Raw genomic sequence first — 70,071 nt, 5'->3', positions numbered from 1 at the left:
TCCACGTGGCTTCCTGAATCTGGCCGTCCCTGGGTCAGTGTGGGGTTTGATAGGAACGTATGAATGAGGAAGGAGGATATGGAATGGAATGAAATAGAATTGAGTGAAAAGAAGAGCAAGAAAAATTTCAAAGTACATTTTGCAATGGGGCAGATGTTATTTCTTGAAGCCATTGTCCTAGGGGTGTGTGCCTATGTGTAGTGGGAGTGCTGTGTGTCATTCTTGCTGGAGGTCCGGTGGAAGGATTAACAACATGCTGTAGATGAGGCTCCCTCTGTCCCAGGGCTGAGGTTACCCTGAAAACCCTTGGAGAGCCAATACCCTCCCGGGCACGTGGCACTGTCCTCTGGGAATGCAGTTGCAGGATCAGATGCCTGCTGAGAGTGAAGCCGGGTCTCATCGTGGGAGAGTTGGAGGTGAAGCTGGAGACAGAGGATGCATTAACGGGATCTGACTCAGCCTGTGTCTGCTCCAGGACCCGCCATGCACACCTGCTGTTTGCTCTTAACTCCTTAATCTGGAATAAGGTTCCCCGGATTTTACCTCCAGTGAGCTGATGCCAAGCCCATGAGTGAGCTCCCTGATGGAGTAGCATGTTTGGGCCTCTCCCTACAGTGACTGCATCTTCACTTTCAGGTATTTAGGTGCAGCAAGAGGGGTGTGTTCACTGTAATCTCTCTGTGTACATTAGATAGAGTCCAAGACCATATTCTCAATGGAGCTACTGCTGGGGAGAACTAGGTGTGAGAAATTTGAAGACGACATTGACAACTGCCCTTTTCAAGAAATCCCAGAGCTGAACGATGTAAGACAGGACACCAGCTTCCCTCCTGGACACAGCTGTGGATGCCTCATGGGGTGTGGCGTGGGCATAGGTGCAGCTGACAAAGAGACTTAGAGGAGTGAGCCCGCAGCAGCCTCTACCAGGCTGCCCTGCTTGTGCCTTAGTGGGGAGCGCAGAGGGGCAGGCAGCCAGGGGTCCACTTGCAGGCTCCTGGCCAGTCTGAGTTTCCTGACTCTGCCCTGTCATGCCACTGCAGCTGCCTGCATCCAGGGCACATGGGCTTCACACTGCTCTTGTCCCCCTGGGGTCCCGGTCTCCCAAGCCTGAGTAGAGGCTGTTCCCTCTTTGGTCTTTCTCCCCAGTCTTCGTCTACCTTCTGAAGAAAGAGCCTGGTGGGGATCCAATATCACCTCTCTCTGAGTGTGCAGTTCTCAGGCTCCCCCTCCCCTAATCTAGAGCCTGAGGCAGGTGGAGGCTGAGGAGGGGCCCCACTGCCCTCCCTCCCTAGTCCTGTCCTGGCCCCTGCTGAGCTGCAATGCCTGCTCCAGAGGACAAGGATAGGGGACAAGGGGAAGCCCAGCTCTGGGACACCCTGCCTAGGACAGGTGGACCCCTCATCAAAGGATTAACTAATAGGTTAAACATTGGCCTACATCTGAGAGCAGCTCTGGGGAGACAGAGTGACTTTTGGTGCTCTCGGGGGTATGAATCACTCAGGCCAGCCTTTGGAGTCCCGGGAGGCCACTGTCTGGGAAGCGGGTCCTAACATGGGTTACCCTGAGTGAAGAGGGAACCCCAGATCTGGAAGCAGCTAAGAAATGTCCCAGGAGTAAGGCTGGATGGCCCCACATGAGGACAAGAGCCGTATCCATCAATTGACAGCTGGGGAAATGTGCAAGGTGGATATTGATCCTTTGCTCAGAGTGGGAGCCACAAGCTTCCAGAGCCCCCTGTCCCCAGTGCCTTGCCCATGCTTTCCCTCCCAGGCACTCACCTGCTTCTTCACTTTTAGGACCCAGCCCTGGGTAACTCAGTGTGAGCTCCTGAAAAAGACCTGCACAGAGGTTCCCCTGATTGCTTCTCACCTACAGACCCGGGCTCAGGTTGCCCTCACCTCTGTGGACACTGGCAGTTCTGCAAAGGTGGCTCTGCGGTAGCCAACCAACTCCATACTTGTTTGTTGTTTTCAATTTATAATTCCCTTGGATTCATGACTGGGCATGCAGATGCTGTCAAAGGAAATTCCACACTTCTCCAGGTTCCTCAGGTAGAATATAGGTCATTAAACATCAACATTTCCAGAAGCTTTGTGTGCTAGTGCTCTGGAAGGAGGGGCCTGGGCAGTTGATGGAGTTATTCTCAGCAGGGCAGCCTCCTGGGCTCTCAGGGGTAAGTTTTTCTCTCTTGTTGAGCAGCTTCCAGAGGCACAGCGAAGGTGCATCTGAGCTGCCATCTCAGGGCCCCTTGAAGGCTGCAGAAGGGCAGTGAAGGTGGCCTCCTGGGGCATCGGATGTGCACATGGAGCAGGACAGGGACTCGGGATCCCACACAGCACATGTGACATTGGCACTAATGCTCAGGGTGCATGTATACCTAGTGTGTTAGCTGAGAATAGCCAGCAGCTATGGACACCCTGTGTCCCAGACCAGGGACCACATCTCCCAGACCAGGCTTCGGCATGCATTCTCTGTAAAATTTAAGGAGTAACTATTTTGGTCTTTGTAGGCTTATAGTCACTTTCTCAACTACCCAGCACTGCCGTTGTTTGTTGAAAGCAGCCATAGGAAATGCATAAACAAATAAGAGCAGTCCTGTTCCAACAAGACTTTGTTTACACATGAAGACAAGCAGACCGGGCTGCTTTTGGTCCTCGGGTCATAGTTGCCAACCCCTGACCTAACAGGCCTTCTAAGTGCAGCTGCCGCTGGTATCCCAAGTACCAGTACATGGGTAGCTCCCAACACATGCACCTGCGATGTGCCCAGTTTGGCTAGTGGCTTTCTCCACGTAACTGGAGCTCCTCCAGCAGAGCAGGTACACCCCACAGGTGTGGGAAAGGTCAAGTCTGAGAGTCACACTCCTTCTTCAGGAGGGAAGCAGGTGAATGTCCCAGTCTCCCAGCCTCCTGACACCCGATTCAGAGGTGTGTGCCACATGGTTCTCAGAGCTCCCCAGCAGGATGAACGCCCCCGGCCCCAGAGTAACCCATTGAGAACAGACACCTTGTGTTTCCCTTCTCCATCTCCCTTTCTCACTTGTGCCTCCTGGGATCACCTCCAGATAAACCACCTGCACCCACCAGTCTGCGTTTCAGGGTCCACCTGTGAGAACCCAACACAAGACCTGTGGTGCGTTTGGACCATCATCTTGGCACATGGACTCCATAGATGTGCTGGGAGAGTGGCCCCTAGACTGTGGGTGTTCAGGCAAAGCAGAGGGGTGACCCAGGCCCGGAGACCTCCCTGCGGCCTGCCAGCACTGAGGTGGGCACAGCTGCTGCACTTTGTCCCATCTGGTGGGTGGGTCTCTAGAACTCACACAGCCCTGCCCTGCCTTGTTCCAGACTTGAGCAGATTTTCCTTTGAGACCCTCCCACCACCTCTCCTGTCTGCTCCCACCCTTGGTCCTTCTCTTGACCCTGACTCCATCAGCAGAAGGAAGCTCAGAGGAGGTGCTTTATCCACAGTGATTCCAACAAGTGTCCTCCCAACAATCCACCCCACTCATTCCATTCAAGAACCATTTCTGAGGCAGCTCCCAGGACAGGGTCTCATGGGGAGTGAGCCCACTGAGGTGATGGGGATCCTGGCTCAGGACCCTCTGGGAGCACAGCCGTCCCTCATGGAGCAAGGGGAGAGGAGCCCACTCCAAGGCACTGGCCCCTGGGAGGATGCACTCATTCCTGCCTGACTCAGACTACACGTGTGGGTCTTTAATAGTTTTCTATACCTTCTAGAAGGGAATATTTACAAAATATAGGATGTTTCCTTGTTACAAATGTATCTCCAGGGTTCAAAGCAGTGCATGACTTGAACTGCGTGCTTGGATTTTGCATGCAGACAGGGCTAGTATTGAGGGCTCTGTTGCTTTGGAAAGATCTCTCCAATCTCATGCTTACCATCCATTCCTGCTCCTGAAGTTGACCTCCCAATTACTTCTCTTTGTGGAATCTTTATAGTGAAGAATCAGGGAATTGCGGCCATGAATGCTGTGTATGGTCACAAGGTGGGTCTGTAAGTAAATCCTGTGCCAGAGGCCAAGGCCAGGGACATGCTGGGAACACCTAGTCGGTAGCATCCCTGGCCCTCAGCCTCAGTAAGGAAAAGGGGCACAGATTGTAGCATAGTGTCACAGATTTCCTCCTTCTCCAGAAATGTGAGTTCTCATCCAGGTCTGCATCCTCCAGCTCCTAGTCTCTCATCCTCTGTCTCTGCATCATTTACATGGAGATGACAACTTTTCCTTGGCCGCCCTCAAATGTCTACAGCTGAAATCAAATGAAACAGTAGAAGAAAATACTAACTGTTAATCTGTTCGAAAATGTGTTAGATATGCATTTCCTTATTCTGCACTGCAGCCACTTCCTTGTCTGCTAGGGAGACATCTGGACACTTTCCTCTCCTTTCCCAGTGTGTCAGGGATGAAACATAGCCCTGGGGACGTTATAGGACCGAACAGAAAGTAACAACAATGTGGAAAACTTGGGTAGGGCCTTGCACACTTCCTGTGCCTCTCTTCTAGAGACAGAGCAAAGGCAGATGAGGTGGAGCCTGAGGAGGAGAAGTGGCTATCAGTATATTTTCACAGGGACCACATCCCAGCTGTCGGTGGTTCTGGCCCTGTGTCTTGTGTCTGGATGACTTCCACCAATTCCCAGAAGAGACTAAGAATCTCTGGATAATAACATTAGACACATGAATGGGTAGAATCGAATAGAATTAAAGTTTTACAGTAAATAAAGGTGAAGATCAGTTTGAGGAATAACGTAAGAGCATCTACCTGCACCAAGAACGGAGCAGGTGTGTGGCAGTGGTGGAAAGGGAGCAAGCGGGCTTTGGAATTCTCAGAAAATTACCTGCTTCCTTAACTGCTTGCCAGCCAAGGTGGAGTGAAGTTCATCAAGAACACAGGAATTCAAAAACCCAATTCTCAAAATCAATCGCAAAAGTATTAAAACAAAAACTCTAGACAAAATAACAGTTCTTTGCTGTTTAAACTTAACAGCAAAGAACAATTCACAAATTGGGTAGCAATCAAAAGTAGAAAATGTTTAGAGCCCTCTGCTCTAGTAGCATTAGCAGCACACTTTTGTAAGCTGAACATGGAAGCAAAATATAGAAATTAGCTGATTAGCTAGAGCTAGGCATTCGCTTTGCCTGGGCATGGTGTAGTGGGAGGCCCTAGGCGTTTGCATCATTTGGGGATCACGTACTGGGAGATGTCTAGTTATATAAGCAATTGGCTGGTTTGACTGTTTGTGACTGACTGAGGTAGCTTTGTTTTTTAAAATGTCAGTTACAAGTAATGCCTCCAAAGTAAGCATCTGTTTGCTTACATAAGAGCTACAGTACAGAGACAACCTCAAGCTAATGGCCTTAGTTGCTTTAATAATCATGAGAGGTTGGCCAAAGCTTTGGGCATTAACTCTGCTCTCTGTCATCATTATAACGGACTTAGTTGGTCTCAGTATGGTATTCATAAGACGACAGGCTGAGTAATTCTTTTTGTTGTTCTTCATGTTTTTGTCACTCTCACTGGGGTGATGTTGTTTGACAAACAGTAGGTGGCTCCACGCAAACATTTAAGACTCAAAAGGACACAGTGAGCCAAGAGGACTAATCTGACCATCAGGAGGGAAATACTGAGACTAAATATGCTCTATAATCAAGGCCACCATGACCCAAATCAATTAAAGTAAAATAAATCAAAGAATGAGCCAAAAGAAAAATGTACTTGTTTTAAACAAATGCTTTATTAGTTGATTTCTTGCAACTGAGTTTCTCCTATACCAGACGTATTTACCTAAGTGCAGCAGACAGTGACAGCCATCTCACACCCCACTCCCTGTTCAGCAAAGAGGTATTCCAAAGCAATACTGTGAACTACAACAAGTTTAGCAAGATGATTTGGAGAAGGCGGTGGCATTATAGCCTTTGCAGTAGAATCAGCTGTATGTTTGCAACGTATGTCTCATCACCTCATTTATATTTATGTCAAGACAGGAAAGGAGTATTCTACCACAAGATGCCAATTTAGGGGGATATATGCCTGCTGGCAAATTCTTTGTTATTCTACAATGCAAATTAAAGGGTGTTGACCAAGGCTTAGTTTCCAGACAGTTATGGAGTAAGAGTGGTGCTGGTGAAATCCGCAATGCACATGGACCTTTTATTTCTCATTTATCAAAGCCTGGATTTGCTCATTCTTATGGCTGATTATTAAATCTTCTACAGATAAAAATATACCCTGGAGGGGCACAACAGACAGTTCCCTGTGGGGGGCTTTGTGTGTTAGCAGCTACCAGAAGATAAGCATTAGTATTACTCAGCCAAGGCTATTTTATTCAATTATCGCATGGCTGAAGGCTACCCACAGTGAGGGGATTTGGGTTATGAACGTATCTATAAATTGCTGCATAATCTTTCCCTTTGGTTTTTAAATTTCGTTTCTGGCAAGACTTCACTGCAAAATCCTCACTAGAGATTCTGTCTACTGTTAGATTTAAACAAGAAATCTGAACATATGAATCTTAAAGTATAATCCACATATGCAATTCCAACATGCATTCACACTAGGGATATCAGTAAAACTTATTATAGGGTGAACTAGAGGATCTCTAAAATTATATAGGAATTTAAGTTTAGCATGACCTCTCCAACATTCAGTTATGACTCTTGCTGAAGCTATTGATTGGGAGATCCTGATCATAGCATTATTCTGCCACTCATAAGCAAAAAGAATGCACAGGGAAAAGAGAGAAAGGAACAATTATTTTATGATGGCATTAAGAGAAGTCTTGATTCATGATCTTGGGAAAGCTATCTATGCCTAGAATGTCATCTGCTTCTGGGCAGTTTCACCTTGGAATCGTCAATGGATGTGCAGTTACAGGAGTCTGAAGGGGACCTTTTGAGATGAGAAATGTGGACCCAAGGCTCAAGGCCCTTAAGTTTTGCTGAAGTGTGGATACTGACAGGAACTTGGTGTGGTCATTTCCAGTGGGGTTTAGGCACAGTCTTTTTCTGGTGTCATTTTTAAAAGACCCAATCTCTGGGTTCTAGATTACGAACAGTCTGGTTGTCATCAGCTGGTGGGTCATCTAAGACTTCTTTTACTTGATGAAAATACACTTTGAAATACTGCAGTAAAATTTATAATGCTGACTTGTGTTGGAATTTATAAAATCAGGAGATACATAAGGCTCTATTATTAGGTGCATAGGTCTTCTGGTAATGAGTTCATGAAATATTAATCTGCATTTTCTTGTAGGAGTGGATCTGATTGCCACCAAAACTGATAGGAATACATTTGGCCAAGAAAGTCTTGTTGATTGATTAGCTTTTCCAATTTCAGTCTTAAAATGCCATTGGCCCTTTCTCCTATACAATTAAGTATGATAGAAATAATGCTAATGCCATCGTGCATGTAAAACCTTATTTGACTGTGTTATAATTTGTCCAGTGAAATGAGGAGTTCTGTTGCTGGAGATTTATTCAGGAATTCCCCATCAAGGAAACACGTTTTCTGAAAACCTTCTACCTACTATTATAGTATTAGCCTTCCTGCATGGGAAAGCTTCTATACAACCAGAGATCACACAGATTTTTGTAAGAACATGTTGATATCCCACTGAGAATGGCAATTGAATGAAGTTCAACTGTAAGTGCTCAAATGGTTCAGCTAGTGGTGGAAATATTTCACCTGAGGATTTGTATTATTTGACACTACTTCTTACAGAATTTAACATATCAAGTAAGCCTAATTAGTTTATCATTATTTGTAAGGAGAGAAAACAAACTCTTTCAAGATGTGACATGGGTCAGCTGGAAACTCCCAAAGTTAGTTTAAGGTCACAAGACTTAATGTAGAATTTGATTTGGGATATAAATTTTTTTTTTAATTAAAATTTAAAAAAAGGCACAAGAAAAATAAAAAAACCAATTTGATTTGGGAAAGTGGTCAAAAGTATTAAGGCTTGAATACCTGATTAAATAGGACATGAAGTCACTGTGACAAAATGTTGTTACTCAAGATGGTGATGAATAGATTTTAAAGGCAAACACAGAAAGATACATTGTTACAGTGAAAACCTTGACTCCTTTAACAGAGAGGTTTTGGTTTTCTAAAGTAACTAAAGACTTGACAAAAGACAACATGAAGCATAATAAATTGTTTTGATAAGACAGTCTTTGTTTCCTAGCTAGAATTCTTAAAAGGTTAAAAAACATCTTTCACAATTTCCCATTAGGGCAGTCCAATAATTCAAGATATCCTTGTCATTTTAACATAGGAGGCCAAATTCTAGTGTTACATCAGTATACTTTTGATATGAATAATCAATTAAACAAATTGTAAACAATTTCTTTCAAATCTTATCAAACTTTATCACACATGAAATCTTTCCCAAGATTTCTTTCCACAAACCTTCTACAACTTCTTTTCTATCTGCTTTCCCTTTTCCATTGTGGAACAACCTGCCATTCTACTTTAGGTTAAAAAAATACTTTTTTCTTAAAGAAAAACACATCCTTTATATCTCATAGCTTCACCTACCAAAAACTTGTCTTACTATTCTTACATACGGAGTTGGTTCTCTTATTATTTATAGCATTAATTACCATATGTTAGTTATAACTCTTAACTACTATTAGCTTGAATTTCTAGTGAAAACTAGGGGGTAAGCAACAGTAAATGGCCTGTTTGTTAGTGATGACGGTGGTATTGTTTTCAGGTATTTTGGATTCTTATCTATTGCACCTTGCAAATGAACAATGTTGCCAAGATTAAAACTTCCCCATGTGCATGCTGTCATCCTAAATTGTCCTTAGCAAGGTTATCTTGTTTGTCCAAAAATATAAAGGTTCGTGGTCCCTAATTATCATACATAAAATTAGCCAGTATTCCAGCAAGTGGAGTCCCAGGCTCCTTTCTTTTGGAGAAATCAATTTTCAGAAAGTACCTACCTGAGGGCTCTCACTGGTCTCAGTTCTGCTATTTATTGGATCCAATCTGATTCTGAATGGAGACTGGCTAAGGAAATGCACAAATAAAGTTGGAGAGGTCAAAATGCAAGTTTCTGGATCTCCTATTTGAAAGGAAACTCATCCCCACTTTCCAACTGCAGCAAGACAGCGCCGTGGCTCAGTTGGTGCCTTTGCCGGGTGGTAGGTTTTCCTAGATGCTGCTGGAGGTTGCCTTAGGATTCCACATCTGACACTAAACTGTTAAAGAAAAACTTTAAACAAAGTGAATTCAATAGAGTTTATCTGGGCAAAGAAGAATTCATGAACTTGGCAACACTCAAAACTGAAGGACTGAGAAAGCTTTTCTCTAGTAGCATAAACAGCAAGGTTTCACAGGCTGAACAAGGTAGCAAAGTAAAGAAATTACCTGACTGGCTTAGCTAGATGTCTACTGTATTTGGGCATGATATAATGATAGGTGCAATGACTTCAACATTTATCTGCAGGCACTTGTAAACTACTTCAGAGAGACCAGAATGCCCTGAGTTCATGTTAAAACTCAAGTTTGAGCCACCCCACTTCCCAAGACACTGACCAAGTAGGTGTGGGTGGGGCCAGGAAAATCACATTTCTAACCAGCACCCAAGGAATGGTGATGTTCCTAGTCCTAGGTGTTTGTCTTATTTGGGTATCTTGTGATCAGTTGTCCCTAGTTATATAACTAACTGGCTGGCTGTTTGTGATTGATTGATGCTAGATTTTAATTTGTAAGTCAGTCATGAGAAATGCCTCCAAGTTAAGTTTTCGTTTGCTTATGAAAGAGCTCCAGGTACAAAAGCAACCTCATGATAATGACCTATTACTTGCTTTAATAGAGGACACTGTAACAATGTTTATTAAAAATTCTTAAGAAATTTTAATAAAAATATTGGGCAATAGTTTAATCTCTGAGCACATTGCCTATAAGAAAGCAATAACCATATATACACAATAATAAATATAAAAGAAGTATTCATCATGTCACTTTTCATAATACAAAAAATTAGAAAAATTTAAACAATTAATTACGAGAACTGAGTAAATATAAGCTCCAGCTCTGAGGAGTTGCTATGCAGAGGGCCAGGCTGTCAGGGCCAGTGCAGCCTCTCACTTCTCCAGAGGTACCATCCTGTTGCCTGGGGTCTACAAACTCTCCTTTTTCTTTACAGTCAGGCATAGTGTTCTGACCCCTTCCCCAATCCAGCGTGCAATGAAGAAATCATTCTCAACCTCACCCCAATGCCGTTTGAGGTGAGATACTTCTCACTTGTGGTTTGGTCTGCATGTACCCGCAATGATGGCTTCTGAACCTGCACCATTCCAAGTGTGGTCTGAGGACTAGGTAACAGGTCTGTCCCAGGAGAGCTGGTGAGACGTGCAAATTCCCTGGCCCTGCTCAGACCTAGTGGTTCAGATTGCTGGGGGATAGGGAGAATAAGAACTTGGGTTTAGGGTATTTAGAACTTGCCTTCAGGGTATTCTAGTCCCTCTGAAGTTCACAGGTAACTACAGATACATGCTGAAGGCATCTTCATGGAGAAGAAACTTAAGTCTTGTCCAGAAAGAGTAACTTTATTTAATTTTTAGCTGGAGGATGTGACGGTTTCTTTCCAGAGGCCAAACTGTGGACGATAGGGGTATATCCTGCTGGGATGCAAATGCAGAAACTCAACTCTGAATTGGGTGGCCTGAGGCTGGGAAGACTGGGACATAGACCTGCTCACTTCCATGACAGAATGTGCCCCTCAGATTTGACCTTTCCCACACCTGCAGGGCGCACCTGCTCTGCTGATGGAGCTCATTTGCACAGATCAACCCCTGAGCGAAGCTGGGGGAGATGCAGGTGCGTGGCTTGGGAGCTGGTAGCATGGTGTGTCTCAGGGGCACCAGGGTCCAGAGGAGCTCTTAGCATCTGAGACTGGTAACTATGGCCTGAGACCCAAGCAGCTCACTGCCTGTTTGTGTAAATAAACACTTATTGGAACACAACCACTCTTATATGTTTGCACATTGGCTATTGCTCCTTTCAAGATATGACAGCAATTCTGAGTAGCTGAGAGACCATCTGCCCACAAAGGCCAGAATAGTTACTCGCTGGCTTCTTCAGAACATTTTTTTGCCAAACCCTGGTTTAGGTGATTTGGGCAAGGTCTTAGTAGCATCTAGTCTGCCCATGCATCTCACACCGCATCCCCTGGGGGTGTGCATTCCTGCAAATCCTGCATTTTCAGGGGATTTCTGCATCCCTGGGGATTTGTGAGAGTGCAGATGCATTTTCCAAAGGTCAGAGGCCCTGAAGTTGGACATTTCTAAGATTCTTCCAGAAGATGCTGCTGCCCCAGATGCCAGGACAACTTTATAAGGGTAAAGCTAGAAGTCCTTCCTCTACCCACCAACCTTCCACGGACCAGGAAAGCTGTGTGAGCCTCCCCTCGAGAGCAGAGGCCACACGTGCTGAGTGGGACCCAGAGGCCCTGTCTTGCTCAATCGTGCACATTGGGTGTCCTGCAAGATCACAGACTTTCTACCTCTGGCCACATGGGTCACCATCAGCCATGAGTATAGAGACAGCAGCTCAGACTCATCTTGGTTGTGCCACCTGGAGCTGGCTCACGAGGTCCTAAGGGAGGGAGGACCCCACTGACACAGATGCAAATAGGCTGCCTTTCTGAGAGGAAATCCATCAACTGCTCAGCCCCTCCCTTCAGAACATGGCACAGGAAGCTTCTGGAAATGCTGATGTTTAATGACCTATTCTACATGAGGAACCTGGACAATGAGGAGTTTCTAAAATGCCAAGTCATAAAACCTCAGACGCTTGCAAAGTAAGAGAACAAATATGCACGGAGCTGCTCAGCCACTGATGTGCAACTCCTGGGAACAGCTGGTGTCCACGGGGGAGGGGACAGCATGAGGCCAGGCATGTAAGTGCCTTCCACTCAGGAGAGCCCCTCTGAGCAGGTCTTGTTCAGGAGTTCAAAATATGTCTTCCAGGGCATGGTTTCAACAGTGAAGAAGCAGCTGAAGGTCTGAGGGAACAAACAGGAAGAGACAGTAGGGCGGGATTTGGGGAGGTTCCGGAATCCTGTGGCATCTGCCCTTGACACAGGTTCCATCTCCACCTTGCCCATTCCCGGGCCAGCAATCGAGCCACGTGGCTCTGGCCTTCAGGTCCAGCCTGAGCCCGAGGCCAATCCTGAACTACATCATGATTTGAGGCTCCCTCCTTAGCCAGGATCACTTGTGCCATGCCTCCTCCTCCAGCCCGTGCCCCTCAGGGAAACCCCAGGCTATCCTGGTGTGATCCCTGCACCCAAGAGCAGCAGGAGAACACTTTGTCCCAGTGAAAGCAGTTCCAAGACTTAGGCAATTAGTTACCTGTTTGTTAATCTTACAATAAGGGGGTTGACTAAGAACGGGAAGTTTTCCCAGAGCCAGGATTCGCTTGGAGCTCATCCCCTAGAGCAGGGTCTGCAGCTCAGCAGGGACTAGGAGTGAGGGCAGTGGGGCTTCTTCTCAGCCTTCACCACTTTTGGGTCTAGAACAGGGTAGGGAAACCCTGAGAAAAGTATCCACAGACATTGTCACCATTGTCTCCATGCTCTTTGTCAAGAAGGCAGGGAAGAATTGGGAGGAAGACCAGAGAGAAGGTTCTGAAGGCCATGTGGCCCAGGTGCAGGCAGCTGCAATGGTGTCAGAGGGCAGAGTCAGGAAACTCAGATTGGCTGGGGGCCTGAAAGTGAAGCCCTGGGCTCCCTGCCTCACTGGGCTTCCCACTAAGGCACAAGCAGGGCAGCCTGGTAGAGCCTGCTGTGGGCTCACTTGCCTTTGTCGCTCGGAATGGCTTTGTCAGCTGCTCCTGTGCCCACACCACACCCCATGCAGCATCCACAGTTGTGGACCCGAGGAAAGCTGAGGCCCTGTCTTACATTGTTCAGCTCCGGGCTTTCTTGAAAAGGGCAGTTTTCAATGTCATCTTCAAATTTCCAACATACAGTTTGGCGCAGTTGTAGATTCATGGAGAACACCATCTTACCTCGCCACTGTTGGACAAAAAGAGATTAAAGTGGATGCACCGCCTTCCCGCCCCTAAGTAGCTGCTACTGAAGATGCCATTTGTGCAGGAGAGACCCCAACACTCTACTGCATTTGAGAGCTTGCCCATGGGCCTGGCATCAGCTCACTGGAGGTAAAACCCAGGGGATCCTCTCTAGACTGAGGAGTTAAGAGCAAAAAGCAGGTGGTCATGGTGGGTCTGGGGAGGATGCAGGCTAAGCCAGACCCCACTAACACATTCTCCACCTCCACCCACCCCCATTTCCCACGGTGAGACTCCAGCTTCACTCTCAGCAGAGCATGTGATCTTGCAGCTGCATTCCCAGAGGACAGAGCCACATGTCCAGGAGGGTGTTGGATCTCCGAGAGTTTTCAGGGTAACCTGAGCCCTGGGACAGAGGGAGCCTCATCTACAGCGTGTTGTCAAAACCTTCCAACCGACCTCCAGCAAGAAAAATGACACACAGTGCTCCCACTACACACAGGCACAAACCCTGGGAAAACGGCTTCAAGAGACACCGTCTGCCCTATTGCAAAGTGCATGCTGAAGTTCTCTTTGCCCTCCTTCCCACTCCATTCTATTTCATTCCACTGCATAGCCTCCCTCCCACCCATCTATTCGTCCCAGCCCCCAAACTGACACTGGGATTGCCATATCCAGGAAGCCACGTGGAAGGCTTTTAGGACTCACAGTCATTTAGGACTTAGAGACCACAGTAAGGAGCTTAGATTTTATTCTAACGGTATTAAGAATGGAGGCTTACACCGAGGTCTTGGAGAATCAAGCAAAGCACTGGGAAAAGCAGAAGCATGAGGCCTGACCAGTCTCAATCTCTGAGACTTCCAAGGTTCCAGCATGACTCTTAGCAGACACCATTACTTGACCGGATGCCCCTTTGAGGGCTGCATCAGGCTTTTAATTCTCCTGAGAGGAGGCAGGAAATGAGCAAGGAGGAGAATTCCTCTGTACCAGCATTGCAATCCTGAGGATGGCAGAGAAGAATTCACCCCAGGAGGCAGAGAACCAGCCAGGGCCTTGCACAGAGTCTTTCCAGAGCTTAAGCTGTGTGCGGCACTGGAGTCCCTCTGCCCTTCCTTCAGGCTCTTGCTTCCGAGAAAGGAAGAGAAATGCTCCTTCTCTCCCTAAACCAGAAGTGCTCCATTAGGAGGGCATTTTAACTGTTCATGCCTGAAGCCCAGATGAACTGTGCATTCCTGACCACGTTAATGATTTCATCAAAAAGGCAAGCATTTTAGGATGAAGGTCCATTGAGGAAGAGTGTAAATCAGCCTTCAGTTCATTAAGTGCAGACAGAGCAAGGAGCCCAGAGAAGGTGGAGATCAGAGAACTGACCTCTCACAGCGGCCTCTCAGGGCTGATGGTGTTCTTTATTGCCCTGAATTCTCACTGTTCTCTCTCTGTCTCTCTCTCTCTCTCTCTCTCTGTCTCTCTGTGTGTGTGTGTGTGTGTGTGTGTGTGCATGTGTGTGTGTGTCTCCTTGCTTTTCCGTTTTCATTTTATGACCTTGCAATATTTCTCAGTCTCTTTGGTTATCTTGTCTTCTTGTCAGCTTCATCTCCTTAGAAGTCCTTACTCTGAAGTCACTCTTCAGTTATACAATGTCATAAAAATCATGAAGATTGAAAAATACATCTTGCATGTGAATAGACATTTACCTAATTTTAAATTTTTTTTAAGTTCAATGTTTTCCAAAACTGAAACTACCGTAATTAGTTATGGACTACCCAACTATGGTCTGCCAATGGTGAATCAAGTCTCCTAGGCCAGACACCTTGGTCCCTCACTTAGGGGCAGATGGAGAAGGACAGGCCAGAAGAGGATGTGGTCACCAACCTTTCTGTCCATGCTATCCTCTCTCCATGAACTCAAAACGCGCAACAGTCTGTAGGCATGCTCCTCCTTGCTCTGCACGTTGAAAGTGTTCAAGGCAAACTCCACTGTGGCGAGGAACATAGGATCCTGGACTATTTTATTATTACCACCCATTTCCTCTTCAGAACACCAGGCATAGGTCACCAGGAGCTGGAAGCCCATGAGAAGCAGTGACAGTGCCCAGGGCAGAGCCTTCCTCCTCTGTGGACTCGACATGATGCAGGCTCCAGCAGCCCGTGGTTTTGCCCTTCAGATACCTGGCGTCCACTGGAGCCTTCCAGGGCTCAGATCTGGCCCTTAAATTCACTTGCTGGGGCAGAAACTCCTCCCTCCAGGCCTCATCTCTGTGGTTACACCCTGTCTCTCCCACACATGGCCTCTCTTCTTCCAAAGCTGTTTAAATCATCTCCTGTTCAGGGGACAGGAACAGCACCCAGGCAGCTGGGTTGGGAAAGACCAGCAATGGGAGAGAGAGTGCCCTGAACATTAAGACCCAGCCCCAGCTGCCCCAGCACCTCGGCGGGCTAAAGGGGCCCTCCACTAGGCGCCCCAGTGGAGGTCAGAGCCCGGCACAGGAACACAAGTGCAAGAGGTATGAGTGGAAGGTGAGCGCTGGACTCAGTAGTGGAGGTGGGATGGGAGTGGGAGGATGGGTAATAGGCAGGAAAGGATGGAAAGGGGTGACAGTGGACGCTAGGATCGTGGGTGAGCAGGCATAGGCCCCAGAGAAAGTGCTGGGCCTCTTGAGAGAGAGGCGGGGAGCCCGGGAGGCCTGGTGCGAGGTCCTGCAGGTGTCTGCTCCCCCGAGGGTCTCAGGACGGGGGCACCAGCCTCTGGGTCCTGGGCAGGGGTTGAGGAAACCAAGAGCAGGAGCCCCCAACCCTGTTCTCTGCACCTCCCTGAATGCAGCTTCCCAAGCCAGGGACGCGCTGGCAAGTGCTGGTACTAGGGGCCTGGCTCCTTATGGCTGTCCCTATTCCTCAAAGGTGTTTCCAGGACGGGTGGCCGCTTGCAATTGGAGCAGTGGAGAACCAGAAAGAGGAAGAGGCCCCCAGGGATGGCTGAGGTGCGCCCGTTAGGTCGTCACGGGTGCCCTCTTGTGGCCACAGCCGGCACAGCTCAGCGGCACAGTTTGTGGGTGGAGATTCTGAGTTCTCCACCAAGACCCTCCTAGCCTCCAACTCCAGCAGCAAATGGGGCTCTGAAAAGACTGAATAATGCACCCTTCCCACACCAGACTTCAGCTTTGTCCCTGTGAAACATGCCGTCGATGTTTATCCGCAGTTCCTTGTACACTTCAGAAGCAACCAGCATCCCCTGAAGTCATGTTAAAAAGCGAGTTCCTAGTTTCCCCACCCGAAGATTCTGACCCAGTAGCTGTGAGCAGGGCCAGGGAAGCTACATTTCTCACCAACTTCCAGAGGATGGAGCGTTCCCGGTCTCGAAACCACACTTTGAGTGCTGCAGGCTCAGAATACTTCCTGGGAGGTGCATACAGACCAAACCACAAATAAGAAGTAACTCGGCTTGAGGGACATGGAGGTCAGGGGATGAGCATGGTTTTTGTGGGGAACACGGGATGGGGAACAGGCTCAGACAGCATGCCTGGTGATAAAGAATAAGAATTTGTTTCTAGACCCTGTGTGCAAAGAAGCAGCAACTCAATGTGACCATTCCAGGAAAGCAGCCAGATGTGCCAAAAACATCACCCGAGGTGTCTGCATCCTTTCTCTGATGGCGTTGAGTTCGCTGGAACTGCAGCTGAAGCGTAAGTAAGGCGGTTTCTTAGCTGGAGAGTGATGGTGCACGTGGGGGTAGGAACGGGGTGTCAGTGAGGGTGGAAATGCCTTCCTGGTTTTTGGGATGAGCAGGCCATAAGGTGCTGTGAGAACTAGAATCCTGATGCCTGGAATAGGTTGCAAGTGTCCTGAGAGAGGCCTGAAACGCCCACGGAGGTCACTCTCACCTTGTAAGGTCAGGGGCTGGTGAACTTGGGGCATCCTGCCAATCGCCAGTGAGTCCCCCACCATTCTGAGGGCAGATACCCACATGCACTCCAAAGGGAGTGTCCACACTCGCTCTTCCATGAGCAGTGGTTTAGGGTCCTGGGCACCAGCTCTGTCCTCACTGTGCAGCCATGGAGGGGGCGGGGATCCCCACACCCAGATGTGAGACCACGGGTGTGCAGACACCATGGAGCCTTACAAGTGTGTATTTTCTAGTTGAATCCCCAGTGGCCTGGGATGGCCTCCCTTCCCAGGTGGAGAGAGACGGGAATATCAAGACATAGCCAGGTGAAGAGAAGTACATGTGGGCTCCAGGCTGCGGAGCCCCGAAGACGTCAACGTGTTGCTGAGGCCAGAGTGAAACCGGAGGGCCCGGAGGGACTGGCTGGCCAGCCCACAGCCGCAGCTCACAGCTCTCTGAGGGGCTCTCCCCAGGTCTCAGGTCTGAGAGGCTTTCTCTCCTGAGACCCCTTTTAAGAGTTCTGTCTCACTCAGCTTCTTCCTGGGCACTCGTTGGCCTGTCTGTCTCTGGGGCCACTGGGACTTGTGCGGTGTCCTGTTTGTGTTGCTGGCACTGGCACCGAACACCCATGTGGTCTCATAGGAAGGTCCCAGTAACTCCTCACTGAAATGCACCTGCTTATCCAGAAACGAGGTCCTGTATTTCTGGACTCGTTCCTTTGGATGATTAGAGAATGCTGGCAATGACCAGGACCAAGCCACTGGCCCTTTTCTGTGAAGCTGAAGGTGAGGTGGCGGACCAGGGGAAGCCCAGTGACTCTTCGGGACACAGGACACTCTCCCCAGCTCCCGCAGACCGTCCAGCTGAGTGCTCTCCCCAGGGTCTGACTCATGCCCCTCACTGCCCGGCCTACTCAGCCACATGCTCTAAAGGTCCTGTGCGACCTTGCTCACTGTCTCTTTCAAGCTGGGCCAGGCTCAGTGGGGCCTGCCAGTTCCCGGATCGCCTGCTGGGCTTCGGGATCACATCCTCAGGACACTCCCTGTTCTCCCTGCTTGGCATTTCCCATGGAGACTCCCCAGACAAGCCAGCATTCCGGGGGGTTTCCGTGTGCTGGAAAACAAGGCGGCATCCAGGAGATCAAAGGAAGACAGCAGGGGCAGGGAGGAGCCCCGGACTCAGAGCACAGTGGTCCAGTGAGTACTGTCACAGCAGTCATCAAAGGGGCAATTCTGGGCATGGGGGCAGGGGCGGGGGCGGCTGCCAGGGAATTCCAGGGCCCTCTCCGCTCCTCCCTCCCCTCCTCCAGTTTTTCCACCTGGGGGGTTCTTCTTAGCTGTCTTCAGCTGACTTTGAGTTTTGATAATCTAACGAATTAATCTCATAGAGACTATGGCAAACTTAAACTGAGAAAGAGAAATTACAATTGAATTAAAAATGACAAAAGGGGAAATAAAAATACAAACATTACCACTAAATATATGAGGCCTAAATCAGGGGTGGCTCATACCACGTGCAAATCGGAAGGCCCCTGGGCTGTTTCTCCTCCCTCCTGTGGGTCCAGCTGGTCCCTCACCCTGGCTGGGTCGGGGGTGCTGCCCTGGGCCTGGGAGCTTTGCTCTGAAGAGGAAGTGCTGCCTCAGTCACCCTCAGCAGTCCTCCTGTTCGCTGGCCTCTGCGGACACACCTGCCTTCCCTCCTCAGTGGGCGTTTGCTAAGCTTCTGCTGTGCTCCCAACGGAATCCTCTCCCATCCAACGCAGCCCAGTGTTTTCTTTCCTATGTACTTTAGTTTTCAAAAAACTTTAAGTTAATTTAAATTTAAAAGAGTACAAAAATGTCATAATACCACTTCTTTTTTGTTTTTAAAAATTTCTGTAGAGATGGAGTCTCACTATGTTTCCCAAGCTGGTCTCGAACTGGCCTCAAGTGATCCTCCTGCCTCAGCCTACAATTCCACTTTTACTAAGTGAAATGTAGGTTTCAACACCATAGAAACTCCAAATACCAGTGGCTTAAGTAAACTGGTGTTGCTTTCTCTTTCATGATGCTGACAATGGCTAGAATTCTTACAAGCCTCACTGCCTCCTTGACTCCAGGACCTTGTCCTGATGGACTGTAGTTAATTAAGTCCTTCCTGATTTAACTGGGAATGGTGAAATAGGGTGGAGTTTGTAGGGTCAGGTGCTTGTGATGATAACTAACAGACTGTGGTTAATTGAAGCATTCCCTACTGACTAGATTTTACACTGGGTTGATTCCATTCGTTTCCTCTTAAATTGGGGTTGCAACGGGCGCCTTTGTCCCAGTTTTCATGTGCACCTGTGTGAGAGCTTCTCTAGGGTAGGCCACAAAGAAAATTGCAGGCATATGAGATAGTCTCCTTTCAGCTTTATTAGGGACTGCTGTGCTGATGATTTCCTTTTCTTTTTTCTTTTTTGAGACAAGGGCGTGGGGGGTCTCACTATGTTGCTTAGGCTGGTCTTGAACTCCTGGGCTCAAGTGATCCTCTCGCCTCCGCCTCCCAAAGTGCTAGGATTACAGGCACGAGCCACCACGTGCGGCCTGATTCCTTTCACCATATAGATTTTTCTTAAAAATTGAAGACAGTTTAATGTATCAATGTTTTGTTTAGGGTATGTGCTTTTGTATTTTTCAGTTTAACAATCCTTTCCTATGCTCTTCTGTGTTCTCTTTCACCATGTTCTTTCTTTTACTTTTCACACTTAGGTGTGCTATCCAACCGGAGGCTGAGTGTGTGTGGTGTGAGGTCAGAATCCCAGGGTCGATCCTCTCCCCCACCGCCTAGGTGCACAGCTGGCTTTTCCAGCATTGACGATGGAGCAGCGCATTCTCCACACTCTGATTCCAACAGCATTTCTATCGTAGTCCCTTTCCCCCAAAAGGCTGGCTGCCTTTGAGTCTCTTTTCTATTGGACTGGCTGTATGAAGGAGGCACAGGCCTGAGCTAAGAAAGTCATTGTTTGATCTTGGCCAGGAAAGGAAGAAAAATTATTGAGCACATCCCAGGCCTAGGCACACTTCCTGGGCCCTGCCTGCTAGAATAGATGGGTCTGTTCCCTGGTTCTAGCCCCTGACTCGGTGCCACAGCCTCCCATCCTCGGGCTGCTGCTCTCTGCTAAGATCCTCTCTTTGGGCATATGGTCTGAGTTTGGATCCCAGCTTTTCAGAAAAGCTTCATGTATTGGCCGTGATTATTGATGCTACTGTTATCACAAGCTCCTCACCCTGCAAGCTCACCCTCTTCCTTCATTCTTTGGAAACATGAGATTGGTTCTTGCAGGCAGCTTTTCTTCCTAGGAAGCTGAAATTACCTTTTTGATGCAGACAAGCACTTGTCCTGAAGAGTAAGGGGAGGAACCAGATGTCTATCACTGAGAGGCGGGAGTGCAGAACTGCAGACAGGATAAATGGGGCGATCTTGACTGATTGCAAGGAAATAGTACCATTATTGGCTCTAATTGTAGAGGCTGGAGTCTTTAGATGACTTGTATGGTTTACAGACTCCACGGAAGGAGGCAAAGCAGTAGCTGAGGAGGTCTTTGGAATTGGGCACACGTGAGTTCAGGTCTCATTTGCACCTTTTGCTAGTTGCATTTCCTGGGGGCACAATTCTACTTCATGTGAGCTTCTGTTTCCACAACAGTGCAGTTGAACTCTTGTGGTATTTCCTTCACTGAGCTGTCATGAAGATGAATGGGGAGATGTATGGAAGGCACTGGCAGGAGGCCCAGCAGGACCAGGCCCTCCAGAGACAGTGTTTGTGCTGCTCATTCTCATCACCAGTTCTGGGGGGAGCATCCCTCACAAGCCAGGCTTGTTGATAACAACCTTCTCAGCAGGCAAATGGCAGAGGAGCTGCAGAGGGACCCAAATGTCCAGGCCCCCACCAGGGGTAGGCAGGCAAAAAAGAGGAGCAGACGATTCCATGGCTCGTCAGCAATTACCAGGCTGTCTGGGATAGTGTCGACAAGGCACAGAAAAGGAATTGCATTTTACTGTTTGGCTTTGAGTTTAGACTTTTGGTCCAAGTCAGGTTGGGGTCAGAACTCAAGAGAGTTTCTTCTGGAGAATTAAATATAATGATTGTCTCTTCGAAAGGCTCTGACAACCAGACTCACTTTCCCAAGCTTCATTTGAAAGTGTTGAGATGCTTGGGTTCACGTCCTTGTGTTCTGCCTTGCAGATGGGAAACCTGGTGCACGTCAGCATTCCGAAGCCCCCTTTCCTCACCTATGGTTTTGGATCAAGTTTAGCTGAGAGATCGTATACAGTGACATTGTGTGACCTCTTACAGTACGATTTGACTGTTTGCTGTTAGAAGACCCACTATCCCCCATCCTCATTCTAAAGTCAAAACAGCCTCTGGGCTCCTCTTTTTCTCTATTGGGAGCAAGTTTTATTTTAACATAAAGTCAGGGATATGCGCCAAAGGTAATCATCAGCTGAGATCCTCAAAACCTTTCATTCCAACCACTCTAATTTCTGTCACAATGGCCCCTTGTCACTGTGAGCCTTTCTGTAGAGGGTATGTGGGGCTGTCCTGCCTCTGACCACTTCATACACACTGATCACAGTGTTCTCAATACTTTTCATTTTGACACTTGGACAATGTTTACCTCTACTTCTTTGAAAACATTCTCTTTAGACTTGGCCAATTTGACAAACGTGTTCTTTCTGCCTTCTTTAGTGGTTGTCCAGGCATGGACAACAGCGGCTTTCTCCTGGAACTGATTCCATTCAGGGTCCTTTTGGATCTCTTGCAATAGTTTTCCTTTGATTCAGCCAAATTTTCCACTTCTTCAATAAGTGTTATTTAGAGATCAACCTCAAATCTCCAACATTGGCACTTATTTTGAAACCTTAAGCAGTTCAACCCATGCGAGAGATAATACTTCCTTTTGGGGGACAAAAACCGATTCAGTCTATTTTCCACTGTCTACTTTTCCAGACACATCAGTGATTCTTGACACATTAATATCTACCTTAAGCCTCACCACAATCTATGTGATTTTAGGCTAAGGAATTAGATTTGGGATATGTTTCTCCAACATCCACATACAGTGGTTCAAGACAAAAGATAACCTATATCAATATTTAAATCTAAATGCCTAATATTGGAGGTGGGGTTATATGTGGATGGGTCAATTGCCATCTTCCACATCACAGGCCGGACACATATTCTGTGAAAAGGCAAGTACAGTTATTGGTGGGTAAGCCTACGGTCTAGAGAAGGTGTGAGGTAAGACGCCAGGAGAACTAGAACATAGCAACCTGCTCCTGAGAACTGAAACAGAAGCTTGGAGCAGATGGAGACTTGGATTTTTGTCTTAAGCTCATCTGCAATTTCTATCATGTGCAGACAGTACTTTGATAATAATAAAATAATGTTTCTTTTTTATTTTAGCTTTGAATTCAGAGTCTTTAACACCCAAAAGGGTGATATGGGTTGGGGGCCAGCGGTAGGAGGATTGGGTGGGTTGAGAGGACTTGCTCCTTAGGGGTGCTCCACCACGGACACTCAGATGAGAAGTGGATGGGAGGAGAGGAAAGCTCCCAGAAAATCCAGTGGGTCATGTGGGAAGTAATTTGTGGCACTTGTTTTTAGGTTTACCAGATTAAATGGTCTAAGATAATCATGGGGGATATTTCATCCACTGCCACACATTTCAAGAGCTTAAGGCTAGAGTCTTTGAAGTCAAATTCTAGGCTGTAGAATATGCCTGCAGGGCTCCCCACCCAGTACCCCATCTCTGTGTTCCCCACTCTGTTTCAGGATATTTTTCTACAGGGCTTGCACATTCTCATGAGATTGTAAGATCGCTTAGAAAAACTGAATTCAGAGCAATGCCTACTCACCCTGGTTTGCGTACACACACACATACACCCCAAAAAAGCAAAACATAAACAACAAAGACTCCTTGGTGGAACTTCAGAGCACTAGACTCAGCCCTGGGTCAGGTGGGCTCTGCCCCAGAGCCTTTTGTGTTTTACTGTGTACTTAGAAGGGTATCAAAGTCCTGGAAGTGCGGCTGGTCTCCATGTTGGCTTGGGTCCTGGAAGAGATGACCAAAGGCTATTTGCCAACAGAGAGACCATAGAACCCTACAGGACTCAAGCTTAAATCCTCCAACTACAAATTTTAAATTATTAATACTTCCAATGGACTTGTTTGTGTTTCCTTGCGAGAACCAACAATACTCAAATCTGGCTGCCCGTCTAAGCCACTTGGGGAGCTTAATCTGTAGATGTTCATACGAATTCTGAAGCCTTACCTGATGAATTCAATGCCTGCAATGAGACCTGGGAACCAGATCTTGAACAGCCATGGCGCCTTCTGCAGGCTGGCCTTTGGTAACCACTGGGGGTTGATCCAAAGGTCTTTCTGAGCTCTCCTGACCCAGGATCCTCTGATTCAATGAATGCACCCCTAGCAGGGCAACAAACTGCATGCCCACCTGCCCATCAGTGCATCCTGCCTGCACCTCGCCTCTCCCAAGCTGTGGTTGCTTCTGAGAACTGAAAGCACTCCTCTCATTAGAAGAGCCCAGGACCGGCCCTGCCTCTCACTGGGACTCCTTTGGATCCCAGCTCAGCAGGATCCTGCAGGAAGAGAGTAGGGTCTGTTGCCTGGGGGTAAATCTGTGCTCCAAACCCTGATGGTTTCCACTAGAAGGCCCTGCCTGTTCCAATCTTGGTGACGGGTAATGACCTTGCCCTTCAGGAAATTGTTTCTGGCATAAAATGAGACTTCCGTGCCTGTGACTACTGAAAAGGATGTGACAGATGCAAGAAATACTCCGAAGGAAAAAGTAATTTAGCTTAATGTAAAGGGTTTTTCGGTGGTAAAATATACATAATAAAAAGCTTACCATTTTAACGATTTTTAAGTTTATACTTCAGTGGCATTAAGTACATTCACATTGTTGAGCTGCCATCACCAGCATCCATCTAAAGAGCATTTTCATCTTCCCAAACTGAAGCTCTGTCTCATTAAACAATGACTACCATTATCCTTACCCCCAGCCCCTGGAAACCACCATTCTACTTTCTGTCACTATGAATTTGACTATTCGAGTTACCTCATATACATGAAATCAGACAGTGTTGGTTTTTTTTTTGTGACTGGCATATTTCACTTAGCATAATGTCTTCAAGGTCCATTAATGTTGCAGCAAATGTCAGGAGATCCTTCCTTTATAAGGCTGAATAATATTCTGTTGTATGTGTATAGTACATTCTGTAAATCCACTCATCATCCATCAATAAACTCTTGGGTTGGTTCCACCTTGGCTGTGGACATGGATGTGCAAATATTATGTTTGAATCCCTGCTTTCACTTCTTTTGGGTATATATCCAGAAGTAGAATTTGAATCAAATGGTAATTCTATTTTTATTTTTGTTATACTTTAAGTTCTAGGGTACATGTGCACAACATTCAGATTTGTTACATATGTATACATGTGCCATGTTGGTTTGCTGCACCCATCAAGTCGATATTTACATTAGGTATTTCTCCTAATATTATCCCTCCCCCACTCCCCCACCCTCTGACAGACCCCCGTGTGTGATGTTCCCCTCCGTGTCCATGTGTTCTCATTGTTCAACTCCCACCTATGAGTGAGAACAGACGATGTTTGGTTTTCTGTCCTTGGGATAGTTTGCTGAGAATAATGGTTGCCAGCTTCATCCATGTCCCTACAAAGGACATGAACTCATCCATTTTTATGGCTGCATAGTATTCCATGGTGTATGTTTGCCACATTTCCTTAATCCAGTCTATCATTGGTGGACATTTGAGTTGGTTCCAAGTCTTTGCTATTGTGAATAGTGCCACAATAAACATATGTGTCCATGTGCCTTTAAAGTAGCATGATTTATAATCCTTTGGGTATGTACCCAGTAATGGGATCACTGGGTCAAATGGTATTTCTAGTTCTGGATCCTTGAGGAGTTACCACACTGTCTTCCACAATGGTTGAACTGATTTACACCCCCACCAATAGTGTAAAAGTATTCCTATTTATCCACATCCTCTCCAGCATCTCTTGTTTCTTTTTTCATGATTGCCATTCTAACTGGTGTGAGATGGTATCTCATTATGGTTTTGATTTGCCTTTCTCTGATGACCAGTGAAGATGAGCATTTTCTCATGTGTCTTTTGGATGCATAAATGTCTTCTTTTGAGAAGTGTCTGTTCATATCCTTTGCCCACTTTTTGATAGAGTTCTGTGTTTTTTTCTTGTAAATTTGTTTATGTTCTTTGTAGATTCTGGACATTAGCCCTTTGTCAGATGGGTAGATTGCAAGACTTTTCTCCCATTCTGTAGGTTGCCTGTTCACTCTGATGATAGTTGTTTTTTTTTTTTTTTTTGGTTGTTTGTTTGTTTGTTTGTTTGTTTGCTGTGCAGAAGCTCTTTAGTTTAATTAGATCTCATTTGTCTATTTTGGGTTTTGTTGCCATTGCTTTTGGTGTTTTAGTCATGAAGTCTTTGCCCATGACTATGTCCTGAATGATATTGCCTAGGTTTTCTTCTAGGATTTTGATTGTTTTAGGTCTTACATTTAAGTCTTTAATCCATCTTGAGTTAATTTTTGTATAAGGTGTAAGGAAGGGATCCAGTTTCAGCTTTCTACATATGGCTAGCCAGTTTTCCCAGCAACATTTATTAAATAGGGAATCCTTTCCCCATTGTTTAGTTTTGTCAGGTTTGTCAAAGATCAGATGGCTGTAGATGTGTGGTGTTATTTTCTGAGGCCTCTGTTCTGTTCCCTTGGTCTATATATCTGTTTTGATACCAGTACCATACTGTTTTGGATACTGTAGCCTTGTAGTATAGTTTGACAACAGGTAAATACAATGCCTCCAGCTTTGTTCTGTTGGCTTAGGATTGTCTTGGCAATGCGGGCCCTTTTTTGGTTCCATATGAACTTTAAAATAGTTTTTTCCAATTCTGTGAAGAAAGTCATTGGTAGCTTGATGGGGATGGCATTGAATCTATAAATTGCCTTGGGCACTATGGCCATTTTCACGATATTGATTCTTCCTACCCACGAGTGTGGAATGTTCTTTCATTTGTTTGTGTCCTCTTTTATTTCATTGAGCAGTGGTTTGTAGTTCTCCCTGAAGAGGTCCTTCAAATCCCTTGTAAGTTGGATTCCTAGGTATTTTATTCTTTTTGTAGCAATTGTGAATGGGCAGTCACTCATGATTTTGCTCTCTGTTTGTCTGTTATTGGTGTATAGGAATGCTTGTGATTTTTGCACATTGACTTTGTATCCTGAGACTTTGCTGAAGTTGCTTATCAGCTTAAGGAGATTTTGGGCTGAGATGATGGGGTTTTCTAAATATACCATCATGTCATCTGCAAACGGGGCAATTTGATTTCCTCATTTCCTAATTGAATACCCTTTATTTCTTTCTCTTGCCTGATTGCCCTGGCCAGAACTTCCAACACTATGTTGAATAGGAGTGGAGAGAGAAGGCATCCTTGTCTTGTGCCAGTTTTCAAAGGGAATGCTTCCAATTTTTGCCCATTCAGTGTGATACTGGCTGTGGGTTTGTCATAAATAGCTCTTATTATTTTGAGATATGTTCCATCAATACCGAATTTATTGAGAGTTTTTAGCATGAAGGGCTATTGAATTTTGTTGAAGGCCTTTTCTGCATCTATTGAGATAATTATGTGGTTTTTGTCTTTTGTTCTGTTTATGTGATGGATTATGTTTATTTGTGTACATTGAACCAGCCTTGCATCCCAGGGATGAAGCCAACTTAATCGTGGTGGAAAACTTTTTTGATGTGCTGCTGGATTTGGCTTGCCAGTATTTTATTGAGGATTTTTGCATCGATGTTCGTCAGGGATATTGGTCTAAAATTCTCTTTTTTTGCTGTGTCTCTGCCAGGCTTTGGTATCAGGATGATGCTGGACTCATAAAATGAGTGAGGGAGGAGTCGCTTTTTTTCTATTCATTGGAATAGTTTCAGAAGGAATGGTACCAGCTCCTCTTTGTACCTCTGGTAGAATTCAGCTGTGAATCTGTCTTGTCCTGGACTTTTTTTGGTTGGTAGGCTATTAATTATAGCCTCAATTTCAGAGCCTGTTATTGGTCTACTCAGGGATTCAACATCTTCCTGGTTTAGTCTTGGGAGGGTGTATGTGTCCAGGAATTTATTCATTTCTTCTAGATTTTCGAGTTGATTTGCGTAGAGGTGTTTGTAGTATTCTCTGGTAGTAGTTTGTATTTTTGTGGGATCGGTGGTGACAATCCTTTACCATTTTTTACTGCATCTATTTGATTTTCTCTCTTTTCTTCTTTATTAGTCTTGCCAGTAGTCTAACAGTTTTGGTGATCTTTTCAAAAAAACCAGCTCCTAGATTCATTGATTTTTTGAAGGGTTTTTTGTGTCTCTATCTTCTTCAGTTCTGCTCTGATCTTAGTTATTTCTTGCTTTCTGCTACCTTTTTGAATTTGTTCGCTTTTGTACTTTTGCGAATTTGTTCGCGGATGCCCCTCCCCCAGCGAGGCTGCTCCCTTGCAGTTCAATCTTGGACTGCTATGCCAGCAGTGAGCAAGGCTCCGTGGCATGGGACCCACTGAGCCAGGCACGGGATATTATCTCTGGGTGTGCCATTTGCTAAGACCATTGGAAAAGTGCAGTATTTGGGTCACAGTGTCCCAATTTTCCAAGTACAGTCTGTCACAGCTTCCCTTGGCTAGGAAAGGGAAATCCCCCAACCTCTTGTGTTTCCCAGGTGAGGCTATGCCCTGCCCTGCTTCAGCTTGCCCTCCCTGCACTGCACCCACTATCCAACCAGTCCCAATGAGATGAACCAGGTACCTTAGCTGGAAATGCAAAAATCACCTGTCTTCTGTGTTGATCACGCTGGGAGCTGCAGACAGGTGCTGTTCCTATTCAGCCATTTTGGAATGGCCACCCATATTTAGAACTTTCAAAGGCAACCTGGAAAGGGTGGTTTCACCAGATCCCATGATGAATGAGAAGGGGCAAGTTAAACACAGCTCCTGACTCCTAGCTTCAGTACCTTCCTCTGGGATACCTCATCTCTATCCAGATATTAGGGGAAGACTAATTTTACTCAAACAACAGTCTTTTAAAAATACATTTTCTGAAATCGGACTGCTCCAACCCACGTCTGCCTCCTGGATTCCATGCAGGGAATGGAGGTGGACACAAGAAGCCCCACAATGCACCAGGCCTAGCTCCCTAACTCTGTGAGGCCCCGCCCACTCTGACTCTGAGCTTGGCCATGTGACCTGCTTTGGACAGTGAGACTTAAGAAGGTGGGAGTCTGACTGGGGCCAGGTCACACCTGGGCGCTGGGCTCCTAGAATGATCTTAGAACTAGTCTTCATGTAAAAGTATCCTCGCACCTTCTTTTAAGATGAAAGACCACCTGGAAAGAAATGCCCACTGTTGCAACTGAGCACATTTCCAGCCTACCCCACCTGAATGCAGCCCCTTAGTGAACCCAACAAGACTAGCGGAAGAGCCGCAGATAGCTCCAGAGTCATGAGAATCCACACATCATGTTGCTTTCAGCCAGGAAGATTCGGGGTGGCTTCTGATGCAGCAACAGGTAACTGGTGTGTACAGGATGCTCTGAACAACCCTCCGAGCAGAGGCCCACAGTCCACCCTATGTGGGGTCCAGAAAGGGGGAAATTCCTCCTCCATAGACTGTGGTTTCTGCTGGTGTCTGCAACAGCCATGGGACATGTGGAGCCCAGCCCTATCTTTCTGAATACAGCCTACATTTCATGCTCTCCATCTGCCTTCTCACCAGTTTCCATCCTCTTTTCATAGCACTAGAACTATCAAACCCATCAAGCTGCCCCCAGAGGAACAGCCTTTCAAAAGATCTTAAATAGGTCTGGGACCATGTGCACTCGGGATTGCAAAGAAATTTGCAGAGGCAGAACAGTCCAAACTCTCACCCCAAAGGCCAAGCCAGAGCTCACCTGCCTGCAGGATGCACCAGGGAGGGCAGGGACAGGTAGGGAGAAGTTTAGATGCCAAGTACTCTTCCGAGTTTCAATTTAAGGACACTTAAAGCCATGGAGGGCTGTGAGCCAAGGATCACAATCTGATTTGTGGCAGTGAGTAGAACAGCACAGGAGTGGAGGCATAGAGTACAGTGAAGATTCCTCAAAGATTGGACAGTCACAAGACAGCCGTGAGCGTTCTCATAGCTGTGGCAGTGTGGAGGACACACTGGAAATACAGGTAACAGAATGTCACAGGACTTCAGTTTTTATTGGTTAGTGAACAATGAGAAATAAGCAGGAAACACGATGGATGGATACATAGATGGATAGATTAAATAAATCTGATAGGTAAATAGATAGATTCCATTTGTAAACCAAGAGTATCTGAGACAGGTCTCCATCAATTTAGAATGTTTATTTTTCCAAGGTTAAGGACACTCCCATGACACAGCCTCAGGAAGCCCTGATTACATGCATCCAAGGTGTTCGGGTTACAGCTTGTTTTATATATTTTAGATAGTCATGAGACATCAATCAGCATATATTAGATATACATTGGTTCGGTCTGGAAAGGCAGGAGAACTGGAAGTTGGGAGGGGGCATCCAGGTCATAGGTAGATAAAAGACAAATGGTTTCATTCTTTTGAGTTTCTGATTAACCTTTAACTGAATAAGTGATTTACAATATTTAGTGAAACAACAGGGCAAAGGAAGCAATCAGATAATGCATTTATCTCACAATCTCATGTGAGCAGAGGGATGACTTTGAGTTCTGTCCGTCCTTTCTCCACAAGGAATTTCCTTGTGGGCAAATTGTGAGGGAGGATGTAGTTTTTAAATCTTTGTAGCTACCTTATTTGGGAATAGAATGAGAGTCAGGTTTGCCCGATGCAGTTCCCAACTTGACTTTTCCTTTTGGCTAAATGATTTAGGGGTCCTGAGATTTATTTTCCTTTTACACCTAGATAGCCAGATTACTTAGGAGGTTAGATTAATTGGCAGATTGATAGCTAGAAATATAGATATGCCAGGCACTGGAGCAAGCTCTTCACAAGCATTTCATTAGATTTCCCTGGCACCCCTATGAGTCAGTGTGGTACATTATTGGGGCATATTAGATTATTCTTCTAAATACTCACTCCCTGTCCTCTACCCTCCGTGGCAGAGTGTACTTCTCGACCACTTCCCTTGGGGCTGGCCGTGTGACTTGCTTTAGCCAAGGGAGAGTTGCAGGTGTGAAGTAACCAGAAGCTTGAAATACTTTCGTGCAATTCAGCTTGCCTTCTTGTGCACTGCTCTTGGCATATGAGAATATGAAAAATGTCAGCCATTGGTCCCTGGAGAAGGATGACAGATGTGGACCAGAGCCAGCCCAGACAATCCCATCCCAGGTCAGTGACTCCCAGCTGGACTGCAGATGTGAGCAAAATAACTGGTCGATGCCATAGGCCAATGAGGTCATGCAGCACCTTACTACACAGCCCATTGTCATAATAACTCATGGATACTGGGAATCATGGTATTCCTGTTTTTAAAATGGCAAGACTGAAGCACTGGGAGATTTAATAATTTGCTGGTGGTCACAACTACATCTCTGGGCAGAACCATGGAGAATAGTGTGGCTATTAACTAAACTGCGGATACACGATGGGAGGCAGGGGTGTGGGCCAAAATGATTGTAACACTGGACATGCTGAATTGTTGGAGCCTGCAGGATGTCCAGTGATGACATTATGGGCAAGAGGATGTGCAGCTTCACTGCTTGAAGCCTGAGCTTGGTAGAGATGATTCGAGACTATTGCAATAGGTGTAAAGACTCTCACAATGAGATGGAGAATGAGCTGAACTCTCAATAAAAGGTGAAGTGGGATTTACAGACAAGGATCAGGGTGGTGGGGTTAATAGATGGGAATTACTAAGCAGAGACAACAAAGGTAGGAGTTTCTGGATAAACTGACCTAACAATATTGTTGCTAAAGGCAGGACAAAGCCTTACACATCAAAGTTAAGGAATGAAGAACTTGATCAGATGTTGAGAGTGATCAGATAACAAGGGTGGGAGGATTCTTTCTAAACTGACTTAGCAGGATTCTTTCCTAAAACTGGGCAATGCAGCCCTCGCAAGAACAGGAGGTAGGGGCTGGGGGACTAGGGTTGAGGACTAGGGGAGATGAAGGCTCAGAGGAGCCTAACTAAGTTTTGGTCAAGGTGAGTCTTGTCGCTGGATCCAGCTCCTCTGTGAAAAGAGGAGAGAGCAGGCAGGGTCACAGGAAGGGCAGGGCTGTCCTGATGGCCTCTGGCCCCAGCTCCAGCACTCAGTGATTGAGTTTAGCAGGATTCCAAGCAGGAACAGGAACCACTCTCCACCGTCACTGCACTTTGCTAAAGGAATTGATGTTTAAGGTTACACAAACAGTGACAGGGAAGTGCCAACAGTGACCCAAACAGGATAAGAAAATCTGACCACTCAGCGATGTCAAGGAGATTACTCACCTCCTCAGAGTCATCTGTTTTCCTCGGGTCCAGGCCCCTGCAGGCTGCAGCCCAGGGAGTCAGACGGATCCCTGCCTGCAGCAGCCAGCCGCCCGAGATCCCGGAGGCCGCCTCTACTCCCCTCCACTCCTATGTAGTTCTTCAGTCACTGAATCTGCACTGACAAATACTCTTTTTGAAAAATAAATGTTAACTTGCATTCCAAAACTACGAATACTGTTCATCTACTGGTCCCTGAGAGGAAGGATTCTCTTTCTCTCCATGAAGTGCAAAACAATAGGACCTCAGGCACTGGGCTCTGCCCTGTCGCCTTTTCTTGCGGGAGCTACCAGCTGGCTTCCCCATGAGTATCACAGCTTCCTAATGATGTGGAAGAGCCAAATGTGTTACCGACATTGGCTCACAGTTTAGAACATCCATGTGTCCGCCATGTTTGAGGAGAGGGAGAAAAGAAGGAGCGATGGAGTGTGAACGAGACGAGCTTGACCCCAGAGAATTCCAGGCACTCCGTAAAGGGGGCTCCTGGGCTTCCCATTTGAGAAGCCACCAAATCCTGTGGCTGCTCAGTCTCAGCTCCTACCATAGGCCAAAGTGTTAGTTGCTCAAAACCCAGATGTGCAGAATCTCAACTCTTGGCCAGCTTGTCCTCACCACTTGCACCTTTAGGTGATGCTTTCTGCGCTTAGTCATTTGTTTATTATAGTGTTGTTTAGTGTTCACTTATTACTGGTCATTTATTACAGAGAACCTCTGCCACTCACCTAATTTCTCATCCTGCTAATTCAGATGATCGGATCAGTAGTCACCCACGCAGCCTAGGGGAACACAGCTTTCTCTTTCGTCACGTGGCAGAAGGAAAACATGCCCCCTCCTGGGCAGCTGGACTCCTCCAGGTTACATGGGAGCTGGAGGCCCCAGGCTTGTTCCTCAGTCCATGGTTGCTATCTGGCCCCCTCCTAGTGTGTCCTTAAAACTGTGGACTATAGAAGTCAGGGAACAAAGTGTTCTGTCATTGTTTTGAGATGGGGGTTTCACTGTTTCACAGGCTGGAATGGAACTCCTGGACTCAAGGAATCTTCCTGACTCACCCTCCTAATTAGCTAGGATTACAGGTGCACCACCACACCTGGCTACTCCATCATTTTCAAACGTGTTGATACATCGCTGCTGAAGTCTGCTCATCTCTGCTGGTCTGAACTCTCAGACACTATGCTTTACAATGTAGCCTCTTTCTCCAGATGTACGACAGACACAACATTTGCCTACGGTCATCAAACATCTGGAGCAGCTGGCCAGCTACCCTAATCTGCCACTTCCTAGCACTCCTTACTGGACATCACACTTGTACCTACTCCTAAGAGCAACCTACACTGGTATCTTTCCTACTGGGATTAGAGAGGTTGCTGCATCAGGACAGCTGACCCTCCAGGCAGTGCTGGCCAGTATCCTGACAGATGACCACTGGTGGTGTCATCACATATGGGGCACAGGTCAGCACTCTGGCCTCCCTCCCTCACACTCCACCCACCAGCACATTCTCGCTATTTGGGTTACCTGCATCTCCCTTCCACTGATTTAAAAAAAAAAATACAGGATTCTTGACATTCAGCTTACCCTCTGCACAGCATGTCTTCCTGAGTATGGACTCCCAGCTCTCCCGAGAAAGTGGGAGCCACAGAGGAGAACTAACTCCTACCATTTGGAGATGACCATTCTGCTCACAAGCACCTGGCCAGGGGCTGCCCTCTCTTTCCCTCTCTGGGAATCTCTCCCCATGTCCTGTCTAACTAGGAGGCATATGTGCAGCCCTGTTTGAAGACCTTCCCTCCCTCACCCAGCAGTAACCACCATCCCTGGGCCACCTGCTGTATCTGCTGGGCTGCATTGCTTTTCTGATGCTGGACTCACAGTGGAGTGAGATGGTCACTGGGCCTTGGGTAACAAGGTCCCCTGTCCTAATACTGAACACGAGCACCCAAGAGTAATACTGTTCCCGCTGTCGGGTTCCTGCTGATCCAGCCCCAACCATGGCTGAGCCCCAGGATCACAGCAGGTCTGGGCTGATTCTGGCCAACACTCACCTCGACCACTCCCAGGAGAGTCCTCTGGGTGCCCTGCAAAGGCCCAGCATTTCCTGGTGTTTCTGGCCAAGCTGCCACCTCACCATAAGGGCATTTGCCACAGGGTCACCTTCAGGCGTGGAGGGTGGGGTTGAGACAAAGGGAACAGCTGTCTGTTCAGAGCCTCCTTCCACCCTCCCCACTCCTGGAGTCACTTTCCAGCCCAGGCCCGCAGCATCCCGAGCTGGGGACTTTGTCACCCCACAGGGCACCCTGCTGATCAGGTCCTCTCAGTCTGGGGAGAAGGAGAACTCACAATCCTGGTAATGAAGTAACTCAGGGGCCCCTGGAAAGCCACGATGAGCAAAGGACGAAGACACACCCAGGCTCGCTCTATAGGACTCCATTCCTGGGAAGCTCAAGGACTGGTGACAAAGGAGTCTACAGGGCCGGATGGGGAATGCCAGGGGAGGGTGGGCATGAGGGTGAGCTGCAGAGGCGGGAGTATACCGTCTGGGGCAAGGCAGATGTCACAGGTCTGGACAAAGTGGTAACACAGGTATATGCATTTATGAAATCCTCCATGTGGAGCACATACTATTAGGCATTTTGTTGTATGTAAATTCTACCTCCTTCAAGGCAATTTTTAAAATATCAGGTGAGTCTTCCAAGCAGTGCGCAGAGGAAAGGAGCCCGAAGCATGGCTCCCTAGGAGAGAAGCAAGAGAGGCCCGTGGACTCCCACATTCATCCTGTGGCTGCTGCTCCCTCTCCTGACACCCACACTGCTTGCCAGGGGTCTCTGTGTACCTTCCACCCGGCCCCACCCACAGTTACCATGAGAATCCAGGTCGTTCCCTTCCCTGCTCACACCCCCTCGAGGAGCTTCGTTTTCCTGGAGCAGACATGCCCAACCCCACCTCAGGGCCTTTGCACTGGCTGTTCCCTGCTGCCTGGGGCTTCTCAACCTCTCCAGTCTCGTAGAGACCTCCCTGACCAGGGTCCACTGATCTCTCTCTAGCCCCTGTAATATTTCACTTTCAACAAAGTGAGTATAACTCCCTGATCCTAATTGTTGATCATAACCTACCATCCCCTACACACACTGCGTAGGAATGGACTGTGCAGTTCCATAGCCACCAGCCACATGTGCCACCAGACACTTGAAATGGGGCCAGTCCAAAGTGACTCCTGGGCTAAGCGTAAAAAATACACAGGGAATTTCAAAGATTTACAAAACAAAACAAAACAAAAAAAACCACATAAACTATCTCATTAATAATTGTTCCCATTAGCTGAAATAATCTTGTGGCTATATTAGGTTAAGTAAATATTTTAAACATTACTTTCACCCATTTATTCTTATCTTTTAAAATGCATCTACGAGAAATTTTCAGTTGCTCCTGGGTTCATGTCACATCTCTGTTGGGCAGCAGCTCTGCAGCGTCACCTCTATGGCTCATCATCCAGGTTCCGTCTTCAACTCCTAGACCTCCTGGCACAGGGAGTAACTGGTGACAGGTTGGTTTACTGAATAATGAGTTATGAAAAGAGAACCCAGTGACCTTTTCCAAACAGGTTAATTCCCTTACATTTGGCAAAGAAATTCTCCATAGTAGGGTGTGGACAGGGTCTTCTGGAACCTTCTGAAATAACCTCCCTGCTCCAGAGATTCAGAGACTGTGACCAAGGGCTCCTGGATGCCCCCGATATCTGAAGACCCCGAAGGCCAAACCCTGTATTTTTCCCTTTTCTGAATAAACAGGAGGTCACATTGCTTTCATAGAGCAGTGTCAAAGGAGCAGTATCACCTCTGTGGAGACGCCAGTGACTCAAGCTTGGGAGCACCAGGGAAGAGAGGCATGGCTCCGGGAGGCTATAGTGAGGACAGGAGTGGGGAGGAGGGAGATACGGAGGAGGAGGCCTGGGAGGGGCCGGGGGAACTTAGGCAGGGTGGGAGCTTGTGGTGGTGGGGGAGTGAAAAGAGAGATGGAGAAACAGGGGATGGGCAGAAAGAGGAGGAGGAATCAGGGGCGTGGCATGGAGGGGGTGGGGCTGGGCTGCCAAAGCAGGATAAATGCACAGCTGCCTGCTGGTCTGGGCTCCCCACCTCAGGCTCTCACCCTCCTCTCCTGCAGCTCCAGCTCTGTGCTCTGCCTCTGAGGAGCCCATGGCCCAGCCCCTGTGCACCCTGCTGCTCCTGCTGGCCGCCCTGGCTGGGTCCCAGGCCTGGAGCCCCGAGGAGGAGGATAGGGTGATCCCAGGTGGCATCTATGATGCAGACCTCAATGATGATGAAGTACAGCATGCCCTTCACTTCGCCATCAGCGAGTACAACAAGGCCACCGAAGATGAGTACTACAGACGCCCACTGCGGGTGCTGCGAGCCAGAGAGCAGGTGGGTGCTGCCACCACCCGAGAGGTCCTGAGTTCCAGCCTGGTTTGTCATGCAACTCCCAAGAGCATTCCCAGCAAATCAACATTGACACATTCATGATCTAATGCTCAGACTCTTTCAGCTTTCCCTGACTCTCCCCTGATGGTCTTCATGCCCTAGGACGCTCCATGGCCATGCCCTGCAGCCACTGTCTGTCCCCTCAGCCTCCTTTAACCTGCAGGATCCGCTGTGTCTGTGACACGATCGTGCCATTTCCCAGGGTCCAGCAGATGTGGGTGGAGACTGTGCTGACTCTGGGTGGGCTTGATGCTGCTCAGGATGAGACCCAGGCCAGGAGACTTATCCTTTTCCCTGAGTCCTGTTGGCAGGGGCCACATGGGAACCTGGCTCCCTGTTCTGCAGAGCCCTGCTTCCCTCCCCAAGTCACGGCCCTGGGCACAACCCCTTAGGGCTAGCAGCCTTCACCCTCGGTTTCGATGGCCACCCCCTACAGCCCAGGGCAGCTGAGTCCCTGCTGGGGTGGAGCATGCCTGAGCCTGCCTCTACGAGCTGATGCAGAGTTAGACCTCAGCCAGATGTGGACACCAGTCACCCAACAGAGCATTGGATGGGGTCAGGTCAGGAGGGAGCTTCGAAGGGCTACTGGGCCCAGCTTGATGTGCATCCCATGGCAGAGCAGCAAATAGTGACACAGGCTTTGGAGCTCCTCCATCTCCTCTTAGAAATTCCAAGGAATCCAGACCAGCCCCATTTCTCCTCCTGCAGCTGTCAGCTGGGGCCCTCACCGTGCACACAAGGTGCACTGCCTGGTGCAGTGGTCCCCGCTGGCCTGCACCTCCCTTTCAAGCATGACAATAACTTGGAGTGAAGCACAGGGTACTGCAGACCATCTGGCCCGGAAGCCTATTTTATATATGGATAAACTGATACTCGAGGGATCTCAGCAGTTCCTCCTGGTTCCAAGCGGCAACGTCTAGCACCCTGGTCTCAGAGTGCCTCATCCCAGGTTTCTCCACAGCTCTGCCACGTTGTGTCTGGGACAGACCCCATGCAGGGAAAGGGTTCAGTTCTAGTCTGCAATTGTAAGACACGCAGGTGTGCTGCTGACTTTAGAAAAGTAGCTCGAATCTCACACCTAAAATGGTGGCATCCGGGAGGCCCCATTGAGCCAAAGAATCTCTGTGTGTGAAGCACCTCATTTCCTACTCTTAAATGAAGGAATAAATCTAGGTTAAATGGAGGGAATGAGATTTTCGGAAGTTAGCTGAAATGTTGTCATCAGATGACAGCCTTCCTAGAAAAGATTTAGCGTTCCTTTGCCCCTGAGCCCCAGGTAGCAGAATTCAATGAATGCTTTTACCCAGCACAGAGAAAACAATGTTTAAGAGCAGGCATGAGGCCCAGCACACTGCCGGCTGACAGGAAGAGGGGACTTTGTGCCTTGTGGTGACAAATGGGCAGCTCACCAAGCCCCAAGCAAGTCCAGTGACTCAGCCACAGTGAAGTGCTGTGCGTGCATGAAACTGATGGGGAGCGCTGTCCATGCGTCCTGTTTTCTCATGTGTGTAGGTCGTGGCCGGAATGAATTACTTCCTTGATGTAGAGTTGGGCCGAACCACATGTACCAAGTCCCAGCCCAACTTGGACACCTGTGCCTTCCATGAACAGCCAGAACTGCAGAAGGTACGTTCCTGATGCGGGTCCCAGGCCAGTCATGCACTGCAGAGGAGTGTGTATGTGTCAGCCTCTGCCCTACCCATGTTTGGAGGGTGTGTATGTGTGCAGGTGGGCGTGTGGGGAGCCATGTATGCATGAATGTGTACATGTTCACGTACTTGGGGGTGTGTGCATGCAGGTGTGCATGAGGAAAGGTGCACGTGTGTACACACATGTGTCAGTGTGTGCAGGGAGGTTTAAGGGAGATGTGTGACCCTGTGTGGATGCGTGGGAGCAGTATGGGGGTTTGTACATAGATCCATGAGGACGAGGGGTCCAAGTGAGTTTACATAGTTGCCTATGTGTGTGCAGATGGGGTGGTGAGGGATGGGGGGTGATGTATTTGATTTGCTGGGAAGGCTTTAGCTTGGGCATGGTTACTGAGAGGTCAACTCTGCCTTCTTTGGGGTGTTGCCTGTCAAACAGGAAGAAGCAGCTGCTGGGCTGGGTGCTGGGCAGGGAGAAGGGGCTCTGTCTAATCCCAGCCTCAGGCACTTGCCCGCAGCCACAGCCACACTAAGCAGATTAGTCGGACCTAGAGGCCTGTTAGCTGCGTAGCCCTGGACCTGCCCCGCTCACCCAACACCAGCCTCTCCAAGGACCTGCTGGTTCTTGTGAAGTCTCCACTCAGGGGAGAGCCGCACTCCCCTTGTCACCCTTGCCCCAGCCTCAGATCTTTGAGGGGGAGTTGCCCTGCCCTGGGCTCTTCCCTCTGGCCCCTCTTAGTGCTGGCCTGGATGCTGGAGGCGGAAGGAGCTGGGGGAAGCGAGTCGCCACCCCCTGCCCTGCACCCTTGGGGCTCCAGAGGCCTTGCACGGGCTGCTCCTCAAAGGGCTGTGCTGGGACAGAAACCCTGCAGGCTGGGGTGAGGGACCAATGCTACCTGGTGACTTGGAGCCTTGGGAGGGGCGATGGAACAGTCACTATTCATTCTAGTTCGGTGCTCTGGGACTCAGCAGGGGTGGGTGTGGGCCCAGTGTCTCACCTCCGTCTTCCTCACCCAGGCTCTGACATCTCATGCCTGGGCGTCTTCCCCTTTAACTGTAACCCACACTGATTGGCCCTCTCTCTTCCCTTTCACAGAAACAGCTGTGCTCTTTCCAGATCTATGAAGTTCCCTGGGAGGACAAAATGTCCCTGGTGAATTCCAGGTGTCAAGAAGCCTAGGGATCTGTGCCAGGCCAGTCACACCAACCGCCTCCTACTCCCACCCCCTGTAGTGCTCCCACCCTTGGACTGGTGGCCTCCACCCTGGGGGAGGTCTCCCCATGCGCCTGCACCAGGAGAAAGACAGAGAAGGGAGCAGGAGGCCTTTGTTGCTCAGCAGGGGGCTCCGCCCTCCCTCCTTCCTTCTTGCTTCTTATAGTCCTGGTGTGCGGTGCACACGCCCCCATCTCCTGCAATAAAACAGTAGCATCGGCTCCCTCTAAGTTCTTGGCTGTCTGGGGATGTGCACACAGGCAGGGGTTCTGCAGTTCCTTTATGAAGCTTCCTTGTCCTGCTGGTGCGGGATCAGAGGAGTACCTGGGAGCAGATGCAGCCACAGTAAGTCTGTCAGGGGAGCTGCTGCCACTTTCGGAGACCTGAGCTTCAGAACAGGGAGAGAGCAGCCAGGGACTGGGAACCCAGGCCTTCAGCTGCAGCAGCCCTTGGTGAGGGGACCAGGGAGACGAGGGGGCCCAGGCTTCTGGCCCGGGAAGCTGGGCTGCTGTGGTCTGAGCTCCTGGTCAGAGCAGGAGGAGGGGACTGGCTGTGTCCTCAGGCAGGGGCCAGGCCTCGGTGGAGCTTGCCAGGCCATAGATTCCATCTGTGCTTCCAGAGTTGAGCAGACTCCAGGGACTGAGCTGCTCTCATCAAATCCCCTAGACACTAACTAGATAGCAATGGATGTGTGGTTCTTTCCACAAGAGACTTTAGGCCCCTACATAGAAACAAAGTCCAAAAGTGTGTGTGTGTGTGTGTGTGTGTGTGTGTGTGTGTATAATTGATTGGGAAAAATGCCAACCAGATGAAAGACGGGCGTATCACCCAGAGAAAGCAGTGCCTGCTGTCATCCATCCTGGGAGGGTGTGCCCCAGGCTGGGAGGTTGTGTCCTAGGCTAGGAAGCTGTGCCCTAGAAGAGTTTTACATGTTCACATCCAGCCGCCCTTTCTCTGGACTTGGATTTAAAACAAGTACTCAGGTCGGGCTTCTTTGTAGGGATGGAGAAGTTAAAACACGAATGGAAGTGACATGCAGTGGATACTTGTTGTTTTCAAAAAGGATGTTTTAATTAATAAATAACATCACCTTAGTGTCAAAACCATTCTTCAGAAAAGTGGTTAGTTGCGCTCCAAAGAAGAGGCTACAGTCCTAAGACCTAGCCCACCCTGCACGGCCCTTCCCTTTGCTATTTCTGGGCAGAGGGGTGCAGCCCTCAGGGCAGGTGCCTCTGGGGAAGGGCTCTCAACTGTCTTCGGTGCCTAGAGCTGCGTTGACCAAAGGTGGCTGCCATGAACACTGAGGGAGAAATGACAAAGGGGAAACTGCCCAAACAGCTCTGAGGCCCACACCCCATGTGCCGCACATAGAAAGCCAGGAGGAGGATGGTCTGGCAGGGAGAGTGGGGAGCATCTGCTTCATTTCCTCTCCACCCCCACAGGAGTTAACCAAGGTTTTGGGTTGAAGAAGGTGAAGCAGCGCCCAGGAGGTCGTGAGCTGGGGAGATTTGAGTCTGGGCCTCACCCGGTGTCGGGAGGGGGTGGGGGGTGCACACACACTGATTCAGGCTTCTGTTGGAAGAGAGGGGCTGACAGCAGAGCAGCGGGTGCCCAGGAATGGTGGTCAGGGGGGAAGTCTTCCCTGCATGGAGATCCTCGTGGTTCTCTATCTGGTGAAGGGTCTGTCTTGACATAAGCAACCACCATCCAAGGACACATGGAACAGGTGATTTCGTGTAAACCCATAACTTTTCTGACATCTCTCTTCCTGGGGAAGTGGAGGGGGAAGTCGGGCTCTGTAGAAGGCTCCCTCCACCATCTCCGTGTGTGTCTGTTCCCTCGGAGGGGAGCAGGGGGCAGGGAGGCTTGAAGGTGAGCATGTGGGTCTTTGTCTTCTGGAACAAGCTGAGGGTCTGGGCCCTTTCCGGAAACTCCTGGGTTTTTGGAGTAAAGGAGGCTCCTGAGGGTCATGTTTTGGAAGTATTGCACCCCTTCTAAAAGTTCCTTTAGCAAAAATAATGTCACAAATTCTTGCTAAAAGACTAAAGCCACTGAGGTTAGAAACTCCACCTTCAGCATAGACAAATCACTCTGGAAGGAGGGATAAGTCCATTGGAGGCCTGGAAAGCAGGAACCAGTGCAGTCATTCCTTGGGCAGGTGGATTCTCAGCACTGTGACCACAGGCAACCCAGGTTCCGTGAGGTCTAAGGCTTCCATAATACAGAGGGTTATCTGCATGAAAAATAGCATAATATAACCAATTAGAAACTAAGCACTAAAGTTAGTGTTTATTTAAGAAAGGGAAATAAGTCACAACAAATTACTCATTTTAAAGTCCTGATAAATACTACAATCATCCCAAATTCCAGAAAAATAATATACATCCTAGTGCGATCAGTCACCAAAACAGATTTTGCAGTCAACAGACTCAGGATTATTGGCTTGTAGCAAAAAGGGAATAAATTCACACCAAGAAACCTGTGATGACTCAAAAAACAACAGAAAGAGCTTATTATAAGACTGTGGGGAGGGATTTTTGAGGCTGTAGTGATGGACTCAGAGTATGGCAGGCCTTCGTGTAAAGCAGCCAGTGTCAAGTCTGGTCTGAAAAGTGGACCTAGGTCCTGTGTCCTTAGAACCCATAAAGTCCAGCCAGGTGTGGAACGTTCCATCCAGAAACCCCTTCTCTGTAGTTCTGTGCTTCTGTGTAAAGATGGACCCAGATCCCCCAGGCAGTGGGATGTTCTTCTCACTCATAAGCAAAGATTCCGACAGCCCTGACGCTAGAGAACAAGGTCTTCCATTGAGTCAGAAAGCAGCCGTCAGCCAAGGAAGAGGCTGTTTGACATTTCAAACCTGCAGCTTGAGAGAAACGTGGTTTCCTGCTCGTGATGTCACTGGCTTTGACCCCGTCAGTCCATCCATCCACCCTGCAGATGGAGGGGCAGATTTGCCCTTCCTTAATTTGTGTTCTTTTTGCTTGCTAACGTAACATTTTTATTAATTAACTACTTGACACAACAGTGTAAAAAGTTAATTCTATGTTTTCATACTCAACTATTGAGTCACTATTTGCTTCATCACATGACATTGATTTTATAATAGAATTTTCTGTAAATATAGCAGAAAGATAAACCAGTTATCCACTAAATTTGATCACTTTAAAATTCTGATAAATACTATAATCATCCAAAATTATGAAATACTACAATCAATCCTACTTGTGAAAATCATGGTTTATAACATTTTCTTTCTGCTTCAAAACTCAGATTGGTAATATTATGCAAATTTGTCTGATTGTTGTCTAATTTGGAAAAGCTTCCAGTTTTCTTTCATGTGAGTGCTAAGATTTTAGTACTTTCTAAATTTTCTTGACTTAAGATTGATGAACTTAAAGACTCTATTGACAATGCTCACTAAACACAGCATTTTAAAACTCTGTTGTGGTGGACTTCAAAATGGTGCAAATATATAGCTATATACTATACTGATTACCTCATGGAATGCACAGAAAGAATTTGTCCTGAAAGAAGCATTTCTTCAAGCCATCTTACTGTCGATCAATGTTTTGTGTCTGTGTTGTCTGGAGCTGTGAGATTTCATCAGGACAAGAGGAGGACGAATGGCAAGTCTGATCCATCGGGTCTCGGGTCTGTGCCACCTAACAGGCATATATCCTTGCTGTAGGTAGTTTCACTGCACAGATCTGCACCCTACAGATGTGGAAAATCAAGAAATTCTCTCTCATTAAATTCCCATAAAAAATAAATCAACTTGGGTCTCACTTGGGTAAAATTAAAAACAAAATAACATAAAATAAAAACAAACTGCATGGTGCACTATTGTACATACCATATTAGTGAGAACATTTTCATGAGGATTACCTCAGCATTCTTAAAGACAATAGATTCCAACCCAGTATGTCCTATCCCATCAAACTAAGCTTCATAAGCAAACAAGAAAAAAATATTTTCTAGACAAGCAGTTACTGAGAAAATTTGTTACCACTAGACCAACCTTAAGGGATGCTTAAGAGAGTTCAAAACATGGAAATAAGAGAACAATACCTACTGTTACAAAAATACAGTTAAATATAGCTCAGAGATGCTATACAGCAACCACACAATACATACTACAAAGAAACCAGCTGACAACGTCATGATAGGATCAAAAACTCACATATAAATGTTAACCTTGGGTAAGGCACAGTGGCTCAAGCCTGTAATCCCAGCACTTTGGGAGGCTGAGGCAGATGGATCACGAGGTCAGTAGTTCGATACCAGTTGTGTGGTTTTGAGTGAGTTTCTTAATCCTGAGTTCTAATTTGATTACACTGTGGTCTGAGAGACAGTTTGTTGTGATTTCTGTTCTTTTACATTTGTTAAGGAGTGCTTTACTTCCAATTATGTGGCCAATTTTATAATAAGTGTCATGTGATGCAGAGAAGAATGTATATTTTATTGATTTGGGGTGGAGAGTTCTGTAGATGTCTATTAGGTCTGCTTGGTGCAGAGCTGAGTTCAAGTCCTGGATATCCTTGTTAACCTTCTGTCTCATTGATCTGTCTAATATTGACAGTGGGGTGTTAAAGTCTCCCATTATTATTGTGTGGGAGTCTAAGTCTCTTTGTAGGTCTTTAAGGACTTGCTTAATGAATCTGGGTGCTCCTGCATTGGGTACATATATATTTAGGATAGTTAGCTCTTCTTGTTGAATTGATCCCTTTACCACTGTGTAATGACTTTCTTTGTCTCTTTCGATTTTTATTGGTTTAAAGTCTGTTTTATCAGAGACTAAGGTTGCAACCCCTGCTTTTTTTTTTTTCCATTTGCTTGGTAGATCTTCCTTCATCCCTTTATTTTGAGCCTATGTGTGTCTCTGCATGTGAGATGGGTCTCCTAAATACAGCACACTGGTGGGTCTTGATTCTTTATTCAATTTGCCAGTCTGTGTCTTTTTATTGGGGCATTTAACCCATTTACATTTCAGGTTAATATTGTTATGTGTGAATTTGATCCTGTCATTATGATGTTAGCTGGTTATTTTGCCCATTAATTGATGCAGTTTCTTCCTAGTGTTGATGGTCTTCACAATTTGGCATGTTTTGCAGTGGCTGGTACCGGTTGTTCCTTCCCATGTTTAGTGCTTCCTCCAGGAGCTCTTGTAAGGCAGGCCTGGTGGTGACAAAAGCTCTCAGCATTTGTTTGTCTGTAAAGGATTTTATTTCTCCTTCACTTATGAAGCTTAGTTTGGCTGGATATGAAATTCTGGGTTGAAAATTCTTTTCTTTAAGAATGTTAAATATTGGCCCCCACTCTCTTCTGGCTTGATCTTCTGCTGGGAGATCCACTGTTAGTCTGACGGGCTTCCCTTTGTGGGTAACCCAACCTTTCTCTCTGGCTGCCCTTAACATTTTTTCCTTCATTTCCACCTTGGTCAATCTGACAATTATGTGGGTTGCTCTTCTCAAAGAGTATCTTTGTGGTGATCTGTATTTCCTGAATTTGAATGTTGACCTGCCTTGCTAGGTTGGGAAAGCTCTCTTGGATAATATCCTGAAGAGTGTTTTCTAAGTTGGTTCCATTTTCCCTGTCACTTTCAGGTACACCAATCAAACGTAGATTTGGTATTTTCACATAGTCCCATATTTCTTCGTGGTTTTCTTTCTTTTCACTCTTTTTTCTCTAATCTTGTCGTCTCACTTTATTTTATTAATTTGATCTTCAATCACTGATATCCTTTCTTCCTTTTGATCAAATCAGCTATTGAAGCTTTTGCATACATCACGAAGTTCCTGGCCACTTTGTTTATCTACTGAAGCCTCAGCAATGGTGGATGCCACTCCCCCTACCAGGCTGCAGCCTCACAGGTCAATCTCAGACTGCTGTGCTAGCAGTAAGCAAGGCTCTGTGGGTGTGGGACCCACCGAACCAGGCACGGGAGGGAATCTCCTGGTCTGACCGGTGCTAAGACCATAGGAGAAGTGCAGTATCTGAATAGAGGTGTACCGTTCCTCCAGGTACAGTCTGTCATGGTTTCCCTTGGCCAGGAAAGGGAAATCCCCTGACTTCTTATGCTTCCTGGGTGAGGCAATGCCTCGCCCTGTTTTGGCTTGCTCTCTGTGGGCTGCACCCCCGTCCAACCAGTCCCAATGAGATGAACCAGGTACCTCATTTGGAAATGCAGAAATCACCCGTCCTCTGCGTCAATCTCACTGGAAGCTGCAGACTGAAGCTGTTCTTATTTGGCCATCTTGGCAGTGACCAGTAATTCTATTTTTAATTATTTGAGGAACTATTGTAAGTTTACCACAGTGTCTGCACCATTTTACATTCCTACCAGCAGTGAAAAAGAATACTAATTTTTATGCCTCCTTAATTATAGCCACCTTCATGGATGTAACAGGCTATCTCACTATGGCCTTGATTTGTGTTTCCCTAATGATGAGTGATGTCAGGTATCTTTTCATGTGTGTACTGGTCATGCACGCATGTATCTTCTTTGGAGAAATATCGATTCAAGCCTATTGCCTGTCTTTGGTCATGTTGTTTGCTCAGTTTTTGTTGGTAAGTTGTAGGAGTTCTTTATATATTTTGCATATTAACCACTTGTCAGATCTGTAATTTGCAAATATTTTCTCCTTTTCTGTGGGTTGCCTTTTCATTCTGCTGATAGTGTGAGTGCCTTTTTTGATTTTATATTATTATTGATATAGTTTGGCTCTGTGTCCCCACCCAAATCTCCTGTTGAGTTGTGATCCTCAGTGTTGGAGAAGGGACCTGGTGGGAGGTGATTGGATCATAAGGGCAGATTCTTTTTTAAAAAATTATTATTATTATTTTTTAAGTTCCAGGGTACATGTGTAGAATGTGCAGGTTTGTTACATAGGTAAACATGTGTCATGGTGGTTTGCTGCACCTAACAACCCATTACCTAGGTATTAAGCCCAGAATGCATTAGCTCTTTTATCTAATGCTCTCCCCACCCCACCTTCCCTCAACTGGTCCCAGTGTGTGTTATTCCCCTCCCTGTGTCCATGTGTTCTCATTATTCAGCTCCCACTTATAAGTGATAACATGAGGTGTTTGGTTTTCTGTTCCTGCATTAGTTTGCTGAGGATAATGGCTTCCAGCTCCATCCATGACCCTGCAAAGGACATGATCTCATTCCTTTTTATGGCTGCATAGTATTCCATTGCGTATATGTACCATTCTTTATCCAGTCTATCATTGATGGGCATTTGGGTTGACTCCATGTCTTTGCTATTGTGCTGCAGTGAACACATGAGTGCATGTATCTTTATAATAGAGTGATTTATATTCCTTTGGTTATATACCCAGTAATGGGATTGCTGGGTCAAATGGTATTTCTGGTTCTAAATCTTTGAGAAATCACCACACTGTCTTCCACAGTCATTGAACTAATTTACATTTCCACCAACAGTGTAAACACATTCCTATTTCTCCATTCTCAGCAGCATCTATTTTTTTTTTGACTTTTTAATAAAAAGTGGGAATGCATTTTGCATTCACATAAGGTCAGTTCTGTTTCATTTCGTGGGCAGTGAAGTAAAACTTACAGAATGTCAAAAGCAGAGACACTCATATTTTTACTTAAGTGAATAAAAATTGGGCCCATCTGTTCCCTCTCCTTTCTTCAACAATAGAACTACTGAGCTGTGATTTTGCCCAGTACCATCCCCCAGGAGACCAGTTCCCAGCCTCTTGGCAGCTGGGTGTGGCCGAGTGAGTCATCTCTGGCCAGGGAGATGACAGCAAAGGGCTGCAGCCACAGAGGCTTTGAGCTCCATTGCCCATGCCCTGCTTTTCTTATGAAAAGAATTTATTCTCATCCCAGTGGTATCACTGAAAAGCTAAAGGCTGGGAAGGTGAATGGAAGGGCCCATGCTTTGGACATTCTGTTCTTATGAATCATATTTGCTTGAGAAATTAAGCAGGATCGAGAACATTTTGGAAAACATGCTTCAGTTTCACTTTCAAAATGGGAACAGAGAAAAAGTAAAAACAAGAGAGAGGAAAACCAGTTGTGATTGCTGAATTTTTTTGTGTCAACTTGGTCAGGCCATGGTGCCAGTTGTTTGGTGAAGCACCAACCTGTGTGTTGCTGTGAGGGTATTTTGTAGATATTGCTAACATGTACAATCAGTTGATTTTCAGTGAAGAAAATAACCTTAGATAATGTGGCTGGACCCCATTCAATTAGTTGAAGGACTTAAGAGCAAAAACTGAGATTTTCAGAAGAAGAATTAAGTCTGTTTTAGACTGCAACATATCCTGCCTGCCTGACAAATCCTGGGCTTGCCAGGCCCCACAATCCCATAAACAAATTCCTTAAAATAAATCCCTTTACATGTATACACACACACACACACACACACACACATCATTCTCTTAATAAATATATCTTAATACATGTACATAATATATATGTATACATTTCATATTATATATGTATAATTTTCTATTTATGTGCACATAATATATATCCTATTGGTGAAATCTCTCTATATATATAGATGTGTGTGTGTATATATATCCTGTTGGCTCTGTTTCTCTGGAGAAATCGAGTTGATACATGTATTAGTCTGTTCTCACACTGCTATAAAGAAATACCTGAGACTGGGTAATTTATAAAGGAAAGAGTTTTAATTGACTCACAGTTCCACATGGCTGGGGAGGCCTCAAGAAACTTATGACCATGGCGGAAGGTGAAGAGGAAGCGAGGACTTTCTTCACATGGCAGCAAGAGAGAGTGTGTGTAAAGAAGAAACTGTCAAACACTTATAAAACTATCAGATCGCATGAGAGCTCACTATCAAAAACACAGCATGGGGAAAACCGCCCCCATGATCCAATCACCCTGCACCAGGTCCCTCCCTCAACAATAGGGATTATGGAGATTACAATTCAAGATGAGATTTGGGTGGGGACACAGCCAAACCATATCAACACACTGACTAATTCAGCAAGAAGAGAGAGACTTCCCTATGAATTTAAGGACCAGGACCAATTTGATACAAAGCACATTGTGGTTCTGAAGGCTCGCAGAGAGGGAGATGAGGACCAACCTTGATTCAATTTCTCTTGAAGGGGGCACTAAAAAAGTGAGAGACACCTGAGCTATTGTTGAATTAGAAACACTGACCGGGACTATCTTAAGTGAAATTAGCCAGACACAAAAAGACAAATATCACATGTTCTCACTTATATGTGGGAGCTAAAAAGTCTGATCACATGGAAGCAGAGAGTGGAAAGATAGATACCAGAGACTGGGAAGAGTGAGTCAGGGAAGGGGGAGGATGAAGAGAAGTGGGCTACAGGGTACAAATGTACAGTTAGAAGAAACACATCTGAAATTTGATAGCACAGTAGGGTGACTATAGTTAAACAAAAATATATTGTATTCTGGTGATGGACTCCCTAAACAGCCTGACCTAATCACTATGCCTTTCTATAAATGCAACAAAATTTCACACATGCCCCATAAATTTGTGCAAATAAAAACAAAAAGAAACAAAATTCTTATGCCTAAAAAAGAAAGAAGAAAAAGAAGAAGGAAGGAAGGACGGAAGGAAGGAAGGAAGGAAGGAAGGAAAGAAGGAAGGAAGGAAGGGAGGGAGGGAAGAAAGAAAAAGAAAGAAAGAAAGAAAGAAAGAAAAAGAAAGAAAGAAAGAAAGAAAGAAAGAAAGAGAAAGAAAGAAAGAGAAAGAATGAACGAACGAAAGAGAAAGAGAGAAAGAAAAAGAAAAGAAAGAAAAGAAAGAAAGAAAGAAAGAGAAAGAAAGAGTGACTGGGGCCAAAGGCATCTCACTGATGAAGAGGAGAGTGGTCTCAGGACAGGCCAGAATGACACCTTGGGGGGTTAGTGGGGGGCAGGTAGGATCCAGGGAATTACTGGCATCTGGAGGAAGTCTCTTAGGTCTGCACTAAGAGGACTCCCAGTAAGAACAGTTGAAGGTTTGCCTCCTACAGCTATTTGAATCACCTGGGGCGTGTAACTTTAGTTGTCTGGATGGGGCTTGTGAACCAGCATCCATTGAAAGCATCCAGGTGATTCTGATTGTCGTTGGTTCAGGTTCTTGACTTCGCCACACAAAATAATTTAAGAGCAAGTCCAAAGTAAGAGTAGGCAAAGAAGTTTGCTGCAAAGCAACAGCTACACTGAGCGGCAGAGTGGGCTGCTCAGAAGAAGAAACAGCAGCTAGTGCTGTAAGGGGGATTCCCTTTATGGGAACTGTTCATACATATTCATAAAATACTGTTGAGGTCAAGTACACAAAGGTGGACCTGCGGTTGGTGCAGGCACTCAGCATCTACATGCTCTAAGATGCATCACATGCATCATTAGCACATAAAATCTCCACCTAGGAATGTGTTTTTTACTATTAAGATGAGGGAAAGGACACTATAAGCTAAACCCTGAGCCTAGTTGCACAGGTGGGACCCCAGAGAAGTTCTTAGCCCTCCCCCCAACCCAAAGTAGAAATTTGTAGCTAATATCTTCTTGGGCTTTGGTGCTGATTGGCTGAAGATGAGGGGAGCTACATCATGAACCAGGGGCTTTTGTTCTCTTTCCCAGCTGTATTGGGTATCAGGAACTTGTAAGACTCTGGCGGTTGGCTGGTATCGTGTAGGACTGCTGACCTGCAAAAGAGTTAGGTGCTGACATGTGAGGGAGAAAGTGAGCCCACTGAGAAGTGAGCCCACTGGGCTTCACACAAGGGGATGAGTCAGTATGGCCCCCTAACCTTCCTTATCCTGCCTCATTCTGTGCCCCCAGGAGTGAGGACCACAGTCTTAGCAACCAGGCCAGGTCTTCTGACCAACTTCACCAACCTGAAATCATCAAAGCTCCACTAGGGGTTTCTCAGGTGACGCAGACACTGTAGGTGAAGATACAGGTTTGATTCAGCTTCAAGAGGACGTGCTTGATAAACTCAAGGAAAATAAGAGAGGATGAGCAGAGGTGGGACCTACCAAAGGGGAGTCAGCCACCAGCGTCTCAGGTCAGTGCTCATTCTGATGGAAAACAGTTATCCCACTCAGGGTGAGAGAATAAACAAGACCTATTCAACATCACATCACTTGAGCAGACTGGAAGTGACTGATTTTTATCCTTCCTTAGGGTATCCCTTGGGCAAAATGCAGTGGACTGCGTAAGAAGAGGAAACAAGTGGGGCTTGAACACAAGGAAAGAATCAAGGCCTTTCCAAAATTTCGCTGCAGGCAGGCATGAGCACACACTGCTTCTCATGTTTACTACTTTGTCTCACAGCTTGTGAACATACATTCTTGGGCCACGCCCTGGGTTTCTAATTCAACAGGCTGGGGTGTGGCCTAAGAATTTGCATCTCTTACGAGATCTCTGCTCCTGCTGCTGGTCCAGGAACTGCACTTCGGGATTCTCTACCTTTAAAAAATACGTCCAGTCACAGCGAGAAATGGGCTACAGGCACTGCGTTGTCACCTGTCACGCATGCACTAAGGCTGGGGATCTCAGTGGTTAAAAGCCTGAGATGAGCCAAATAAGAATTTGGGAAGAATCGTTTGTACACTCTAAGGATTTTATTGTGGGCTGTAATCTCTTTAGACTTCAATGTCTTGGACTTCAGCTTGCAAGGGGAGTTGATCTTGTGTTTAGTTTTTCCTGGGAATGAATGATGGGGGTTGGGTGGCAAATTTATGGTCAAGTTTGGGGCATTTCCACACTGGCTTGTAACTGGAGTAAGTTGTGGTGTTGTTTAATTTTGTTGAGGCTTGACTGGAATGCATGGCTTGAAATTATTTGGGACTGAAAGAGAAGTAGTAGTAAACATTTGCCTTGGGTAAAATGTAGCTTTGGGATGAAATTTTTTAAAACAGCTTTACTGACAATTTAATTTTCACATACCTCACCTACTTAAAGTATACAATTCAGTGGTTCCGAGTACATTCACAAAATTGTGCAAATAGACCTACAGTCTGATTTTAGAACATTTTCATGATCCCTCCAAAGAAACCTCCTATTAGCAGTCACTCTGCCTTCTATTGCCTCCTGCCCTAGACAACCACTAATCTGCAGTCTGTCTCTATATATTTTTCTGCTCTGGGTATTTCATATAAATTGAATCATATTGTATGAATGCTGACTTGTTTCAGCATGGCTTGCTGACTTCTTTCACTTAGCACATTTTCAAGATTGCTCCACATGGTAGCACGGGTCATCATGTCATTCTTTTTTATGCCCATTTGTTTTCCATTGTCTGGCTACAATAATACTACATCTTGATTATCCATTTGTCAGTTGATGGACATTTGAGTTACTTTTTATATTTTTTTCTGATTTTATTAATAATGAAGCTATGAACTTTCATGTGCACATTTTTGGTGAACTTAATGTTTTTATTTGTAGCTGACACATAAATATGAGTAGAGCTGCTAGGTCTTATGGTAGGTCTAATCTTTTGAAAACTCGTGAAACTGTTTTCCAAAGCAGCTGCACCATTTTACATTCCCATCAGCTATGTATAAAGGTTCCAATTTGTTATTTTCTGTCTCTTTGCCCCCCACCATGTAGTGTGTGAAGTTGCTTTTTATTGTGGTTTTGATTTGCCTTTCCCTAATAGCTAATGGTGTTATGCACCTTTTTATGTGTTTATTGGCCATTTACATATCTTCTTTGGAAAAATGTTTATTCAAATCCTTTAGGATTTTTAAATTGGGTTGTTTCTTTAACAATTTTGAGTTATATAAAAATTAGGTTGTCTTTATTTTTAAATTTGGTTTTCTTTTTTAAAAGAATTTTTAATTGGGTTACCTGCCTTCTTCTTGAGTTGTAAGAGTTCATTATATGTTCTGAATACAAGTTCTATATCAGATATATAATTTGCAAATTTTTTTCCTATCATGTGGGTTGTTTTTTCGTGTTTTTTTTGTTTTTGTTTTGGGGATGAATTTAATTAGTGAATTGTTCTGGCCTATTTGAGGATTTCCTGAGTTCAAATCAATTCCATTTATGAGAAATTTGGTTGGTACTGGGGAGGTGCTTCATGAAGATGGAAAAAGCATGTCCAGATTGACTGCTGATTTCAATCCCAGGGGCGCAGCTACACTTCTGGCTGATCGCAGCTTAATGATGAGCCCGACTATATCAGAAGAAAGGAAGTTACAGCTAATATCTCCTTGAACACGAGTCCATCGCAGCATCTTCAGAGGCAGGGTCAGCCTCTATTTTTCAGTCATGGTGACATCTGTTGTCCTTGCATTTTTTAAGAGTGGCTGCTACTTCTAAGGTCCAGGGGGCAGGTCCTCCACTTTCTACAGGCTGGCCCTTGAGATATTACTTCTGAAACAGTCAAGAAATGTCATGGGACTGTGGGTCTGAGAACTGACTAATGAGTTATTTTTGTCTATCAGTGAGGACAGATAAGAGCACAGGGCTGGAAACCCAACCCAACTGGCCTGGTAGTCAGTTCATATAACTAGGAAGCTCAGAGCAAGGGCGGGCATCAGGCTTTGCTTGGTGCAGGGACTCCAACATTATAACCCGCCTGCTCCTTGCTGTCTGTCTGTTTCTCTCTCTCTTTTTCTGAGAAACAGGACCTCACTCTTTTGCCCAGGCTGGAGTTCAGTAGTGAAATCACGGCTCATTGCAGCCTCAAACTGCTGAGCTCAAGCAGTCCTCCCGCCTCAGCCTACGGAATAACTGGGAGTGCACTGCCAGGCCTGGCTTCCCTGCTGTCTCTTGATTTAGTTTTGCTGCTCCCCATAACTTGGCTTCATTCTCAAACAGGCTCCAAGTGGGCCCCAGACCTCATGTCTTTTTTATCTTCACACTCAGCAGGGAAGGAAGAACCCACTTATCACATAGTCAAACAAAATCCCACCGTTAAGCCTCCTGGGTCCCAGGCGGCCACACATAGGTCACCGTTGTCCTCATGCCAATCACTGAGGCTTCAAGGGAGGGAGACCCACTGCCCTGACCAGTTTAGCCGGGGTCAAGTGCTCCAAGCTGTGGTCCAAACAGTAGAGTCAGCTTCCCTGGAAACAGGCGGAGTGAGAGGGGAGGAGGGGTGGATCCTCATGGGGAAACTGCTATGGTTGTTGTAAGAAGGTGGGGCAGTCACGGCTTGTGAGTCAGACGCTGGGCTGGCCGCTGGCCTCGGAGGTGTGTTTGGTAATGATGCTTCCATGCATACAGCATGAGCTGCCCAGTCAGAGAAGGCACAGAGCCTGCGGGGTAAACACTTCCCAGCATCATTTCCTGCCAGTAGCCATTCAGGAAAGGCAGCATTTTCCTCAGTCTGTTCATTAGGGTCCTGGATTTGGGTAAAATAAATAGATAAATAAATAACTGCTGCTATTCGTGATCTAAAGTCCCTCGCAAAGAAGGTGGTCCTGTTCACTAGGAAGGCCTTTGTTTTATAAGCACCTTGATGGGTGTGGGGAAGTCTACAAAGAGCTGAATTGTTCTGCCCCACAAAGGAGCTTTTGGACTTGCTGAGGGACCCAGTGGGGAGGATGGTGTGGACAGATGGGGAATGCCACGGTGAAGGGCAGGCAGTGGAAAGGCCAGTGACTGGTGTGGGGTGGAATGTGAAGGTCAAGTGGCAACTACCTTTGGGAGGGAAGCCAAGGGCATTTCAAGGACAGAAATACCTGCTGGGTTTGAAGAAGTGGGGGTTACTTTTCCACAGGGCAGGAGGTGATTTTCTGAAATCACCAACAAATTTCATTGCCCCAAACAAAACCTTGATGGGAGGAATTTCCATTTGCTTTTGCTTTGTTGTGTTTCATTTACTGGAAATCAAGGGGGCTGGGCTACACACTTGCAGAGATACCTGGCAAGGAAGGTGTGTCCACAGGCAGACGTGACCATAAAAATATCTTTACCTGCTGCAATTTGCAGATGTTTTAGGAGCAACTGGGCTTTGACTGGGACTCTGATTGAGTTCTAGTTCAGTGGTTCCTTGGGGAAGCAATGGGAGGAGTATTTAAACATTCAATGTCCACATCCCATCCCAGAACATAATCAACTTTTCCGAATGGGATCATGGGATTGCCATGTGCAGCCAGGCTCCCCAGTGACGCCGTGTACAGCCAAACATGAGACTAGAGTTCAGATGAGCCTGACCTGGTCTCGAGGGAGCCAGAGCCCCAGCTGATGTCACAGTGGCCTGAGCACATCTGACTTGGCCCCATAAGCCTCAGGTGACAGGATTTAGAAGTGACCCACTTGGCATCTCAGGGCCAAGGGTGAGAGCAGGTATGGGTAATTAAAGGAATGACTGTTCCCTATTTTAGTCACCATTTTGTTCATGGCTTCTCAGTTTTGTGTGTTCGAGCAATGAACTCAGACAGCACAGCAGAGTATAAGGAGTAGGAAGATGCTCCCTACTCTCCCTGCCGTGTCCCCTGCTCTGGCTTTGCAGGGTGCTGGCCTTGGGGCTACTGGAGTGGATCGTCTTCCTGGGCCTCATCTCTGCAGCTTCACCCTGGAGTTATGGGACAGGGCTGGTGATTTGCTCTCTCTGCATCTTTCAGGGAGGCTTGTGGCCTAGTCTGAGGTCACTCCCGCCAGCAGTCATAAGCCAGCTCCCCTCTGTCTCACAGCATCAAGGGTGGCAACATCCCAAGCCTCTAAGTCCTTAAAAAACCACCAAGGCAGAGGAAAAAAAAACAGGCAAAATCAATAGTTTTCTATTGAACTATTAACTAGTCTATCAGCAAAGACTAGAGGTACAATACTTGGAAATATTCCTGACCAAAATATAAAATATCCAGGATTAAATTTCACAGAAAATACAAAAGATGCATAAAATTTACTCTCCGAAGACCATCAGAAAAGCAGGAATATATTGCAAGATGCATGGTATTCTAAAATGAAAGACTCAAATGTTCAACGTTGTCAATTTTTTTTCCAAAAAAATATATTTCTACTTATTGAACCTGAGAAAACAGTTTCATTTGGAGGAACAAATACATTCAGAAAACAAAATTTTGGGGGAATAAAGAATAAACAGAATGGAGAATGGTTCTTACCTAAAAGACATAAAAATATTGTATTTAAAATGGAGTAATTAAAAAAAATGGAAAAGCACAAGGCAGATTTAGGACTGAGATCATGAAACTGACCTATGGTTATGGAAACTTGCTGTGGGCTGTCAATTGGAGCGGCTCTGGGAGGTCTCTTGTGGAGGCTAAGGCCACTCCATCTTGGATGCCAATGCTGAGCCTCAGTTCCATCAATGCTTCTAAGATTTCTATTTCATCTGCTGTTTGCTGCAAATCCAGCCCTTAGGTAAATTCCTTCTGAAGCTCCTATACCCTTTCCCCTATGGCACAGAAGCCCAGGGTCTGGGTAACGGGATGGGGACCCACTGTCTTGCGGCCACGCAGGACATGGCTTCTGCTCGCTAGTCCCGGTTACAACTTTCTTTCTAAGAAACTAGACTTGTCAGCCTTTCTTTGGCCTCTCAGCTCCCTTGGACTTTGAGGGCAGGCGTGTGCAGGCTTGCCATCGAGGAACACCCTGCCAGCCTGACCGTCCTGGGGATAGGGATCCTTCTGCAGAGGCTGGCTTCCTTCAGGGCAAGAATGCTAGGGAGCTCGGAAGCTACTGGGCCCTTCCTGATCCCGCCCTGATGCTCACCAGCATCACAATGCAAGAGGTGTCAAAGCACCATGTTATAAAGCCACCGGTGTAGAACCAGATCAATGAAAAAGCCTCTCCAACTTCCTGTTTATTCAGAGCCAGGCCCTGTAATGAATCTATTCATATGGATAACTGTAGGTGAAGTATATACTTAAACCAACTTTTAAAATAAATGTAAAAGTAACTCTTGGCCGGGCGCGGTGGCTCACACCTGTAATCCCAGCACTTTGGGAGGCCGAGACGGGCAGATCACGAGGTCAGGAGATCGAGATCATCCTGGCTAACACGGTGAAACCCCGTCTCTACTAAAAAATGCAAAAAACTAGCCGGGCGCCGTGGCGGGCGCCTGTAGTCCTAGCTACTAGGGAGGCTGAGGCAGGAGAATGGTGTAAACCCGGGAGGCGGAGCTTGCAGTGAGCTGAGATCCGGCCACTGCACTCCAGCCTGGGCAACAGAGCGAGACTCCGTCTCAAAAAAAAAAAAAAAAAAAAAAAGTAACTCTTGCAGATGAAAGGTGCAAGGGCGAAGCCTCCTCTCCAGGATGTGCTGGTCACAGTAACCTCTGGGTCCGAGGGGCTTCTGGCTCACTGGCCTCATGGGGCTCCAAGGGAGGCATTTACAGGCCTGATGGCTGTGGAGGAGACGCAGGGGTGGCACCAACCTGCTTCCCTGTCGGCTGTGGGCCATGGGGCCAACGGCTGGAGGGCAGGGAAGGGAGGAGACATACAGGGAGATTGGGGAGTCCTGTGTACAGCCCCCACCCCACCTCAACTCCCCCAGGGAAGAAGTGTGTCAGAAAAGGGACTGGGCTACACAGTCAGCTGTTCATTTCCACTGTGTGCCTGGATGGTCATTGTATGTGTCATAGGAGATCCTTTACCCAGGTAGAAAGCCAGGAGCACCTCCCTGCAGGGACTCTTTACCCCTGACCCCAACCACCACTTCTATCCCCCAATCCCCAACAGAAAACTGAGTCACTAAGTCCACCCACCCCCAGCAGAGTGAGACCAGACTCAAGTCTCCTCAGCTTATGGCCTCCTAGGCATTGTTACACTTTCCTCACCCCAAATACCCTGTTAAAGCAAGTCAGGGTGGAGAGGAAATGGAAGCAGATGCTCCCCACTCTCCCCGCCGTGTCCCCTGCTCTGGCTTTGCAGGGACAGCATGTCCTTGGGGCTACTGGGGTGGATTTTCGTCATTTCACCTTCAGTGTTCATGGCAGTGGCCAAAAGTGGGTGTCAGTGCAGCTTGGAGCTTGGAAGGTACCTGGGAGCCCTGCCCTAGCAGCACTGGCTGTGAGGGCTGCACCCCTGTCCTGAAATGGCAAAGGGAAGGACCATGCAGGGTGGGCTGCGTCCTAGGACTGTAGCCTCCTGCTTGTGGCAAAGATCCACTATTCTATAGGATGATGCTGACATGAAGGGAATGTTCTCTCTTAATCTTTGGAAAAAGAAGAGTCCACTGCATTGTCAGTCTCATTTGTGCTTTAACTTCATCCCTACCATGAAGCTGGACACAACTTGTTTTAAATCCAAGTCCAGAGAAAGGGCTGGTGGCCATGAGCCTGTAAAACTCTCTGAGGACACAGCCTCCCAGTATGGATGACAGCAGGTGCTGCTTTCTCTGGGTGATCTTGCCGGTCTCTGGCCTGGTTGACATTTCTCCCGCTCAGTTACACACATAGGCTTTTTGGACTTTGTTTCCATGTAGGGGCCTAAGTCTCTTGGAAAGAAACACACATCGATCACTATCTATTTAGTGTCTAGGGGAATGATGAGAGCAGCTCAGTCCCTGGAGTCTGCTCAACTCTGCAAGCACAGATGGAACCTACGGCCTGGCGAGCTCCACCGAGGCCTGGCCTCTGCCTGTGGACACAGCCAGCCCCCTCCTCCTGGTCTGACCAGGAGCTCAGACCAAAGCGCCAGCCCAGCTTCTGGGGTCAGCAGCCTGGGCACCCTGCTCTCCCTGAACCCCTCACCAGGGGCCGCTGTGGCTGAATGCCTGGGTTCCCAGCCCCGGGCTGCTCTCTCCTTGCTCTGAGATTCAGGTCTCCTATAGCAGCAGCTCCCCTGACAGCCTTGCTGTGGCTGTGTCAGCTCCCAGGTACTCCTCTGATCTCCACACCAGCAGGATGAGGCGGCTTCATAAAGGAACTGTGGAAACCCTGCCTGTGTGCACATCCCCAGACAGCCAAGAACTCAAAGGGAGCCGATGCTACTGTTTTATTGCAGGAGGTGGGGGCGTGTCACCGCGCACAGGGGCTGTGAGAAGCAAGAAGGAAGGAGGGAGGGTGGAGCCCCCTGCTGAGTAACAAAGGCCGCCTGCTGCCTTTTCTGTCTCCTGGCGCAGGCACATGGGGAGACCTTCCCGAGGACGGGGGCCACCAGTCCAGGGGTGGGAATACAGGGGGTGGGAGGTGTGCGTAAGAGGTGATAGGCACAGGCCAGCCTGGTACAGACTCCTAGGCATCCTGACAGGTGGATTTCGACAAGGTCATTGTGCCCTGCCAAGGCACAGTGTAGATCTGGAAAGAGCAGAATGCTTTCTGTGAAAGAAAACAGAGGGGACAATCAGTGTGGGTTACAGTTCAAAGCGGAAGGTGCCCAGGCACAGGACATCAGAGTGGGAGTGAAGGATGGAGGTGAAACACTGGCCCTTACCTACCCCTCCACCCACCCTTGCTGATCCCAGAGCACTGCTGGACTCGGCAGTGACTGCTCCACCCCTCTCCCAGGGCTCCAGCTCCACCAGGTGGCACTGGGCCACCACCTCAGCCTGCAGGATTCCTGCCCCAGCACAGCCCTATGAGGAGCGGCCTGTGCAAGGCCTCGGGAACCATAAGGGTGCAGAGCAGGGGAAGGCAGCTCACTGTCCCCAGCTCCTACCACCTCCAGCACCCAAGTCAGCACTAAGAGGGGCCAGAGGGAAGAAACCAGGGAACTGGCAATTGCAACTCATAGTGCTTGGAGTGGTAAGGAGATGGACAAGGAGCGTGTGACTCTCCCCTGAGGAGAGACGCCACAAGAAATCCTGGGTCCTTGGAGAAGCTGGTGTTGGGTAAGCTGGGGCAGGTCTGAGGGTTTGGCTGCTAACAGGCCTCTAGTACCCTCTAATCTGCTCAGCGTGGCTGTGGCTGCGGGCACGTGCCTGAGGCTGGGGTTAGACAGAGCCGCTTCTCTGTGCGCAGCACCCAGCCCTGCAGCTGCTTCCTACAGTCCAGCAGGCAACACTCCAAAGCACACAGGGTGGGGCTTCCAGTACCCCCATTCCCAAGCTAAAGCCCTCTTAGCAAATCAGATTCATCAGCCCTCTCCACACCGCCTCATCTACACACACATAGGCCTCCACATGAACTCACCCCAACCCTCACCCACACGGATCTATGCATGAATCCACATACTCCCTCACACCTCTACCCACATGCACACACACAGTGCAGGCACTTCCTCATACAGCATGTATGCGCACAGAACCCCCACACATATGTGCACACGCATGCGCACTCACACACCCACACACATCCGTGCATAGACCCCCACACCTCCCCAAAACATCACACACCCACTAGCACACACTCATATAACCTCCCCACACAAACCTATACATGGAAACACATGTGCATCTCCATATGTACACACACTCAGGCACACGCACACATACCCTCCAGAACATGTACATCACATACACACACACACACACACCCCTCTGCAGTGTATGACTGGCCCTGGACCCACATGAGGCACATACCCTCTTCAGATGTGGCTGTTCATGGAAGGGGCAGTTGTCCAAGTTGGGCTGGGTCTTGGTACATGTGGTTCGGCCCAACTCCACGTCCAAGAAGTAGTTCACCCCAGCTACGATCTACACATGTGAAAGAGCAGGAGGCAGGGACAGCACGCTCTGTCAGTTTCTTACACACACAGGCACTTCACTGTGACTGGGTCACTGGGCTTGCCTGGGGCTTCAAGCCTACCTTCACGAGCTACCCACACTGTCACTTGCAAGGCACACAAGCCACCTCCTCCTGCCAGCTGGCAGGGATGCCATGCCCCAGGCTTCCCTGGTAACTTGTTTTCTCTATGCCAATGCCAAGGATTAACTGAATTCTGCTACCTATGACCCAGGGGGCAGGGACACTGGATCTATTCTAGGAAGGCTCTCATGTGATGATGAAATTTTGGCAAACTTCCAGTTCCTGGCATTCAGTCCACAGAGCATCTCATTCCTCTCATTTAACCCAGAGGTATTTTTCCTCATTTATCAATAGGAGATGAGATGCTCACATACATTGATGTTTTAGGCCAATAAACTGCTTCCCACATGCCTCCATTCCAGGTGTGATTTTGGAGGCAGTATTTCCAAAGTGAGTCTTACGGTTGCAACTTCAGAAGAGAACTGAATGCTTTCCCTGCACAGTGCCACCCCCAGACATGACTTGTGAGAACTGTGGAGAAGCATGGGATGAGGGACCCTGAGACCAGGGTGCTAGACCTTGCCCTGTGGAGCCACACACAAGTCCTGTAGAACCACATGCAAGTCCTGTGATCCCTCCGGTGTCAGTCTGCTGCTCTGTAAAATAGGTTCCAGGGTCCTACAATGCCCCGTGCTTCACTCCCAGTGAGAGAGGGGTGCAGGCCAGCGGGGACCCTACACCAGGGAACAGGGAGAGGACCCCAGCTGACGGCTGCAGGAGGAGAAACGGGGCTGGTCTAGACTCCTCTGAATTTCCAACAGAAGGTGGAGGAGCTCTAAAGTCTGTGTCACTGTTTGTTGCTCTGCCATGGGATGCAGGTCAAGCTGGACCTGGTAGCCCTACTGAAGCTCCCCCCCCGATCTGACCCCCTACTCCGCTCTGCTGGGTGACTGCTGTCCTCATCTGGCTGAGGTCTAACTCTGCATCAGCTGGTAGAAGCAGGGTCAGGCATGCTCCACCCCAGCAGGAATTCAGCTGCCCTGGGCTGTAGGGGGTGGTCATTCGGCCTGAGGGTGAAGGCCCCTAGTCCTAGAGGGCTGTGCCCAGGGGTGTGACTTGGGAAGGGAAGCAGGGCTCTGCAGGACAAGGAGCCAGGCTCAGGTGTGGCCCCTATGGAGAGGACTCCGGGAGGAAGACGAGCCTCATGGTCTGGATCTCATCCTGACCAGCACCAAGCCCACCCAGAGTCAGCACAGTCTCCACCCACACCTGCTGGATCCTGGGAAATGGCACGGTCATGGTACAGACCCAGCGGCTGCTGCAGGTGAAAAGAGGCAGAGGGGACAGGACAGGGCTGAACTCATGTACTCCTGGCCCGGGAGCGTCCTAAGGCATGAAGCCCGTCAGCAGTCAGGGAAAGCTGAATGAGTCTGAGCATTAGACCATGAATGTGTCAGTGCTGATTTTCAAAATGGAATCGTGGTTATGTGAGATACTGCCCTTGTTTTAAGGAAAAACACACTGAAGTGTTTACTCTCAAAAGATTCAGGCAAAAAAATGCATATACAGTACATATACACACACCCATATTCACATTCGGAAAGTGAGCTGGGGGAACAAACGGCAAAATGTTAACATCCGTGCTAACATCTGAAGGATCTGGGTGAAAGATCTACAGGGATGCCCTGTACTATATCTGCAGCTGCTCTGTAAGTCAGAAATTATGTGAGAATAAAAAGTTAAACTAAAGTGTTTAAAAATTATTTGGCGGAAGAACAAGGAGGCAGCCAGATGAGGGGCTCTGTTTTTTCCTTCTCCTGCGTATTCAGCAGCGCACCCGGAGCCCCGCGTCCCAGGAGGCCTGGACAGAGTTGGGTGGGACGTCCTGTGCCTGCCCCCGCGCTGCGGCGCCGCTCGAGCTGGCGCCTGGAAGCAGATCTCAGGCGCCGGGCGCGGACCTGGCGTGTCCTTGCGGTTCCAAGCCAGACAAGACTCGGGGCATTCCCAGACACGCCCGCCAAGGGCTCCAGGGTGACAGCGAAGACCGGGAACAGGGTCTGGGTGAGAAGCCCAGGTGCCGGGGGAAGGAGCAGCCCCGGGGGTCCGGGAGCGGCGCGGGGCAGGCTGGGGCGGCGGGGCCAGGGTTCGGGACCCTGCGGGGGGCGGCACGCACCTGCTTGCGGGCGCGCACCACCTGCAGCGCGCGGCTGTGGTACATGTCGTTGCTGGCTTTGTTGTACTCGCTGACGGCAAAGTCCAGGGCACGCCGCACACCCTCCTCCTCCACGCTGGCGTCCATGGGGCCGCCCACTAGGCGCGGCGGCTTCCCGGGACTTGCTCCGGCCGCGGGGCTCACTGCCAGAGCCACGGCCAGGATGGCCAGCAGGAGCAGCGGGGCGCGCAGAGGCCCTGCCATTGTCGGCTAGGACGCGGGACACGGAGAGTGGGGCGCAGGCGAGAGGCTTGAGCTACTGACAGAGGACCCAGTGCGATCCCGAGGCCGTGAACACTGCGGGGCCAGCGGCTGCGCTTTTATCCCTTCTGGCCTTCCCCGCCCCTCGCGCCCTGCGCTTCCTTTTCCGGAACGCCTAGTCCCTCCCGCTTCCCCTCTCCCTTCCCACCTCCCCTACCTCTCCCCGCCTCCCGGTCCCTCCCTACCAATCTCCTCCCCTCCCTGCCTCCCCTGCCATCCTGGCCTCCCTGGCCCTCCCCATCGATCCCCTTCCCTCCCCATCCATCCCCTCTCCTCCCCTCCCAGCCCCTCCCGGCCTCCCCCCTCCCTTCCCGCCTCCCCCTCCCTTCCCGCCTCCCCCTCCCTTCCCGCCTCCCCTCTCCCTCCGCTCCTCCCCTGCCCCCTAGCCTCCCTGTCCCTCCCTATCCATCCCCTCCCCTCCCCTCTCCCTCTTCGCCTGCTCTCTTCCTCCCAGCCTCCCCTGCCCCTCCTATCCTCCCCATTCTTCCCCATCCATCCCAGACCATTCCAGCCTCCCCACTTCAGGCCCCTCCATGCTTCCCCTCTTCAGGCTCCTTCTCCTCTATCCGTTTCCCCTTTCAACCCCCAGACACCGCCTCCCCTGCCCCTCCTCTCCCTCCTCCACTCTTGTCCTTGCTCCCACTTCACCCCCAAGCTCTGCCCTTCTTTATTGCCCCTCCCTTGTTCCACCCCTCCTCTGTCTTCCCTTCCTACCCACCCCTGGCCTCTCCCTGTCTCTGTCCCTCCTATCCTCTTCTTTCCCCTTTTCTAACTCCACTCCTGGTCCCTCTTCCCCCACCCCTTCTACACCCACGCCCCCCTCCTACCCACTCCATCCCCTCAGCTCCATCTCATCTCATAGACCTGTCCCTCCTCCCAAGCTTAGGTCACCCTGCCTTCCAGAGAGGTGTCAAGTCCCCCTGAGCCCTAAAAGCATGCGACCCCCTAGCTTCATTTCCTCAGAAAAGGGAAGGATAGAGGTCTTGGCCTTCCGGAGTCGTCGGAGGTCCCGAGTATCCGCGAGCATTTGGTCAAGGTCTAGAAATCACTGAGGCAGAGATGTGATTCCAGAGGCTGCAGAAGACTCAGGCCATGCCCTGTGCTAGGGGACTTTTCAAACAGAAGAATTAACCTTTATTTGAGTAAAAAACTCTGGGTTCTCCTTTCACAATTCCTTATTATTCAACAAACAGACTTGTCACCAGCTTCCCCCTGCACCAGGTGGTGTAGGAACTAGAGACGGAGCCTGGGTGACCGAGCCGTGGACACAACATTGCAGGGCTGCTGCCAGACAGAGATGTGACGCAAACCTGGGAGCAATTTAAAACTTTCTAGGAGACACATTTCAAAAAGTAAAAAAGAAACAGGTGAAGGTAATGTTTATAATATTTCTTACTTAACCCAATATATCCAAAATATTATTTCAACACATAAGAAGAATCATTAATAACATAGGTTATTTTATTTTGGGTGTGTATACTGAGTCTTTGAAATTCCCTGTGTATTTTTTACACCTAGAGTGGGTGTCAATTATACTGGCCCTATTTCAAGCGCCCTGTGGCCACATGTGGCTGTGGCACTGCACAGCCCAGCATTAGGGTGTGTGGGAGGATGGCGAATAGTGATCAATAATTAACATCAGGAAATTAGTCTCTCTGTTGGAAGTGAAAGTATGGGATAGAAAGAGGTGATGCCACTGGACCTGGTCAGGGAGGTCTCTATGAGACTGGAACGGTGACAAGCCCTGCCTACATGGGAAACAGAGCCCCGGGCAGCAGGAAGGGCCAGTGCAAAGGCCCTGAGGTGGGACTGGGCATGCCTGCTCCAGGAAGAGGAAGCTCCTGGAGGGGGTGTGAGCAGGGAAGGGAACGACCTGGAGTCTCATGGTAACTGTGGGTGGGGCTGGGTGGAAGGTGCAAGGAGACCCCTGGCAGGCAGTGGGGGTGTCAGGAGAGGGAGCAGCAGCTGCGGGATGAATGTGGGAGCCCACGGGTGTCTCTTGCTCCTCCCCTCTGGGCATCACACTGCCGGCGCTGGTCCTCTGCACTGCTTGGAAAACTCACCTGAGTTTAGAACATCGCTGTGAATGAGGTAGAACTTACAGACAACAAAATGTCTAATATGGGGGATTTCATTAATGCATATACCCGTGTTACCACTTTGTCCAGACCTGTGACGTCTGCCTTGCCCCAGATGGCGTCCTTCTGCCTCTGCAGCTCACCCTCATGCCCACCACTGGCAGACCCCATCTGGCCCTATAGACTCCTTTGTTGCCTGTCCTTGAGCTTCCCAGGAATGGAGTCCTGCAGAGCGAGCCTGGGTGTATCTTCCTCCTTTGCTCAGCGTGGCTTTCTAGAGGCCCCTGAGTTGTTTCATGGCCAGGACTGTGAGTTCTCCTTCTCCCCAGACTGAGAGGACCTGATCAGCAGGGTGCCCTGTGGGGTGACAAAGTCCCCAGCTCGGGATGCTGCGGGCCTGGGCTGGAAAGTGACTCCAGGAGTGGGGAGGGTGGAAGGAGGCTCTGAACAGACAGCTGTTCCCTTTGTTGTCTCAACCCCACCCTCCACGCCTGAAGGTGACCCTGTGGCAAATGTCCTTATGGCGAGGTGGCAGCTTGGCCAGAAACACCAGGAAACCCTGGGCCTTTGCAGGGCACCCAGAGGACTCTCCTGGAAGTGGTCGAGGTGAGGGTCGGCAAGGATCAGCCCAGACCTGCTGTGATCCTGGGGCTCGGCCATGGCTGGGGCTGGATCAGCAGGAACCCGGCAGTGGGAACAATATTACTCATGGGTGCTCACGTTCAGTGGTAGGACAGGGGACCTTGTTACTTGAGGTCTGTTGACCATCTCACCCCACTGCGAATCTAGCACCCTTAGAAAAGCCATGCAGCCCAGCAGATACAGCAGGTGGCCCAGGGATGGTGGTTACTGCTGGGTGAGGGAGGGAAGGTCTTCAAACAGGGCTGCACATATGCCTCCTAGTTAGACAGGACGTGGGGAGAGATTCCCAGAGAGGGAAAGAGAGGGCAGCCCCTGGCCAGGTGCTTGTGAGCAGAATGGTCATCTCCCAAGTATGGGAGTTGGTTCTTCTCTGTGGCTCCCACCTTCCCTGACCACTGGGGCTCGAGTCTCAGGAGGATGTGTTGTGCAGAGGGTAAACTGAAATACACACAAATCCCCTGTCTTTTGTCATTAGAAAAGAGGTGCAGGTCACCCAGATAGCAGGAGCATGGTGGTAGGTGGGGTGTGAGGTGGGAGCTGGAGTGCTAGCCTATTTCCCTGTATGTGATGCCTCTGCCAGTGGTCATCCTCTGTCAGGATGTGCCCTGCAGGCACCTGCTGCAGGGAGAGTCAGCTGGCCTGATGCAGCGACCTCTCTAACCCTTGTAGGACAGACACCAGTGTAGGGTGCTCTCAGGAGCCGCAGGAGCCATGTTCAGTATGCTGTAGTAGGAAGTGAAAGGTTACAGTAGCTGGGCAGCTGCTCCTGATATTTGGTGACCTTGAGCAAATGTTTTGCCTTCTCTGTGGTCATGTGTCTGAAGAGGTGGGCTGCCTTGTAAACTGTTGTGCCTGGGCATCAGTGATGATGTTTAAACATGATTAAAAGTGACAGAGCAGCCTACAGCTTCAAAGACATGCTAGCAGAGACACAGAGAGAAACAATGGACCTAGGACTGAGCCTGGGGTATCCAGCACCCGTGTAACTTGGAGGAGTCCAGCTGCCAAGGAGGGGGCATGTTTCTCTTCTGCCAGGTGATGAAAGAGAAAACCATGTTCTCCCAGGCTGCCTTTTTGATTATTGATCCCATTATCTGAATTAGCACAGTGAGAAATTGGGTAAATGGCAGAAATTCTCTGTAATAAATAAGCAATAATAACAACACTAAACAATGCTATAATAAATAAATGACCAAACACATAAACAGCACCTAAAGGTGCTACTGGTTAAATCAAGTTGGCCAAGAGTTGAGATTCTGCACTTTGGGTTTTGAGCAATTAGCACTCAGTGTCTACAGTAGGAGCTTGGACTAAACAGCCACAGGATTTGGTCGCTTCTCAAAGCCGAAGCCCAGGAGCCTTCTTTATGGAGTGCCCGGAGTTCTCTGGGGTCAAGCCTGTCCCTTACACACACGCTCCCTCCTTGTCCCCTCTCTCTCCCCAACAATGGAGGACATGCGGATGCTTGCCTCTAGACTGTGGGCCAATGTTGGTAATGCATTTGGCTCCAATAGAGATGATGCCACATCATTAGGAAACTGATACGCACAGGAAGCCTGCTGGCAGCCTTGCAGACAGAGATGAGAATGGGCAGAGCCCAGTGTCTGCGGTCTGTTTTGCACTTCATGGGGGGATGAGAATCCTTGGGACATTTCTGCTCAGGAGCCAGTGTGTAAACGGTGCTCATCGTTTTGGATTATAGGGTTAACATTTATTTTCTCAAGGAGTGCATTCACCAGAGCAGAGCCAGTGACTGAAGAACCGCATCTGAGTGGAAGGGAGAGAGAGAGGCCTCCAGGGACACAGGCTGCTAGCTGGTGCTGCCAGGGCTCCACCTGACTCCCTGTAGAGACCTGGCCAGAAAGAAAACAGATGGCTCTGAGCGGGTTGAGCAATCCCTTTGGCATCTCTGAGTGGTCAGTTTCCTTTCTAGATCCACCTTCTTGTAACCCTTCCCTCTTAGTGTTTCTGCAGCTTTGAATATCCGTTCCTTTAGCAGAGTTCCGTAACCTGGGAGAGTGATTCCTGTTCCTGCCCAGGATCCTGCTAAGCTGACTCACTGGGTGCTGGAGCTGGAGACCCAGGCCTCCTGCTGCATCTTGTCAGAATCCTGCTAAGTTAGTTCAGCCAGCACTCCCTTCCCTTGATGTCTGCTTAGTAACTTTCTACATGCCAATATCACTCCTCCACACCATGTTCCTTGGCTGTAAATCCCACTTATTCTCGTTGTGTTCAGGGTTGAGCTCTATCTCTCTCTTACTGCAATAGTGTTGACCCCCACTGCGACAGTCTTGAATCAAGTCTCCCTTACCATTTTAATAAGTGTCTACGGAATATTTTTTTAACAGTAGAAGCCAGCGAGGCCAAAACTCTGCCCTACCAGAAAATCCTGTTGCCAAGTAAGAGTAAGGGGCTTGGAGGACTAGAAGCAAACAAAGAATGGGAAGAGTGCAGATGGAGTGGGGGTGATGGGAAAGGGATGGGTGTAGGGTAAGGTGGAGCTGTGGGGGTGTGGCATGTGTTTCCCCCTATAGTTTATTATGAAAATATTTAAACATTCATCAAAGTTAGAGTAATTTTACAGCAAACACCTATCTACCCACCGCCATGATTCTGTCATTAATATTAGACTTTAATTTTTTTCTCACCTGTCTACTGCTCTGTCCCTCTAAACATCCTCAATCCGTCTTTTTAAAAATGCATTTTGTAGTAGGTTGCAGACATTAGTATACTCCACTCTTAAACACGTGTTAGTATGCATATCATGAACTCGAGCTCATCATTTATTTATACCTTTTTCATTTGTTATAAAATTTACCTATAGTGAAATGCACATATCTGAAGCATACATTCACTAAATTTTGACAAAGTCACACTCTATCAGATACAGAGCATGATCACCCCCCAGAAAGTTCCCTCGTCCCCTTTTCCAGTCAATTGGGGGCCTCATTTCTGAGACAGCCACTGCACCATGCTTCATTCACTATTGATGAGTTTTGTTTATTGCAGAAGTGCATGCAGACAGATTTTTACATCATGTAGACTTTTATGCTTGCCATTTTTTCACTCAGCATGATGTTTTTGAGATATATCCATGTTAGACAGCATATTCATACATAAGTCTTCGATTGCCACACATGAGGCTCCTGACACTCGCAGCCCTGGATTTCAGACAGCATTTGCTGAGGAGGCAGCTCTAGAGCACTTGGAGCTTTTGCCACTGCTTCCCCTTTCTCCTTTCTAATCTGGACCAACTGCCCTGCCCTACCCCCACTCTCCCTGCTCCTTCTCTTTCATCTCTCTCTTTCTCCTAAGGTTACTTTGACTTTTTGCTCCAAGCAGAATCTAGAATGGGGAAAAAGTGTCACCATCAATGGAGTAAACCCAGTTTTCGAAGATAACGAACAGATTTCTCCAACTCTTCTCCATATTTGAAAATAAAAGTTCTTGTATTTTTAGAATCAAATTTATACATGCTCATTACAAAAATGAATAAGAAAATGAATAAAAGTGTAAGAAAAATAAATTACATGTGTGCATGTGAGTTCGTGTGCTTATGCTTCTGTGCATGTGCCTGTGTGTGTACACATGTGTGCATGTGAGTTTGTGTGCACATGCTTCTGTGCATGTGCCTGTGTGTGTGCACGTGTGCATGTGTGCATTTTCACCAAAATGAGATCATGTGGTGGTTATAATTTCATGTTGCTTTTTAAAAACTTCATTATGTCATGAACATTTTTCATATTGTTAAATTGTCTTTGAAAGTTTTGTTTCATTTCCTATTCTGAGTATCCCATAGTTTAGGTGTTAATTTTTTGCTAATGGTAGACTGTTAGGCTATTTCAATTTTTTTTCTAGTATGAATAATATTGTGATACACACTCTTACAGAAAAAAAAATCTTGGTGCATAGGTTGTTTTCTTCCCAGAAGTGAAATTTTTGAGTCGGGGGCTACAAAGTTGTTGTTGTTGTTGTTGTTGTTGTTGTTTTAATGAATCTTGAAAAAAGACTGCCAATAGCTCTTCAGAGAGATACACTGCCTCAGTCAGGTCCAACTAGCCATGAGGCAGTTCTAGTGGCCAACTGCAGCAGTCTGTGCTTTATCTTAGGTGTGAATGTTGGTGAGTGTAACTGTCCTCAGTTGTCATTGCTGGGCCTGAGACCATGGGTGGTCCTACCTAAAGGGCAACGCTCTTTCTAGGCATCGTTTGCGTCTGAATCACATCATGGTAGACTCATCTTGTTCTTACTGATCCTTTATAATAGGCATTACCTTTTTCATTCTTTCACTTAGTTTAGTAAATATTCATTGAACACCTACCATGTGAGATTCTGACTTTAATGAGGTAAAAGGTACGTTTGTGCTTTCAAGAAGTCCTGGGTCTGTAAAGAGAAAGCCATCTAAACAGATATTTCAACACAGCGTGGTGCAGGTCATCACAGGACACTAAAAGGTGCAGACACCAGTGCCACAGCTCCAACCCCAGGGGTCTCCTGAGGCACATCGGGGGCTTTAACCCCAACGCTGCACGCATGTCTCCAGCATGGATGTCTCCAGCATGAACTCCTGATGAACCTCCAAGTCCATCTCAGTGCCCTTCTCCTGGATGGCTCCAGACACTCCAGGCCACCCAGGCCTTCAGCTGCATGTGGGGCCTACCCCTCCACCTCCCTCACTCCCAGCCTCTCCTGCTCAGTAAGGGCTGCTCCACCTTTCTGGTTGCTCAAGCTAAAACCTGGAGTCCCCCTTCACCAACTTTTCTTCTCTGATTTATCAGGGAATGTTGCCGGTTCCACCTTCAAAACACATCTAGATGATCTGTTCACTGCCTTTACTTTCATGGGCACCACTGGGCCAGACCACTGCCAGCTGTAGGCAGCATCTGACGGGTAGCCCCAGCAGCCCATGCTCACCTCTGAAGCCCAGGGCTCCTTTTACAACCTCAATCGAATCACACTACTCTTCTGTTCAAAATTCTCAGGCCACATGTGGCTCTTGAGCACTGAGATGTGGCTGGCACATTTGTGGTTTCATTGAATATTCATTAGCTTAAGTTTAAGCCACATGAGGCCTGTGGCTGCTGTGCTGAATGGTGAAGTTCTAATGGTTTCAATCTCACTCAGAGTAAAAGCCAAAGACCTCCCAATGGGTTCACAAAGCCCTCATGATCTGCCTGCCATATTCTGACCTCCTGTCTTACTGCTCTTCTTGCTGCTCCTGGAAGGTACGAAGCATACTCCTGCCTCAGGGTCTTTGCACAAACCGATTCCTATGCCTGCAGATCTGTGGTTCTCTTCCTCACCTCCTTCACTCTTTTTATAAAGGTCAACCTCAAAACAAGGAAACATAGAGCCAGTGGAAGTAGCACCAGAAACGTCCAATATCAGGCAGGTAATGGTTAATTTATGTCTAATTTATTCAAGAAGAAAGATTTTATGAAAAGAAGAATGAGTGTTAGCCTGAGTCCCCTCCTAGACCATGACTCCTT

General features: G+C 47.8%; 3 protein-coding genes and 1 long non-coding RNA gene across 5 annotated transcripts; 1 reads left to right on the top strand and 3 right to left on the bottom strand.

Moving 5' to 3' along the window:
- Positions 1-11,731: 11,731 nt before the first annotated feature.
- CST9 (cystatin 9) lies at positions 11,732-15,225 on the bottom strand. The gene is made up of 2 exons (XM_065521848.1): positions 14,918-15,225; positions 11,732-13,049 (listed from the first exon to the last, which is right to left on the bottom strand). Exons 1-2 carry the CDS (start codon positions 15,170-15,172, stop codon positions 12,825-12,827), a joined length of 480 nt encoding a protein of 159 aa, XP_065377920.1. The 5' UTR covers positions 15,173-15,225; the 3' UTR covers positions 11,732-12,824.
- A 2,756-nt stretch (positions 15,226-17,981) lies between these two features.
- On the top strand, positions 17,982-39,043 carry LOC102134315 (cystatin-SA). Of its 2 annotated transcripts, XM_065522691.1 has the most exons (5): positions 17,982-18,120; positions 32,495-35,029; positions 35,647-35,906; positions 37,476-37,589; positions 38,706-39,043. In XM_065522691.1, the coding sequence occupies exons 3-5, from the start codon at positions 35,679-35,681 to the stop codon at positions 38,787-38,789; spliced, it is 426 nt and encodes a 141-aa protein (XP_065378763.1). In that variant the 5' UTR covers positions 17,982-18,120; positions 32,495-35,029; positions 35,647-35,678; the 3' UTR covers positions 38,790-39,043. The 2 variants fall into 2 exon arrangements, with proteins under 2 accessions (XP_065378763.1, XP_045218326.2); XM_045362391.2 differs by lacking the exon at positions 32,495-35,029.
- An 831-nt stretch (positions 39,044-39,874) lies between these two features.
- LOC141407885 (uncharacterized) lies at positions 39,875-42,516 on the bottom strand. Its single transcript, XR_012419065.1, has 2 exons — positions 42,319-42,516; positions 39,875-41,055 (listed from the first exon to the last, which is right to left on the bottom strand). It is a non-coding gene; the product is annotated as an uncharacterized lncRNA (long non-coding RNA).
- A 15,167-nt stretch (positions 42,517-57,683) lies between these two features.
- Positions 57,684-61,897, bottom strand: CST3 (cystatin C). Its single transcript, XM_065522690.1, has 3 exons — positions 61,563-61,897; positions 59,224-59,337; positions 57,684-58,021 (listed from the first exon to the last, which is right to left on the bottom strand). The coding sequence occupies exons 1-3, from the start codon at positions 61,803-61,805 to the stop codon at positions 57,938-57,940; spliced, it is 441 nt and encodes a 146-aa protein (XP_065378762.1). The 5' UTR covers positions 61,806-61,897; the 3' UTR covers positions 57,684-57,937.
- Between the last annotated feature and the right edge of the window lie 8,174 nt (positions 61,898-70,071).

The sequence above is a fragment of the Macaca fascicularis genome, chromosome 10, assembly GCF_037993035.2.
Source record: "Macaca fascicularis isolate 582-1 chromosome 10, T2T-MFA8v1.1".
NCBI lineage: Eukaryota > Metazoa > Chordata > Mammalia > Primates > Cercopithecidae > Macaca > Macaca fascicularis.
The sequence above is the reverse complement of the archived record's forward strand: the minus strand, read 5'-3'. Positions and strand labels throughout refer to the sequence as shown.

Bases quoted from the DNA above. Each gene is read 5' to 3' on its own strand.
- CST3 (XM_065522690.1), bottom strand. From the start codon at position 61,805: ATGGCAGGGCCTCTGCGCGCCCCGCTGCTCCTGCTGGCCATCCTGGCC. The intron at 59,338-61,562 runs GTGCGTGCCGCC...TCACATGTGTAG, and splicing joins TGGTGCGCGCCCGCAAGCAG to ATCGTAGCTGGGGTGAACTA. The intron at 58,022-59,223 runs GTATGTGCCTCA...TTTCTTTCACAG, and splicing joins AACAGCCACATCTGAAGAGG to AAAGCATTCTGCTCTTTCCA.
- LOC102134315 (XM_045362391.2), top strand. From the start codon at position 35,679: ATGGCCCAGCCCCTGTGCACCCTGCTGCTCCTGCTGGCCGCCCTGGCT. The intron at 35,907-37,475 runs GTGGGTGCTGCC...TCATGTGTGTAG, and splicing joins TGCTGCGAGCCAGAGAGCAG to GTCGTGGCCGGAATGAATTA. The intron at 37,590-38,705 runs GTACGTTCCTGA...TCCCTTTCACAG, and splicing joins AACAGCCAGAACTGCAGAAG to AAACAGCTGTGCTCTTTCCA.
- CST9 (XM_065521848.1), bottom strand. From the start codon at position 15,172: ATGTCGAGTCCACAGAGGAGGAAGGCTCTGCCCTGGGCACTGTCACTG. The intron at 13,050-14,917 runs GTTGGTGACCAC...TTTGTCCAACAG, and splicing joins AGGATAGCATGGACAGAAAG to TGGCGAGGTAAGATGGTGTT.